The sequence below is a fragment of the Spinacia oleracea genome, chromosome 4 (assembly GCF_020520425.1).
Source record: "Spinacia oleracea cultivar Varoflay chromosome 4, BTI_SOV_V1, whole genome shotgun sequence".
In the NCBI taxonomy this organism is placed as follows: domain Eukaryota; kingdom Viridiplantae; phylum Streptophyta; class Magnoliopsida; order Caryophyllales; family Amaranthaceae; genus Spinacia; species Spinacia oleracea.
In genome coordinates this window covers 171,924,991-171,994,554 of record NC_079490.1, presented here as the reverse complement: position 1 = coordinate 171,994,554, position 69,564 = coordinate 171,924,991, and the positions used below count along the sequence as shown (strand labels likewise).

The 69,564-nt window shown below is 36.5% G+C and overlaps 7 protein-coding genes, 2 long non-coding RNA genes and 1 other non-coding gene across 16 annotated transcripts in view; 7 read left to right on the top strand and 3 right to left on the bottom strand.

The window, feature by feature from the left end:
- Positions 1–1,258: 1,258 nt before the first annotated feature.
- Positions 1,259–4,657, bottom strand: LOC110786615 (mitochondrial arginine transporter BAC2). Its single transcript, XM_021991166.2, has 2 exons — positions 3,814–4,657; positions 1,259–2,591 (listed from the first exon to the last, which is right to left on the bottom strand). The coding sequence occupies exons 1-2, from the start codon at positions 4,063–4,065 to the stop codon at positions 1,881–1,883; spliced, it is 963 nt and encodes a 320-aa protein (XP_021846858.1). The 5' UTR covers positions 4,066–4,657; the 3' UTR covers positions 1,259–1,880.
- Positions 4,658–5,699: 1,042 nt separating this feature from the next.
- On the top strand, positions 5,700–5,771 carry TRNAW-CCA (transfer RNA tryptophan (anticodon CCA)). The gene has a single exon. It is a non-coding gene; the product is annotated as a tRNA-Trp (tRNA).
- A 571-nt stretch (positions 5,772–6,342) lies between these two features.
- LOC110786614 (uncharacterized) lies at positions 6,343–9,403 on the top strand. The gene is made up of 2 exons (XM_021991163.2): positions 6,343–6,701; positions 8,860–9,403. Exons 1-2 carry the CDS (start codon positions 6,450–6,452, stop codon positions 9,046–9,048), a joined length of 441 nt encoding a protein of 146 aa, XP_021846855.1. The 5' UTR covers positions 6,343–6,449; the 3' UTR covers positions 9,049–9,403.
- Positions 9,404–11,127: 1,724 nt separating this feature from the next.
- On the bottom strand, positions 11,128–13,685 carry LOC110786613 (uncharacterized). Its single transcript, XR_002532904.2, has 4 exons — positions 13,533–13,685; positions 13,370–13,425; positions 11,498–11,539; positions 11,128–11,398 (listed from the first exon to the last, which is right to left on the bottom strand). It is a non-coding gene; the product is annotated as an uncharacterized lncRNA (long non-coding RNA).
- A 20,880-nt stretch (positions 13,686–34,565) lies between these two features.
- On the top strand, positions 34,566–39,597 carry LOC110786588 (uncharacterized). Of its 2 annotated transcripts, XM_021991140.2 has the most exons (7): positions 34,566–35,031; positions 35,290–35,422; positions 36,028–36,093; positions 36,252–36,355; positions 37,615–37,759; positions 37,880–38,017; positions 38,531–39,597. In XM_021991140.2, the coding sequence occupies exons 1-7, from the start codon at positions 34,991–34,993 to the stop codon at positions 39,410–39,412; spliced, it is 1,509 nt and encodes a 502-aa protein (XP_021846832.2). In that variant the 5' UTR covers positions 34,566–34,990; the 3' UTR covers positions 39,413–39,597. The 2 variants fall into 2 exon arrangements, with proteins under 2 accessions (XP_021846832.2, XP_056698854.1); XM_056842876.1 differs by lacking the exon at positions 36,028–36,093 and having other exon boundaries at positions 34,571–35,031.
- On the bottom strand, positions 39,159–43,040 carry LOC110786612 (pentatricopeptide repeat-containing protein At3g20730). Of its 3 annotated transcripts, none has more exons than XM_056842875.1 (4): positions 42,104–43,040; positions 40,421–41,700; positions 40,082–40,163; positions 39,159–39,284 (listed from the first exon to the last, which is right to left on the bottom strand). In XM_056842875.1, the coding sequence occupies exons 1-2, from the start codon at positions 42,750–42,752 to the stop codon at positions 40,610–40,612; spliced, it is 1,740 nt and encodes a 579-aa protein (XP_056698853.1). In that variant the 5' UTR covers positions 42,753–43,040; the 3' UTR covers positions 39,159–39,284; positions 40,082–40,163; positions 40,421–40,609. The 3 variants fall into 3 exon arrangements, with proteins under 3 accessions (XP_056698853.1, XP_056698852.1, XP_021846854.2); XM_056842874.1 differs by lacking the exon at positions 39,159–39,284 and adding an exon at positions 39,444–39,573; XM_021991162.2 differs by lacking the exon at positions 39,159–39,284 and adding an exon at positions 39,444–39,534.
- A 4,005-nt stretch (positions 43,041–47,045) lies between these two features.
- On the top strand, positions 47,046–52,713 carry LOC110786610 (uncharacterized). Of its 2 annotated transcripts, none has more exons than XM_021991161.2 (9): positions 47,046–47,248; positions 48,674–48,787; positions 49,564–49,637; positions 50,058–50,160; positions 50,634–50,684; positions 50,797–50,938; positions 51,099–51,237; positions 52,075–52,180; positions 52,310–52,713. In XM_021991161.2, the coding sequence occupies exons 1-9, from the start codon at positions 47,089–47,091 to the stop codon at positions 52,420–52,422; spliced, it is 1,002 nt and encodes a 333-aa protein (XP_021846853.1). In that variant the 5' UTR covers positions 47,046–47,088; the 3' UTR covers positions 52,423–52,713. The 2 variants fall into 2 exon arrangements, with proteins under 2 accessions (XP_021846853.1, XP_021846852.1); XM_021991160.2 differs by having other exon boundaries at positions 47,047–47,248; positions 51,087–51,237.
- A 153-nt stretch (positions 52,714–52,866) lies between these two features.
- LOC110786600 (B3 domain-containing protein Os01g0723500) lies at positions 52,867–56,991 on the top strand. 3 transcript variants are annotated; one of them, XM_056842873.1, is made up of 6 exons: positions 52,867–54,018; positions 55,080–55,207; positions 55,324–55,511; positions 55,626–55,792; positions 55,908–56,080; positions 56,505–56,991. In XM_056842873.1, the coding sequence occupies exons 2-6, from the start codon at positions 55,091–55,093 to the stop codon at positions 56,805–56,807; spliced, it is 948 nt and encodes a 315-aa protein (XP_056698851.1). In that variant the 5' UTR covers positions 52,867–54,018; positions 55,080–55,090; the 3' UTR covers positions 56,808–56,991. The 3 variants fall into 3 exon arrangements, with proteins under 3 accessions (XP_056698851.1, XP_021846843.1, XP_056698850.1); XM_021991151.2 differs by having other exon boundaries at positions 55,324–55,792; XM_056842872.1 differs by lacking the exon at positions 52,867–54,018 and adding an exon at positions 54,261–54,490 and having other exon boundaries at positions 55,324–55,792.
- Positions 56,992–59,687: 2,696 nt separating this feature from the next.
- On the top strand, positions 59,688–65,552 carry LOC110786609 (protein ALTERED PHOSPHATE STARVATION RESPONSE 1). Its single transcript, XM_021991159.2, has 4 exons — positions 59,688–61,134; positions 61,995–62,170; positions 62,343–62,566; positions 64,522–65,552. Exons 1-4 carry the CDS (start codon positions 60,060–60,062, stop codon positions 65,345–65,347), a joined length of 2,301 nt encoding a protein of 766 aa, XP_021846851.2. The 5' UTR covers positions 59,688–60,059; the 3' UTR covers positions 65,348–65,552.
- Positions 65,553–67,380: 1,828 nt separating this feature from the next.
- Positions 67,381–69,564, top strand: part of LOC110786599 (uncharacterized) — a 12,497-nt gene continuing 10,313 nt past the window's right edge. The window contains exons 1-2 of the long non-coding RNA XR_002532901.2: positions 67,381–67,868; positions 67,974–69,564. The exon at positions 67,974–69,564 is cut by the window's right edge and continues 7,713 nt beyond it. This is a non-coding gene — a long non-coding RNA (uncharacterized lncRNA). The remainder of the gene's footprint in view (positions 67,869–67,973) is intronic.

The window sequence follows — 69,564 nt, the reverse complement described above, 5'->3', positions numbered from 1 at the left end:
TGTAGTAGATCCCGAAAAAACAACCCTCACTTCAACTTGCATTTACGAGAAATAAGTTGCAAAAAAACAAGGGAGAATTCTTGAATAGAGAATCTAATTGATTCCCCATACTCCAAATTCAGAAAGTGGGTCATATTACCATAACTGGACATATTCAAAGTATGGAGCCATGGAGGAAAACTCCGTATGATAAAGTAGGCAAGTTGAAAGATCATGAGATCTGAGTACATGTTGTTGATAAGCTATCTTCATTCTTTATCATAAAAATCATGAATAATCCAACTAGTCCTTCCATTACGTCATTATTAGAACAAAAATAGTTCTTATACGAAGAATTGTCATTTTGTCAGCAAACTTCCAGAAATCAAACTTCTTTCTCAATGCCATTGTGGTCCTCAAAACACAAATATACAGTTCGCTCAAATGGTAAGCAGTTTGATGCCGCTTTGAAAGAGGTTCCGAGTTCGAGCCTCGCTGTTTGCAGAAACTCTTGTTGGGAGACTCACACACCCTAAACAAACTGTACAAGTTGTGTGACACGGATCAATTCCGGAGGTAGATGAACAGGGTGTACTATCCGTAAAAAGCGTTGTGGTCCTCAGAACCATTCAAACATGCGTGCACTTAACAACTTTACAAGTTCATCTTAGAAATACCTTCTTGTTTCTACAACTTTGATATCATGAATTCACATATCTACTACTATCTTTGTTTCATCAAGTTCTTTTTTAAACTATGTTATATTGAAAAATACATTTTGAATCGAATCTACCAAGATTTCATATGATAGTGTTTTGATACGTACAATAGTTGGAATTTATGGTAAAAGGTTTGACTTTTAAACACATTTTTCAAAGCGTAAAAAACTCGATAAAAAGGAGACCGTATGACCGTGCAAAGCTATCGCATCTCCAAAAATAACATAGTACATAGTAATAATGATTTATGGTTAGATTTTCAGAAAATTTTCGTACCAAAGCTTATGTAACGAGTGTAAGTCTATAAGAATAATTTATCCACAATCATGGATTTTCTAACGCTTTTTTTTTTTTTTCATATTGAGTTGCATACAACTAGGCCTGGTTATCGGGCGGGGCGGGTCAGGGTCGGTGCGGGTCAAAAGAGGGTCGGGTATTGAAAGGGTCATTTTTATAGGGTCGATAATGGGCGGGTCAAAAGCGGGTCGCGGGTCAATAAACGAGCAATGAAAAATGAAAAACAAAAGAGCCATGTGCAAGTACAAGTAAATACGAAGCTATGCATGTAATTTTTTGTATCATTACTATTTTTATTTTCAAAATAATTGTAGTATAAGTTTGACCCTATAATGACCTTGTCCAATAAAGGCCCTGTCCAATAAGAGTCCTGCCCAATAAAAGCCCTATTAACTTGACCCTAATCCTATATCCATTGGACATTTGGACTACCTTGTCCAATAACCAGGTCTACATACAACTGATCAACATACCAGTTGAAATGTATGCACTTGTGAATATATTACAATGTCAAATTGATTCATCAACAATTTTTCCAATTGCATTTTCTTGCATCTTCATACAACAGAGACAGAGGTTTCTGAACAAGAAGCAGCAAATCAAGCACATGGCTTATCTAGCAATACAAATCATACATTTCTGTATGCCTGATATCTTTGAATTTCACTGCAATTACCCAATATATGTTAATCAGACTGTTTAAACACTTGAAGATGATCATATATGGTGTTGCTACCTTAAGGTTCCGTTTGGTAGGGTGGAAAACGAATTTTCCCCTTTCAATCATTTTACGTTGCTAGTTTGAAATTGAGTTTTCTCTTGAAAAATGTTTTCCACGAAAAATCATTTTGCACTGAAAACGTTTTACACCAAACCAAACGGAGCCTAAGATCCTGAAACCTTCAGTGTACTCTCAGCTGCCTGAATACTCTCATTACCAACACCACTAAACAAACACCTCAAAGAAAGCTCATATGCAGCAAAAATAGCTCCATTCACAACAAAAGCTCTACAAACCGCTGTTCCCAAACCTCTAGTCAAAACACCATAACCATCTTTCTCAACACTCTTCCTAAAACAATCAACAATCCCACTATACTTCATTGAACCCTTTGTCTGTGCTTGTAGTCTAGTCTTGACCACGTCTAACGGATAACACGCTATCCAGCTGGCAACTCCGGCTAACCCACCTGCCACAAGCATTGTATTTAACGTCTCTTGACCGCCTTTCCTACACCCAGGGTGTAGCTTTTCTCTCATGTACTCGTATGTCCAAAAGTATAGCCCGTGAGCCGGTGCATCCCTTAGAACCGTGATGGTTAACCCTCGGTATAACCCTCTTAGACCTTCGGTTTTGTAAATGGTTTTGGCTAACTTTGTTGGACCGTTTTTAGTACTCGGTCCCACATTGGTAGTTTGCTTTAACTGAAGACGGATTTTTAGGAGCTCAACGGGACTTAGTATAAGACTTTGAAGTGCACCGGTGCCAACTCCGCCTAAGGCTACTCCTTTGTACGAAGGAGGTTCTCTTGGATCATCAACGGATTTGTCACACGCCCGTGATAGGAGTGCGTATGTTTGGAAAACCACCGCATTCTGCAAAATTGAAGAGAAATTAAGCTTAAGCACGAGATTAGAAGTTTTGAGGCTACTCAGTACTCATAACCTATTAGAGAAATGTAAATAGGCTATTCAGTACACAAGCACAATGAATAGTTTTTCTCTTGAAAGTTTATAACACTTTTTTTGGTTTCAAATTCTAGGCTTTATAATTTGCCTTAAAATTTCACAAGACCACCAAGTAATCAGTTAATCGGACTCAGATACCCATACCAGACACGGGTACGTGTCCAAATGTCCAACACAACTATTTTGTGAAAAATTGCATAATTTTTCTCCAATATGAATTGTTGAAGTGTCTATATCCATGTCCGAGTGCCGAGGATCCGACACAGGTATTTGAAGTAAAATGAAGAGTTCAGGTAACATACTCCGTAGCAGTTAGATCGTCATAAACATGTACAATTCCGATTCGGTTTCACAATCACATATTTATGGCAATTTGGGGTAGTGTCAAATTCATAACTTGAGGCAACAAATTGCCTTGACCTTATGAATTCAGATGAAAAAAATTGAAACCAAGAACCATGCTTTATTACTAGCCTAAGGCAATACAATACAGTGTGATCTTATGAAAATTTTGCATGATTTTGATTCAAAATAAAATGTTTAAGAATCATATACTGTCTCATATCCATATATGAGTGTCGAGCATATATTCAACACGGATACTTGATGTTACTTGATGTTACATAAGATTCCGGTTGTGTAACATAAGATTCCGGTAACATAACATACGGAGTAACAACTTATGAAGTTATGATGCATACACTTTACATTTAAACAATTCAATCAACTTATTCAAATAAGGAGTACTAAAACACAAGGGGTAAGACCTATTTCCTTAAAAATAAAAGGTCCGTGTCCATTTAATACGAGTATTTTGAGATAAAATGAAGAACCCGTAACAAAAATTAATCAATTTAATTATTCCAAGTAATAAAACAAACAGGATAGGACCTTTTTCCCTTCTTACCCACAAGAAACTGGCATAAGATTCCCAGAAAACAGTAGATTCCCAGGATCAAATGGTATCCTAAAAGAACCACCAAAAAAGTAATTATCCCAACAAAAAAATCAAACCAAAATCAAACACATTCAATACTTTCAAACCACAAAATTGAAAAATTAAAAATAAAATAAAAATAATTCTTCAAAATAATACACACAAAAAAGGAAAAAAAAGATTTAGGCAAACCTGAAAAGTGACAGAGGCTAAGGGAGCACCCATACCCCTGTAAAAAGCAGAGGGTCCTTCGGTGGCAAGAATTCGCCGGAAAATATTAATTGCACCACCGGAACTTGAACTCTGTTGCCGGATTCTTAGCGTATCCAACGGATATCCGGCGGCAACTCCGGCGATTCCACCAAACCCACCTGCCACAAATTCTTTTCCCCAACTGCTTGCTAGAAATTCTGGCCAAAATTCCATGTTAATCTCTCTTTGCATTCCCCAACCCCAATAAAATTCAAAACTTTAATCAATCCACCCTTTTTCCTTTAAAATCTTAGCTTTTTTTTTTATTAATTCTTTAAAATTTCAGATGAAATTCTTGGAAAATTTTTGTTGGGCTATTTTAACAAATTTAATAACTTCCACCTAATAAACCCACCCTGTTTTTCTTATAAACCAGCTTTTTGTAAACAAATTCTTCAAAATCACTTACTTTTTAATAAAAATCAGCAAAAATAAAGATGACCCAGATGAAATTTATAGATGCGTATTTCTTTTTTGGTTGATTAAACAAATTTAAGGAATACCCATCTAAAAATTTGGCAGAAAAATTTAAAAAAATCAGAACTTTCAATATCTGTTTTTAGTTTCTGGGTTTTGTGAATCTTCTTCACTTTTTTTTAACTCTTATTTATAAGTGAAAAGATTCAAGCTTTTTAATTTAATTTAATATTAAAAATGTTTTTTTTTTTCAAGAAATCAGTTGAAATTGAAAAGTGGTGCATTCAAAAGAGGGAGAAAAGCTCTCCAAAAATGGGAATTGGGAAAGAAAGAAGCCAAAATTGATCACGGTGCAAATTTGTTTGGGTTTTCACTCCTGCAACTTAAATGCAAAGGATTCCCTTCCTTTAGGAGAGATTAAGTGGCCCACTAATTAAGGCACGTGGACCAATCATCAAAGACACGTAATATTATGGAGCTTTTAATAAGCATTAGAGAAAAATAATTGTCATCAAAAAAAAAAATTGAGAGGGATGGGATTGGATTGGATGTTTGGTGGGTTGATGATGACACAAAGTCATGATCTTGTTTTTTTTATAATATAAACAAGTTATAATCTTGACTACATTGATTAATTACTTAATTACTCACTCCATTAAGGTTGTTGTATTTTGTTTGTCATAAAAATTAGCTAATTAGTAGGCCCGGAAAAAATAATCTGACACGATTAAACGATTAGTCTTGGATAATAGAAATCATTATACACAATCAGTGCGTGAAATTTGAAACGAGTTGAAATTGACTATGTTAAGTTGATTGAAAATTTTGCAATTACAAGTATTTGTATTTTGTATCAACGTTGTATTATATAATCGAGATGTATCACGATCTGACATCTTTAGAACTTATTAGAGGCTTTTAAACTTTTAAATAGAAAATTTGTTTCTCCAGAACCTAGCTATTGTTTCTTTGATCTCATTGCATAGAAATGGATATTTTCATTCAGTATGCAAGTTAGACTGAGCTATGTTTGACAACACTAATTGGAATGGAGATAAATTTGATAAGTTGACTTAAATTTAAAAGATACGGAGTACTTAGTATTAGTAGTAGCACAAATTGATAAGTTATGAAACTGATAATGCAGATGGCTGATGAGATATATGGTAAACATATTGTTTATGCATTTTCCATGAGTATGATTTATTTTTCTTATTATAAATTGATGATTACTAATAATCAAAATGTATATCTCTTTGAACAGAATTTTGTAATGAAACAAACAAAAAGGAAATTGCTACGTTCTTATAAATTGTTAGGTGGAGTTGAGGCCCATTCGGTTTTATTGAGTTTAGGCCCAAACTATGAATTTATTACTTATATTAATTTGTTGGCAAACATCACAACGGGGATCTGTGGCGCAATGGTAGCGCGTCTGACTCCAGATCAGAAGGTTGCGTGTTCGATTCACGTCAGGTTCAAAATCCTGGTCCCAACAGATCAATTTTTTTTTCCTTTGGTGACCATACATGATGGATCCTCATTTTTCCTATGTTACTTATCGCAATGTTTAGAAAAGGAAAGAAGAATGCAAACAATATGTCATAACGTCCATACTCAAATACTCAATAGTCCCAAATAAGCCCATAAACAAAACCCACTACATTACGTCAGTACATGTAGGTAATCGGCGTACGTTGTGCGTCATAGACTCCATCTATTTACTCGAATTGACGTACTTTTTATTTAATTCGGAAAACGGGTCTTAGTTTGTCGTGTCTAATCAGGTTTTGGTAGAGTTTGAGTTAGACACAAGTTGATTTCGAGTCTTGAATTCTTTGAGTCAGACCCATTTAGGTTGGTTCAGGTCGGGTTAGAATGTAAATTTCTTTGATTAGACCAGACCAATAAAACTCGAATACGGGTTAACTGATGGATCAGTTCAGTTTTTGACATCCCAATTCCTAAATTAAGGTAATTGGGTCGGTTTAGCGGTTTCGTGACCATTAAAAAAAAACCGAACCAACATAAAAATACCAAAACAACACCAACATCATCCCTTTGCCCTTTCCACCTACCAAATCAGAAAACCTCTGCCTCAAAACCCCAGCCACTCCTCAAATCGAAGAGAGAAGTAGAGAACCTCCGCTGCTACAACAATGGCGTTGCTGAGTTTTTCAGCTTCCACCACTGCTCCCACGGCTGCGCTTCGTCCGACTTCTTCGTCCTCAAACGTATCCACTTCTTCTTCTTCGAGCAGTTTCAGGCGTAGTGGCGTCGGATGCTTTCTCTCTCCTCTTTCGCTTAATTCTTCTCTTTGTTCGAAGGTGAGAGCTCGCCGTTCTATGGTTGTTTGTATGGCTCCCGATGAAGAGAAGATGACTCGTCGCTCTCCGCTCGATTTCCCAATCGTATGTTTCTCTCGCTCTCTATTTACTGGATTGATTTTTGAATTGTGGGTAGTAGTAGTATTGGAGTCGAATTTTAGGGTTTAGGTCTTGAATTGAATCAACGTGAATCAATGGATTTGATGGAATGGCTTTACTTTGATTTTGAAGAATGTTCGTTTTGTATTTAATTTGCCGTAATTGGTTCACTGGAGTCATTTTCTGAGCTTAATTTGATTTCTCAATGGTTGTTTTCGCAATTAATTTGCTGTTGTAGGTTCATTGGAGTCATTCTCCATGCTTAATTTGATTTCTCATCGTTGGTTTTTGCAATTAATTTGATTTCTGCGTTTTAATGTTTTAATAGTACTTCTACTTTGGAGCATGTTGGTTTATGCAACGTTGTTGCTTCCTACCATTTGTAGCAACCGATTACTGAATTCAATTTTTGGATTAGACGAAGAAATTTGAATTTCTAGGTTTTGGAGTATCCAAAATCTTCAGGTTTGTTTGTTAAACAAGTTCTGCAAGTGTTCGATCATTTTTTTTATTCTTGATTTTAATTGTTCACAAAGCAATTGAAAGAGTTGGAGACATATCAGAAAGATAACCATAGTTGGTAAGGATTAATGAATTTCTGTAGTTGCCCAGGAAACATTGCTGTAATTGAAGGGATTGTTTTAACCAGTTCCCAGGTACTCTTGTAGTCTTGTTAGGCTATGAGCTTTTCAAAGAAACATTTGCAAGTAAACTTATACGGAGTAGGTTTTAGCAATTTGGCGATCATTCATCCAACTTTGTGTGTGTTGGTATGCTGATTTTGATTCATGTTATCTTTTAGGCTTGTGCTTAATAACTTGTTTTGCAATGCCATACAACAGTTGTCATTTTTTCGTAGGGAATAGGGACATCGGAATGAAAATCATATTCTAAAATTACGAATACCATGTTTCTCTGACTAAGCTACCCTTGGTGATCAAGTTTGATGTAGAAAACGACAACCCCGTCAACATTCCTGAAAACCCTTTTTATTCTCCGCAAACCTGCTTGAATGTGCTTTAAACCCTTGTGTACTTTCTTTTGCAGCTTCTTGATCTTTTAATTTCGAAGAAACCTGTGTGCTCTGTACTGTACCCTTTTTTATGGCCGTTCTGTATCAAATGCAAAGATTGCTCACTCCCGGAGTTTTGTTTGTGGTCACACTTAGTATTAGGTATCTGAATGACTAAATCTAGCAATTGCGTTAGGCTTAGAACCTCATTCTCAAAAAAAAAAATTGGTTCTCTCTGTCCGGGGTGGATTCTGGGGTGGCTTTGGATATACCCTTCATCCGTGTTTTTCGAGGGGTGAGGAAGGATAAGGAAACTTGAGACTGATGCCTGCTCCATATTTTACGTATCCAAATAAGTTAAGCAAGAGAGAGTGAAGGAGGATGGGGGGGGGGGGGGGGCAAAGGGTGAGAAGGAGAGTTGGTGTTTGAGCACTGAGTGGGAGATTCAATTTTATGGCGTAGTCTTTAAAGTGATGAAATTTATCTCTTTCTTCTCTCCTGCCTTCACTCTTCTTGCCTTTCAAATAAGAGTTGTTGAACATCGTGGACCTCATGATTATCAAAATTTCTGATACCTTCGCTTTCTTTCTGTGTTTGTGAGAATGGCTGACTGATTGAGATGGCTTAATTGCATATACTTCGTATAATAACTTGTGAGTATTTATAGGAAGACAACTTTTATAGATAGTGGTATTATGGTAGTCTTTAAGGTTTATGAGCACAACTAGGGTTAAGAACTTAAGACAAGAGGCAAATGTGAGTGATTAGTAATTTAGTAGAGTCTTGCTAAGGCAGTTATTATATTGCGCAGCTTTAAGTTTTTCAGGAGTTCCATAACATTGGGTTGACAACAATCTTGAGTTCTTGACATGTTAAGGGTGAATTCAAATGGATGCAATCTCCCACTTGTTCAATTTCATTCGCATCTTTTTAGTGAACCTGAACTGGAGTTGATCTATCTACATAGTGGAGAATGAGAATTGAAAATTGTCCAATTGAGTCTAATATTTTAAGCTAATGTCAATTCAATACATCAATATTTCTAGTTTTCTTGTTGAAGGAATTCTGTACAACCGTCGCTTTTGCATTATTGTCAAACACTACATTGTTTAACATTTTCTTGCTTGGTAGGAATGGGAGAGACCCAAGCCAGGGAGAAGACCCGATATATTTCCTCAATTCAGCCCTATGAAAACACCATTACCGCCTCCTATGCCTGCCGATCCACCTGAGGAAGACGAGGAAGATGAAGAGAAGAAGGAAGAGGAAGAAGAAGATCAGGAAAATGAAGAGCAAGATAACCCAGACCAACCGCATTGATAAATGAATGACATGCTATTAGACCAGACCAACCGCATTCATAAGTCATATTCAATGTCAATACGAGTTTGCATCATGTCAACCGCATTAGATCTTGCAGATAATGGAGTTAGGGTGGCACAGGAGTCTGTGACATCAATTTTTCCGGTTCCTGTGCGGGCTGGGTGTTTTTCTGGGGAGGTATCCTAATTTTGTAGTAGTATCAAGGTGAATTTAATAGGTTTTGTAATGTTTTTATCCAAGGATGGTACCATTTCCTTGTAAGTTGCCTTTTTTTCCCCCTCTGATCACACCATTTCTGGAGTTATGTAGTTGCTTTTATGATGATAATGAAGTACAAGTATATTGTACTGGATTTCAGGCTTATGTAGCTAGAGAAGTTTAGTAGATGCTTCTTGTGTTTCTAAATAGGTTTTACAGTCTTGAATAATGATCCAAGAAAAATTCCACACTGATCTTTTCAAGTTTACATCCTTTGGATGATGAATGTGTGAAAATTGAAGAGATTGGATAAGGCGAACCACGATACAGCCCCAGCAAGAGGCATCAGCAGAAGCATGTAGTACTAGGGGTGAGCAAAAAGTTAGGATATCCTAAATCGGAATCGAAACTTGTTAAGAATTTGCGATTTTAAAACCAGTTAGTAAAATTAGGAACCTGTTGCTACAGGTTGTTGGGTATCTCAAAATAAGGGACCAAGCCATAAAAAAATGCGTTGTCCAAAATATAACATAATTCAAGCTAATTTTTAGAACATATAAATATATATTTTTTGACGGGAAAGTTGTAGGCTTTTCATTCAATCAGGGACTTGTCCATGAGAACAAGAGGTAATACATCCAGTGGACAATCTTCTAACCAAACCAGAATCTCTTCAAAGTTTAGAGTGGTTTTGGCCATAGTGTGAGCCACTTTGTTGCAACTTGCAAGCCCTACTAGCATAATTGAAATTACAAAGATCAAAGGAAAGACATAATGCAAGAATATCATTTATGATAACCTGAGTTGTAGAGTACTCCTTGGTTCTTCCTTGGAGAAGAGTCATTACTCATTAGTGCCTGGCAATCCACTTCCGCCTCAATCTTCTTGAAGCCGGCATCGAGAGCGTAATTCATGCCAAAGAGGAGGGCTGCAGCCTCTCCTTGTTTCGCCTCCATGGGGGTATGAAGGGGGTTCCCTGCTATCATGAGGACATCACCAGTGGAATCTCTCACCACCATTCCTAATCCCACCTTTCCGTCCTCCCTTAGAGCAACATCCGTGTTCAGTTTGTATGTACCTGCTGGTGGGGGCTTCCACGTGTTACCAGTTGGGTTGTGGGCTGTCGTACCTCCCTCCACTTCACGTCTGACCGCCGCTTCCATACTCTCCTAGTAAGCTTAGTGTTCTTGCACATAGTATAGGAGCCTCGATCCTTTTCTTTTCAAATACCCATAGGTTCCTAGAGTTCCAAATTTGCCACACAAACATCATCACCATGTCCCAAACTGCACTGCTGTTGCCTGTTGGTCTCCTTCACGTGCCCTTCACACCATTCCAGAAAGCTTCTTGTCCAATTAGTGATATTCAGCCTGATAGGGGACAATTTCCACATAACTTGGGCTTCCTTGCATAAGAGAACCATATGAACTGTTGTTTCAGCACTGTCCCCGCAACGAGGGCATCTATTGTCAACATTGATCCCGTGTCGTGCCAGTTTCTCCATGATGGGGAGCCCATCTCGTACAGCTCTCCACACAAGGTTTTTAAATATAGAATCACAATTAAACCTCAAATTATGAAACAATTGATGCTCAAAACATAAAGTAGCTTTTTTAAATTTATAGGAACCTATTGCAACATGTTTCGATTCCGGTTCTCATTTTCAAGATCTTGTTGCAACAGGTTCCATTTCCTGAAATTTTAACAAGATACCCTGTTACTGAATAATATTTGTCAATAACAATCTATAGAATAAGTATGGTCCAAGTGAGACCATGCCCAGCCTTAGCTCAAAGTGTGAACATATCCTACCCTGTAGGGAAGAACAGTGACATAGATATTCATCGAGGACAAGACATTTCACAAACAGACCATGAATCATAGTGAAGACAAAGCTAATGTATTCACCTTAAAATTATTAGTTTTACATGAAGAAAGTCATTAGCAACTTCAAGAGTTGAAGAAGCATTATAAACATCAACCATTAAATTACGAGAGTAGTCATATCACAATAACAATTATCACACTATGTAATTGCATGGTCCATCGCACTTTGTTTCAGAAATCCTCACTTCTTTCCACTCTTCTTCAGTCCTGCGCCTCCGAATGCTCCCTTCTGGCTTGCCTTGGCTCTAAGTTCTTTGAGTGCCTGTTCAAGAAAAGAAAGTCAAATTAGACAACTATCTTTTCCACAAGTTAAACATCCACAAATCAGAGAAATAAGAATTTAAACATCCGAAGTACACACCTTCTCCTCGTCCTTCTTCTTTTGAAGGGCAGCCTTGTCATCCTATATCACAAACATACAAAGTCATGAATGTTTCCAGAAAAAACAGATCCAGATAAATAGACAAAAGTCCATGCATAAATAGACAAAAGTCCCCAAAAGAAGCAAGATATCTATCTTTTTTTGAGGGGGATAGCTTTTTTTAGGTCAAAAGAATTCAAGACATTGTTTAGAAAAGGGTAACTTTCTTTTTTCGTTGCAAGAACTCTTATTTTCTCTCATCTGTTTTTTCATATCCCCTCATCAAATCCTAAATCCTCCACCGAATTGCATACATAAATAAACTATTGAAAGTGAAATTGTTTAGAAAAGGGTAACTTTCTTTTTTTGTTGCAAGATATCTCTTATCATCTCATCTGTTTTTCTCATATCCCCTCATCAAATCCTAAATCCTCCACTAAATTGCATAATGAAACTATTGAAAGTTAACATGGCATTGACACAACTTCACATGTCTCCAAAAGGAAGAGAACATTAAAAACAGCTAGAAGAAAAAGTTGCAATTTTAGCGGCTCTTAAGTTCCCTTCAAACAATGAGAAATCAGATCCAGATATAGCTCACAAAACACCACTAGGTGAGTCTTTGGCATACAAGGGAAATATCAGTAGAAAATACTTGGTATTGGGAGGACGAGGAACAAGAAACAATAAATGTTCCACTTTCTCTTCGTTGTTTTTTTTCTTTTACTTTCTGCTCCTTTCTGGTTTGATTGGTGACAATGACGATCTCCTACGACGATTCATGTTAGCCGACCCCAAATCATTTTGGGACTAAGGCTTTGTTGTTGTTGTTATTGTTGAGAACTCGGGAGTAGAAAAACAGCTCACGGTAACCTCTCACCCAAACCGACCACATAAACATGGAAAATATGGAATAATTGATGCCTTACTAAACAATTAGTCCGTATTTGAAAAGGTTGTCAAGTAGAAGGCCAACAAAAAGCATGATCAAATCAAGGATCTCAGGCAACACTGCAGAAAATAGATCCCTACACGGCCTTTGATGTGACACTCTGCAAAATGATCTGAGATTGCATAATTTAAACACACTGCTAAAGCAAGGCCACAACACTTTCGGTAAATGGAATACTAACAAGAAACCATTTGTGTTCCATATTCATGCAGGGAAACTGCAAGTATGAGAACGGCTCATAGATATCGCTCACAAACCAGACCCAAAATTGCATCAAATATTTAAAATAACAGAACATACTCTCCGCACCTCACAGCCTCAATACACAACAAATTGTAAAGGTCATCAGGTAAGAACAGGGTCAAGGCTCTCAACAATTAATGCAGACAACTACCCAGTAACCCCTTCCCCTGCCTTAATCGTGACCCTCGTTTGAGTCGTTTCAGACACTCAGCTATATGATATAAGATTGCACATTAAACATCTACTAAAAGACCACAAACTTAACTGAAGAAAAGGTCTACGACTAAAACATCGATCAACCTCATTAACAAAAGACAGTTGTATAGATTCTTGAGCTAATTTATACCACCGCACCTCCTAATTAAGCAGAAATTCAGTGATTAAAAAAATAACTAGACTAAATTTATAGACTTCCAAAGTAAAAGCTTCACAAGTGACACAAATTGGGATACAGGGCACTAAGTACTAAAAAGAAACTCAAAAGATAAACAAATCAACTACATAAACAATCTAAACGAGCTCATAAATAGGCGATCAATCAATCAAAAACAAAAAAAAAATCCTTCAACTATCACCAAAACAAATCAAAGCACAATCAATACAGATCAAGATCCGAATCACAAACAAATCAAATTCATCATTAAAAAAAATATGATTACGGAGGATTAATCATATACCTCATCCAACTCAGTCTTATCCTTCTTGGGTTGCTTCAAGGGCTTCAACTTTCCACCTGCGGAAAAATTAGGGCAAAAAGTATGAGTTTCGAAGCAAAAATCGAGGATCGACTGAAATTAATTGTCGAAAAAAGAGGAGAGAAAAGGAAGAAGAAGTAGAAACCTTGCTTCGACATGGTTGGTGTTGTCTAGGGTTAGGGTTTGGTTTCGGGGTTCGAGAGATTGATTGGGGAATTTTTCCAGAAACGAGAATACCCGGAACCCTTGTTTTGAATTTATTTTCAATTCAACACAAAAAGTTAAAAAGTAGATGCACCACCATATATAGTGGTCGACGTATCATCCACTAAACCCAATTGGAATATTACTTGTGGGCAATTTTATAATTTTTTATCTTCATAAATCATAATATTCCTTTATCTTTTTGGAAAATTCGGTAACATTAATCGATTTGTTGGCCGAATTTTTTTTTATGAAGTCTAACTACTGCATATTTTTTACTATCCACCAATTTTTATTGGGCTTAAGTGATCGATAAACGGTGAAAAAGTCAACGAGGTGGTGATGAATCGATGATGATGATTGACTATATCGATAGAGTATTGTCACGTAGAGACATATTACCACCTACAACAGATTTATGACATGTTGGACCCAATAACAGTCGTTGGGTAATAAAGATGAGATTATTAAAATAAAAAAATAAAAAAATGTCGTAGATGAGTTTAATAAAAGAAAATCGACCTAAGGTTGGATTAATATTACCAAATTTTCCTATCATTTTTTTTTTATGATCATAGAAATATGGCACGCTTTTTAATCTAGCTACAAAGTAACAAGATTTTAATAGTGGTGTTGATTTGGGCTTTTGTTTTCGATTTTATGTTTACAAAGTAACAAGACCGCAAATTTTTGGCTATGATGTCGTTTTGTGTTGTTTAAAATGAACATAAATATACTGGTACAAAAATGAACATTTACTATTTATGAAATGAACATTTATTTATTTATTTGGAATGAACATTTACTATTTATGAAATGAACATTTATTTATTTATTTGGAATGAACATTTACTATTTTGGAAATGAACATTTATTTATTTATTTGGAAATAAACTACAAAAATGAACATTTACTATTTCGAAAAAGAACATTTATTTAGTTATTTGGAATGAACATTTACTATTTTGGAAATGAACATTTATTTATTTATTTGGAAATAAACAATATAGGCGCTTGTAAAAACATAAAAGACCAATGAAGTGAACAATTTCATTATGAACATTAACCATATATTTATTGTGAACAAACAAATAAACATGAAAGAACAAATAATTCAACAAAAAAGAACAAACAATATAAAAAAGAACATAAAATTCCAGAAAAAAGAACAACCAATACAACAATTATGAACAATTTTATGATGAATTTTAAAGCCAACATGAAAAAACAAACAATACAACAAGAAAGAACAAATACTGGTACAAAAATGAACATTTAGTATTTCGGAAATGAACATTTATTTATTTATTTGGAATGAACATTTACTATTTTGGAAATGAACATTTATTTATTTATTTGGAAATAAACTACAAAAATGAACATTTACTATTTCGGAAATGAACATTTATTTATTTATTTGGAATGAACATTTACTATTTTGGAAATGAACATTTATTTATTTATTTGAAAATAAACAATATAGGCGCTTGTAAAAACATAAAAGACTAATGAAGTGAACAATTTCATTATGAATTTTAAAGCCAACATGAAAGAACAAACTGAAGGAAATAATGCCCTTGGTCCAAGTATGCATTCTATGTTAAGTCTAATAAATGCGGTTCAGTATTAATTAACAAGTTAATAATTCAGTGAGATCAAGTGAGCTGAATGCCTAGCTAGAGGCCGCTTCAGTTCAAGTGGAATTAATGATATTAATCCACAGCTTACTCTTGACTGAACCCGTAGGGTCACACAAATAGTACGTAAACGGATCAAGTATTTAATGGCATTAAATACTCCATCTATGAATATTCGGAACCGACGGATCTTGGTTTCAGTGGGAGCTAAGATCGTCACAGGCAAGAAATGAATACTCCGGAAACGATGATATTGCCGGAAACGGAAATATGGATCGTATCGGAAATATAAATATTATCCAAGTCGTAGATGTTGCCGGAAACGGAAACATGGTACGTATCGGAAAATATTATCGGAAATGGAAATATTGCCAGAATCGGAAATATTGCCGGAAACGGAAATATTGTCAGAATCGGAAATATTACCGGAATCGGAAAATAATTCCGGAAACGGAAATATTAAATATTTGTTCGAAACGGAAATTAATTCCGGAATCGGAAATATTAAATATTGTTCGTATCGGAAATGAATTCCGGAATCGGAAAATTTAATCGGAAGCGCATCGTACGAATAAGCATCGGACGAGGCCTGCCGGACGAGGCCCAGCACGAAGCCAGGCCATCGCCCAGCAAGCCAAGCGCGCCGCACAAACAGCCACGCCAGGCCCAGCGCAAGGCCAGGCCCAGCAGGCTGCACATCGCGCACAGCGCGCACAGCACGCGCAGTGCGCAGCGCGCGCGGGCGCTGTGTGGGCTGCTGCTCGCGCGCACGCATGGGGCCCATCGTGGCAGCCGTGCGTGTGTGTGCAAGTGTTTGTGTTCGTGCACGTTTCCTAAAACATGCAGAGTTCGGTTAATGATTAAATTCCTATTTCTATTTGATAAATTAATTAAATTAGAGTTCTTGTAGGATTCTAGGTTTAATTAATTTGTATCTGAATAGGATTTCGATTCCCTTTCCATACCCCTATAAATATGAGGCTAGGCCTCACAATTTATAACAAGTTTTAAAAGTATTCAAAGTGAGTTTTTGAGAGAAAATTCAAACACACATCTTGCTCAAATTGCCGAAATTTTCTAGTACCTTAAGGGCGATTCTAGTTGGTCAATCTTAAGGCGGATCCGGACGTGCTGTGGACTATCTACGGAGGGACGACACTTGGAGTCCTAAAGACTTGTTCTTGTTCGGTTCGGGCGCAGCTAGGGAGGGCACGCAACAAAGAGTATGCATCTAAATTATGCTATATGATTATGTGTAAATAATATGTTGTCCTGGGTTAATGGTTGTTTCCGCATGATCTATGTAATGTCATATGTATCATAACCTAACAGTGGTATCACGAGCCCCTTATTATTTTCATAATCTAAATTGCATGAACATGGTTAAATATTACAAATTTGCAAGAATTAAAAGGGGTGATTAATTTTCGTAATTGTTAATTAATTGCAAATTGCGTTTATTTAATTATACGTACGCAGTTTTTCGGCAGTTTCTTCGTTACTCATCCGAATTGAGTGATTTTTGTGTCAATTCCGCATGTAAAAGGCATTCTAAAATTTTGACAAAAAAAAGTATTTTTCTGCCGAACCCAGAATTCTCAAATTCGAAGCCTAACTATGACTTTTCGAAGGTTTTAGTTTTTCGAATGCAAAATTTCGTAAATTTAAGATGTTAAATTAAATATTTGCGATTCTTGTTGATAAATCTTGAATTTTTGATTGACCTACTGCATATGTTTAACAAGTTTGAATGCCTAGTCTTGTTAATTATGCAATCTAATTTGTAATTATGATTAATTTGTTGAAAATTAGAATAATTTAGAATTAATTTGATTTTCATAATTAATTGTAATTTAATTAGAAACCTATGATTAAAAACCACCATAAAAATTGTAAATTTATGATAAATTTTAAATTTTTATGACCTAGACTTGAATCCATAACAATCGGAAATCAATTGGATAATAAATTTTCGATTTTTCGCCCTAAAATTATGAAATTAATATTATTTATTAATTTGTCATTAATTTTAAATATAAATTTTAAATTTTATGCGATTCGTTCATAAAACTTGCACGCACGAAGCAATGGACGCTTCGTGTTACCCTTAAGGGGTGTTGTATAATGCGGGCATGCGACGACGAGCAAGGGAGCTCGTCGCCCGTGCGGCACGAATGCAATGAGCAAGGGCGTAGTGCACGAGCACAAGGCAGCAGCCCTGCCTTGTGTCGTATGCCACGAGCAATGGACGAATGGGCATGGGCGAAGGGCGAGCCAAGGCAGTCGCGTGTGGGCAGCAAGCGAGCTGCGCCACAACGCGCGCTGCCTCGCACAAGAGCGCGCAGCCTCGCGCGCAGCGAGCGCAAGCTCGCGTGCCACGAGCGCTGCGCCCAGCATTACTCGCGCGCACAGCGAGCGATGTCGCCCGCCCAGCGAGCGATGTCGCGCGCCCAGCGAGAGATGGCTCGCGCGCCCAGCGAGCGATATCGCGCGCACAGCGAGCGATGTCGCGCGCCCAGCGAGCGATGGCTCGCGCGCCCAGCGAGCGATGTCGCGCGCCCAGCGAGCGATATCGCGCGCCCAGCATTACTCGCGCACCCAGCGAGCGATGTCGCGCGCCCAGCGAGCGATGTCGCGCGCGCACTGCGAGCGATAGCTCGCGTGCGATGAGCGCTGGCGCGCGCAGCGAGCACCAATGCGTGCGGAGGCTTGCGATGGGGATGCAGCAGCTATGCGACGAGCGCATGGGCTGCGCGCACATGGCCAGCAATGGCTGTGTGCGTGCGGCCCATGGGCGTGCAACGCGTAGGGTGTTTGCGTTACGATTAAAGATCGTTTTGAACGTTTAATTTGAAAATTCCAGTTCAAGTAATTTTAATTAATTTTAAAATTAATAATTTAAATTATTTTCTTGGATTTTAATTTTGAATATTGTAATTATAATAAATGTTATTTATTCTAATTATCTTACTAAAATTAAAATCATGAATTAATTTAAATACGACTGAAATTAAATTAAACTTTTTGGATTCAATTATAAATTTATATGAGCTTTAAATTTTAATTAAATTTGTATGTTTCCGGTTAGACTAGAAATACATTTTTATGTTTAAAATCAGTAAAGCATATGAATTTATTGGTTTAAGTGGGAGCGCTTTTTAGTCATAAACTCTTGATTAGGTCTACAAATCCTTAAGGTTAAAACAACTTGATTAGAATTAATAAGGACTGAATAATTGGTAGATTATTGGTGCCCTTGATTAATTGCTGCAAATGTTTACGTGATGCATAATGTGTTTTACTAACCAGCTATGTGGGCCATTCATGATAATGAATGGGTGAATGGTATATATTGTATATGTACTGTTTTGCAGGTTATGAAGTGACTAGTATGGCCCAAATAGGATAGAAAATATGGTCTGCGTACCATTAATTTGAATGTAATTGGTCTAAAGTACCAAAGTTATTTTTCAATTCAAATATGGTCTGCGAACCATCAAATAGTTGTAATTAGTTATAGCTTATCCTATTTGAAGAAAATGGTGCCTCCCACGGAGATTTTTCAAGACGGACTTTGAAGTCAAAGCTTCAAGATGAAGTCGGGCCATACTAGATCACAAATATCTTATGCATGTTTTAAGTTATTTATTGCTTTTAAATATGTCTTAAAATGCATGAGATCAAAAGCTTGATTATGTTGCATGATTAAGGATTTTAGTTCACTTAAAATCTAACCAACATAGTAAGAGCCTTAAGTTCCAAACTTAAAAATTGAGTTAAAAGGTGCCATGCCAAAATATACACTTGCTTGGATATCCTTTACATCAATCTAGTAATAGTTTTCGCTCAGCGAGGTGTTACTTATTGGTCCTAAAGGGGCAAGGTACACAAATAATTGTGAGTACATGTTAGTTTTGGTGAAACTCAACGATATAAGTAAGGAGTCCTTTTATGTCGTGGCAAATTCGATAGGTTTACCTAATAAGTTCTTAGACGTACCTATCAACCAAGAATAGTTTCTAGACTATTAGCAAAAGGCTTTTGCTTACCTAAGATGTTCTAGGATTAAGTCGACAAACTGTGCTTAGTTCTTCAATGATTTTAGGATCTTGGAATCATTTTATTCACACCTGCCGGAACACATAATTTGAATAAAATGCTTAATAAACATTGAATTATGCATGTATGCTAGAATTTAAGTTTATTAAGAGAAACTGTGAATGGTTATTTATTTGTTTATTCTTTTCAATTGTAGTTTTTAATATGGCAAACAACAATTCATTCAACATTCGATCAATTCTCGAAAAGGAGAAGTTGAACGGGAAAAACTTCCTTGACTGGCAAAGGAACTTGCAAATAGTTCTTATGCAGGAAGAAAAGGAGTATGTCCTAGATGAGGCGATGCCCGAAGCTGCAGGCGACGGGGTCACTCAGGCAGCCCTCAATCGTTGAATTGATGCCAACAAGGATGTGAAATGTCTAATGCTCGCCACCATGAGTGCGGATCTGCAGAAAACGTTCATCAACTCAGATGCTTTCACAATCATCAGTGAGTTGAAGAACATGTTCCAAGATCTGGCTCGAGTCGAAAGATTCGAGACTCATAGGCAAATTCTTGAGACCAAGCTTAAGAAAGGCGAGCCCGTAAGTCCACATGTTCTCAAAATGATTGGACTCATTGAGAATATGAGTCGGCTGGATCAGCAATTTTCTCAGGAAATGGCTATAGACACCATCCTCCATTCTCTTCATAGCGGGTATGATCAGTTCAAACTGAACTACAGTATGAATAGTCTGGACAAAACGCTCACTAAGCTTCACGGTATGCTGAAGACCGCTGAAAAGACGCTCAAAAGTGATAAGCAGGATGTGCTTATGGTGCGTGGGGGCAAGTTCAAGAAATCTGGAAAGAAGAGGAATGCTAAGAAAGGTGGCAACAAGGCCAGCCCAAGTAAGCAAACTGGCGCCAAATCTGCAAAGAGGAAGGTCAGTCAACCCACTTCTGAATCCGAATGCTTCTACTGCAAGAAGAAGGGGCATTGGAAGAGAGATTGCTTGAAGCTAAAGGAAGATCAGAAGAACGGAACAGTCGTTCCATCTTCAGGTATTTTCGTTATAGACTGTATACTTGCTAATTCAACTTCTTGGGTATTAGATACAGGTTGTGGCTCACACTTATGTTCCAATCCACAGGGACTAAGAAAAAGTAGAAAGTTAAGCAAGGGTGAAGTCGACCTACGAGTGGGAAATGGAGCACGGATTGCTGCATTAGCCGTAGGAACTTACTATTTGTCGTTGCCCTCCAGGCTAGTTTTGGAACTGGAAGAATGTTTCCATGTTCCAAGTCTTACTAAAAACATCATTTCAGTTTCTTGCTTAGATGCTAAGGGATTTTCCTTTTTAATAAAAGACAATAGTTGTTCGTTTTATTTTAAAGAGATGTTTTATGGATCTGCTAGATTAGTCAATGGACTTTATTTATTAGATCACGACAAACAAGTATTAACATAAATACCAAAAAGGCCAAAAAGGATGATTCAGATCTCACCTATCTGTGGCATTGTCGATTAGGCCATATAAACTTGAAACGCTTAGAAAGACTTCAAAGGGAAGGAATTCTAGAACCATTTGACTTACAGGATTATGGTAAATGCGAATCATGTTTACTTGGCAAAATGACAAAGCAACCTTTCTCTAAAGTTGGAGAAAGAGCAAATGAACTATTGGGTTTAATCCATACAGATGTATGTGGACCAATGAGTACAAATGCTAGAGGTGGTTTCAGCTACTTTATCACTTTCACTGATGACTTCAGTAGGTATGGTTATGTCTACCTAATGAAGCATAAGTCTGAATCCTTTGACAAATTCAAGGAATTTCAGAGTGAAGTAGAGAATCAATTAGGCAAGAAGATTAAGGCACTGCGGTCTGATAGAGGCGGTGAATATCTGAGCTATGAATTTGATGACCATCTGAAAGAATGTGGAATTCTATCAGAATTGACTCCTCCTGGAACACCACAATGGAACGGTGTGTCGGAACGGAGGAACAGAACCTTGCTAGACATGGTCAGGTCAATGATGGGTCAGGCCGAACTTCCATTAGAATTTTGGGGACATGCACTAAATACAGCTGCACTCACTATAAATAGAGCTCCGTCTAAAGCTGTCGAAAAGACTCCATACGAATTATGGTTTGGAAAGCCTCCAAATGTGTCTTTTCTTAAGATTTGGGGATGTGAAGTATACGTCAAACGATTAATTTCAGACAAACTTCATCCAAAATCTGACAAATGTATCCTTGTGGGCTATCTAAAGGAAACAAAGGGGTATTACTTCTACAATACATCTGAGAACAAAGTGTTTGTTGCTCGAGATGGTGTCTTTTTGGAGAAGGATCACATTTCCAAAATGACAAGTGGGAGAAAAGTAGACCTCGAAGAAATTCGAGTCGAACAACAAACTCTAGAGAATGCTCAAGATGACATTCAGGATGAAACTCAAAGATCTTTAGAAGAATCTGGTGAGAATCATGGTCAATCTAGAAATGTTACCCCGCGTAGATCGCAAAGATATAGATCTCAACCGGAAAGGTACTTAGGTATTTTGACGAACGAGAGCTATGACGTTCTATTACTTGAAAGTGATGAACCTGCGACTTACAAACAAGCTATGACGAGCCCTAGCTCCAAGCAGTGGCAAGAAGCCATGCAATCTGAATTAGACTCCATGTCTGAAAACCAAGTATGGGATTTGGTCGATTTGCCAGATGGCTACCAAGCCATTGGAAGCAAATGGGTTTTCAAACTGAAAAAGGACAAGGATGGGAAACTTGAAGTTTTCAAAGCTAGATTGGTCGCAAAAGGTTACAGGCAAGTCCACGGTGTGGATTACGATGAAACCTTTTCACCAGTTGCAATGCTAAAGTCTATTCGAATAATGTTAGCAATCGCTGCATATTACGATTACGAAATATGGAAGATGGATGTCAAAACTGCTTTCTTAAACGGCGTTTTAACAGAAACTGTGTTTATGACACAGCCTGAAGGTTTTGAGGATCCAAAGAATGCTAAAAAGGTATGCAAGCTAAAGAAGTCAATCTACGGATTGAAGCAGGCATCCAGGAGCTGGAATATACGTTTTGATGAAGCAGTCAGTGACTTTGGTTTCATCAAGAACGCGGACGAATCTTGTGTATACAAGAAGGTCAGTGGGAGCAAAATTGCTTTCCTAGTATTATATGTCGACGACATATTGCTTATCGGAAATGACATTCCTGTGTTGAACTCTGTCAAGATTTGGCTTGGGAAATGTTTTTCGATGAAGGATCTAGGAGAAGCACAGTACATATTGGGCATCAAGATTTACAGAGATAGATCTAAAAAGATGATTGGACTTAGTCAAAGCACTTATATCAATAAGGTGCTTGATAGGTTCAAGATGGCGGACTCCAAGCGAGGCTACCTACCCATGTCTCATGGAATGACTCTAAGCAAGACTCAGTGCCCAAAAACACTTGATGAGCGTAGACGAATGAATGGGATTCCATATGCATCATTGATTGGTTCAATAATGTATGCTATGATATGTACACGCCCGGATGTTGCGTACGCACTCAGTGCTACGAGCAGATACCAGTCAGACCCAGGAGAGGCGCATTGGACTGCTGCCAAGAATATTCTGAAGTACCTGAAAAGGCACAAAGATGACTTCCTGGTCTATGGTGGAGATGATGAATTAATTGTTAAAGGCTATACGGACGCAAGTTTCCAAACCGACAAAGATGATTTTAGATCACAGTCTGGGTTTGTCTTCTGCCTCAACGGAGGAGCAGTATACTGGAAAAGTGCTAAGCAAAGCACCATTGCGGATTCTACAACTGAAGCGGAGTACATTGCTGCACATGAAGCAGCAAAGGAAGCTATATGGCTAAGGAAGTTCATAGGAGAACTTTGTGTAGTCCCCTCCATTAAAGGACCAATAGCCCTGTATTGTGATAATAACGGAGCTATTGCACAGGCAAAAGAGCCTAGACACCACCAGAGAGTCAAGCATGTACTTCGTAGATTTCACCTTCTACGAGAGTTCGTTGAAAGAAAAGAAGTCGAGATAAGCAAAATTGGAACTGATGACAACATATCAGATCCATTAACTAAACCTCTGCCGCAGGCGAAGCACAACTCGCATACTGCAGCTATGGGAATCAAGCATATTGGAGAATGGCTTTGATGTCTCTGTTTAATGTTTTAAAGTTTTAGAGTTTAAATCTTTGTAAAACATTATTGGTTAATCATTCACAATAAATGAAAAGAATTCATTTTTCCATTTAATTTGTGGTTTATTAAATGATGAGTCCCTTCAATTTGACGATATATTCAAGATAGACTGTCAGGACCAGTCCTGTGACTAAGAAATGTCTATCAAGTGAACTTGAATGTCAAAGGTTGAAAATGGTCCCTAATCGGAGTTTTCTATAAAATTGGACGCATAGAAAACGTTAGACGATTAGAATGCAAGATGACTAGTAGTTCTGTTTCTTGAACTATGTGGACATGGCAATGTCATAATCATTTGCATAGATACTTACTTTGGGAAGACTAGTATCGGACAAGACCTATGAAACTTTACTGTAAGAGATGAAAATCTGTCATAAGTAAATTTCATTAAATTATTAGACACTAAATCCTCAATACCTGAGTGATTTGAGATTACTTGTTTGAGAACTGGTTGCTTTGACGTTGACCAACCGTCGCACCGTAAAAGGAGGCTATAAAGGCAACGCTCAGGTAATCACCTATCAAACGAAGTCTAATCTCAAGATCGCAAGATTGGGATTGTCCTCCCATAAATCGGGATGAGATGCTTAAAAGTTGTACAAGGCCACTCGGAGAGCTAGAAACTGTGAAATGCATGGCCGTGCTCGGATGAATCATAGGCTATGATTATCTGTTTATTTGATCAGTTGAACTCTGAAACCGAGGAACACCTCTGGACATAATAAGGATGACAACTCTTACCTTATGTTCAAGAGCAAGCATCGAGCGACAAAGGAATTAGGAAATGCACACTTGTCCCTAAGGACAAGTGGGAGACTGAAGGAAATAATGCCCTTGGTCCAAGTATGCATTCTATGTTAAGTCTAATAAATGCGGTTCAGTATTAATTAACAAGTTAATAATTCAGTGAGATCAAGTGAGCTGAATGCCTAGCTAGAGGCCGCTTCAGTTCAAGTGGAATTAATGATATTAATCCACAGCTTACTCTTGACTGAACCCGTAGGGTCACACAAATAGTACGTAAACGGATCAAGTATTTAATGGCATTAAATACTCCATCTATGAATATTCGGAACCGACGGATCTTGGTTTCAGTGGGAGCTAAGATCGTCACAGGCAAGAAATGAATACTCCGGAAACGATGATATTGCCGGAAACGGAAATATGGATCGTATCGGAAATATAAATATTATCAAAGTCGTAGATGTTGCCGGAAACGGAAACATGGTACGTATCGGAAAATATTATCGGAAATGGAAATATTGCCAGAATCGGAAATATTGCCGGAAACGGAAATATTGTCAGAATCGGAAATATTACCGGAATCGGAAAATAATTCCGGAAACGGAAATATTAAATATTTGTTCGAAACGGAAATTAATTCCGGAATCGGAAATATTAAATATTGTTCGTATCGGAAATGAATTCCGGAATCGGAAAATTTAATCGGAAGCGCATCGTACGAATAAGCATCGGACGAGGCCTGCCGGACGAGGCCCAGCACGAAGCCAGGCCATCGCCCAGCAAGCCAAGCGCGCCGCACAAACAGCCACGCCAGGCCCAGCGCAAGGCCAGGCCCAGCAGGCTGCACAGCGCGCACAGCGCGCACAGCACGCGCAGCGCGCAGCGCGCGCGGGCGCTGTGTGGGCTGCTGCTCGCGCGCACGCATGGGGCCCATCGTGGCAGCCGTGCGTGTGTGTGCAAGTGTTTGTGTTCGTGCACGTTTCCTAAAACATGCAGAGTTCGGTTAATGATTAAATTCCTATTTCTATTTGATAAATTAATTAAATTAGAGTTCTTGTAGGATTCTAGGTTTAATTAATTTGTATCTGAATAGGATTTCGATTCCCTTTCCATACCCCTATAAATATGAGGCTAGGGCTCACAATTTATAACAAGTTTTAAAAGTATTCAAAGTGAGTTTTTGAGAGAAAATTCAAACACACATCTTGCTCAAATTGCCGAAATTTTCTAGTACCTTAAGGGCGATTCTAGTTGGTCAATCTTAAGGCGGATCCGGACGTGTTGTGGACTATCTACGGAGGGACGACACTTGGAGTCCTAAAGACTTGTTCTTGTTCGGTTCGGGCGCAGCTAGGGAGGGCACGCAACAAAGAGTATGCATCTAAATTATGCTATATGATTATGTGTAAATAATATGTTGTCCTGGGTTAATGGTTGTTTCCGCATGATCTATGTAATGTCATATGTATCATAACCTAACACAAACAATACAACAAGAAAGAACAAACAATAAAGCAGATAATTATTATGAACAAAAAAGTAAACAAAAAATAACAAATAATTCAACAAAAAAGAACAAACAATATAAAAAAGAACATAAAATTCCAGAAAAAAGAACAAACAATACAACAATTATGAACAATTTTATGATGAATTTTAAAGCCAACATGAAAGAACAAACAATACAACAATAAGTTTGATGAATGAATTTAAAAAACAACAAGAAAGAACAAACAGTACGACAAGAAAGAACAAACAATACAAAAAGAAAGAATAAAAGATTAATGAAGAGTTTAATTATGAACATTAACCATATGATTATTATAAACAAACAAATAAACAAGAAAGAACAAACAATATTAAAAAAAAACATAAAGTTCTAGAAGAAAGAACAAAAAATACAACAATTATGAAAATTTGATGATGAATTTAAAAAACAACATTAAAGAACAAACAGTACAACAAAAATGAACAAACAGTACAACAAGAAAGAACAAACAGTACAATAAGAATGAACAAACAGTACAATAAAAAAGAACAAACAGTCGACAAGAATGAACAAACAATATGAGCGCGTCATTTTTGGGGGGTACAGCCAAAGTTGGCTGTACCCAGGTACAGCAGTTAGCAATTGGTAACAAGACTTTAATAGTGGTGTTGATTTGGGCTTTAGTTTATTCTAGGTTCATCTATGAAGGGTCGTGTTATTGGATTGTTATTAGGTGTATCTAGTTACCGTTGTCAGACCGTCAGATTAAGACGTAATCTAAAGGGTCAAGTTAGTTGCGAAGTATTTGTCTATTCGAGTTCACAATGGGTTTGAGATAGGGTCTAATTCGGGTCACATCGTGTTTATTGGGCAATCTAGTATGTGTTGTAAACATGTTAAATCGAGTTGGTTTAGGTTTAGGTTTAGGTTTAGGTTCATGTGGACTTCTAATCGGTTAATTTACTCAATTTTGGTATCAGGTTAATTCAGGTCCTGTCATTTTTCACTTTCGGCTGAATTCGGGTATAATAGACTAGCCTAAATTTGTTTTCAAAGTTTTAATTCAGCGAGATTAACTATGGTTATCTCAAATGTTGGTTAAATTGGTTGATTTCTGTAATAAGACGTTTTGTCATCTTGAACGTTGCAAGTAATACGAGATGTTTGAAAGTTAGATGGTAAGGTGAAATCCGAGTAAGCTTGAAGTGTGTTTGAAGATTTTTTAGCGTGTTTAATAAGTTTTTAGTTCAAGACTGGTGACGCATTGAGAGTTCGGAAAATTACGCTCTCAGACCTCTAACAGTGAGTGTGATAAATCAACTTTCAAATTTGATAATTAAAATCGTTTTCAAGGAGTACTTTAAAGTCACGAACGGTGTTATACATACATACAAAATTTAGAACATATTAAATGCACCCGAATATATACACCGTGCACCCTCTTACCTTTAATTCTTACACGCACTACTACAAAAAAGGGCATAGAGTACTGTTGAAATACACTTTATAGGACGCCTTAGAGGCGTTCTCCAACTCAACGCGCTATAAAGTTTATAAAACGGGTAAAAGAAGCGTTTTATATACCTAGTCATAAAGTACAGTGATAAGAGATAAGCGTCCTCTATTCCCTTCCTAAAATCAGAAAATGAAGAAGGAATATAGAACGGTTAACGTACATAACCGTCTCCTATACTCTATAATAAAGCACGCCTTCCGTACATAACCGTCCTCTATTCCTCCTGTTAAATATTGAGGTGCAGAACATCTTTCGTACATAGGCGTACTATATACTTCCTGTTTAATATTAAGATAGAAAGCAGTTTCCTTACATAACCGTTCTATATTCTACCCCTTTTATTTTTAATATTATTCAAAAATAGCTGCACGCGCATCCCTAAAATAGGATATTACGATTCTAGGTCCTGTATGTAAACCAAATCTAAATAGATAAAATAAAAATGATATCCACACGATCTTTCCAAAAATCCTTTCATTTATTAACAAAATAATATTGTTCATTCAATAACAAAATCCTATTATTCATTGACAAAATACAAATGATCTACACAAGGTACGGCAAAAAAAAATACAATATCAAAAAAAAATTAAAGAGCTAGCCTCTGCAGCAGTCGCTGGAGCTTCTGTAGCAGCAGCAACATACTGGGGATTGTGTGGCAGCAACAACAGGGGATGGTGTAACAGCAACAATAGCAGCTTCTGCAGCAAGAACATCTTCTACAGCAACATCATGGACCATATTGGTGGAATTGTCTACTGGTGGTAGACTTGGCAGTTCGTCTGCAGGACTAAACTGAGGTAACCGTCTCCTTGAGCTAGCTTAAGTCACACTAGATCATCGTTATCATCATCTTCATTTTCATCGTTATTTGGTTGGTGATATTCGGTAACGTATGAGATCCACCTCTCCCTTACCGCATCAATAGTAGTTTGAGAATACGTGGGAGCTTTGTTAAAATACTACAAGACAAGTTAAAATGCAAGAGTAAGAAATGAACTGATAGCAAGCAGAAATAGTATTTAACAAAGAACGACAAACAATACAACAACAGCAACAGAATCGCAGGGAGGTGCAGACACAAGTCCAGACAAACAACAACTCTAAGCCCATGCCAATAATAATTATTTTCTTGTAAAAAACTTAGTCCATTGCTCACGAACCACATCGATTTCCTCATTACTATAAGGCGCATTCCTCGGAGTATAGACCTTTACGAAAATATAGATAACAATTAGGCATTAGATTAAATGAAAATTTGACATTTTAACACTCAAAACCAATGGCAAGGTGTTAGAAATAGGCTATAAATACTACTTAAGATTAGCTCACTTTTTGCAGGGTTCAAAACCAACCTTAAACGAGCCACTTAATATATTGTACTGTTAAACTATATTCGTTAGTCTACCAGCATGATAGATGATAAATGACTTGACATATAATTTAATGACTTACTAAGTTACTAACAATCAGGCGATCTATTACAAAAACATGTAAGATAGTATGGTTCATTATAACTTATGGCTTCGATTTCCTTGAGACATGAATTCTTATGGCTTCGATTTCCTTGCAGGTAACTCTGTTTGTTGTTCATTGTGTTGGATGCTTCATTCTATTATTTGATAGCAGACAGATACAATTTACAAGTCATCAAATGCAGACAGAAAAAGGGACAAGAAAGATACATTTCTGATCCTCTAGCAGCTCTTAACCATTTATAAGTCATCAAATGAAATTCATCACTTCCCAAAAAGAAAAGAATTAGAAAACAAAAGAATTAGAAAAGTTGGTAATATTCTATACAAATTAAAGACATATCAAACAAACAAATTCAGATAGCATATAAAATTTAAACAATCAAGAATTCTTAAATTAACAAAAACGGAGTAACAATCTTGCAGATATGCATAGTCTAAAACCAATTTAAGTTCATAATTAAAAAATAAAAATGAGAGAGTTACAAAGTGCATTTTGGTCAACGATCGAACTTTGGCGGCCTGATTAAGCAGCAACAACAACAAATATGGAAAATTTTCTAAATTAAACAACTGAAAAATAAATGAACTCATTTGAACTGAGAAGAAGCTGAAGAGATAGAAAAGGCAACTTGAAATCATAGAGGGATCTCCCGTTACAGGCCCACAGCTATTGCACATAATACCATCTAAATCAAGGGTGTATAAAATCCCCCATTTTGCTGGTTGTCTCTCTTTATTTACCATTGTACTCTTCTTCCAAACACCTATCTTTTCAATCTCCCATCTGATCTTTTACTCAATTGATCACTGTTATTAATGGATCATCAAATTTACCATGATTATAATTGTTATCATTATTAACTCTATAAAAAAATCCCTAATTCGTATTTCCTACTACGACTATAAGTAAAATCTCCCAAATTCCACAAAATTAAACAGCAAAAACAATTGAGAATAGGTGGGAAAACAATAAAATTAAAAGAATAAAGAGGTATTGAGGAAGTACTCATCTGATAGTTGGTGTCAAGGATGAAAAGAGATAGTTTAGATGGAGCGATGTCGGGAGTCCATAATTGGGGAAATATTCTGGGTTTGTGCCACGACCACCAGAACTTAATCATCTTTGTGCACCGTCATAGATCGGATGTTGTACTTGCTTCAGAGTTCGCCGGAGGTGATGCTCCCAACAAGCGTCGCCGGAGGTGATGCGCCCAGCAAGCGTAGATGAAGGGTAGTCAATTACCCACACTCGAGAAAGAGGAGAGATGGAGGAGGGGTTTTACTTTTACTCGTATGAGTGACGACTGCTGGAGTACATTTAGGTTTAAAAGAATCGCAAATCATTTGGTGAAAAAAAGGAGACCAAACGCCCATATGGCCATATTACTATTATTATTATTAAAAAATAATTAAAATTTTTTAAAAGAATATTCTTAAAAAAATAATTAAAATTTGTAAACAGAATACAAAGCGGTTAAGTTGGGGAGTGTTATGTATTTATTCCTTTTATATAGCGGTTATCTAACGGAGGTGTACTATATAGTTTTATAAAGCGTCTATCCAACTTGACTGTTATCCATTATGCGTTCTTTATTCCAACTTTTGTAGTAGTGACGTGAGGAGAAAATGTGGTGAAAACCACCAATGAATATAAAAATACCCTTTGGTACAAGCTACACCAATACCTAATAATTTTCATCCAAAGTAGCTGGTAGCTAACTTTTGCAGTTTTGCATAACTACTCCATTACTTTTTATCTAATATATAAATAAAATTGCCCCTACCCCCCCCCCCCCCCCCCCAACAAATCACTACATGAATGCATCAAATTATACTCGTATTAGCTAATGAAAGACGACAGGGACAATCATTTTACAGCTGCTTAAATTACACACGTTACTGTCCTCCAACGAGTTTGAGCGTCGGATCTTGGCAAAAAAAAAAAAATCGAGTTTGAAACCTCGATCTCTTGTTAAATATAAGTGTACCTTAACTATATCACAAAAAATATATTTCCTATATATGTATATTTTAGCTTGTGTAACTAATAATTAAAATAAAGATTCGGGGTTGAGCCCCCTACGGACCCCAATAAAAGATCACCCATCATTTTAAGATTGGAAAGCGTTAACAAATTATGTAAGGCGTTTTTGTGATTCATATTATCATATCATATTAGCCTGTTGCATGTTGGTCATTGGTACACGATGTTCTGAAAACCATACCGACCCTTTTAATATTACTATGTATATCTTTATAATCATAATTTATAATATAATACGGAGAAGTGAGTTGTGAACAATATTTGTAACATCTATTACATTATACTAAAATAGACACCAGGAATGACACGTGTCACTTCCTGGTGACAAATTTTTCCGCCAAAACTTTTTTTCCTTTTTTGTTCATTTATTTATTTCAATAATTTTTATGGAAAAGATTCACTATATTTGACTAAAACTTTATTAATCTTTTGAAAGTCTATCAAAATATTTTATACTCCATACTACTTTATTTTCGAACAATACTTTATCACTCAAACATTTTGTAAAAAATGGTCAAATTATAATTTTATAATATCCATGCGTTGCCCGGGACCTAATCTAGTATCCATACAATAGACCTGATCAAATGGCGGGCTGGGTTGGGGCATAAAATCAGCCCACTATGTCGGGTCAGGCCGGGCCAAGGTTCGGGCCAAAAATTTGTGCCCAAACCCGCTATTTCGGGCCTAAAATATCGAGATTTTCGTGCTATTTTCAGGCTGGATCAAATTTATAACTTAAAAAGTGTAGTTTTATGTTTCCCAAACCCGCTCAAAAAATTTTAAATTTCGAGCCAGACCGGAGAATTCTGCCCAAATCCGCAAAATTTCGGGTTGGGGCGGGCCAGGCTTATCTTGGTCAGGTCTACCATACAACGACCCTAGCTATGTACGAAACTTGGAAAAGTACGAAATTCGTTTAGGATGTACTCCCTCCATTTCGTTAATGTACGGGGACGAACGAGGTTATACATATATAAATATAGTACAACATTTGAGCATAGCAACTTAGGTAACGTTTAATTGCAAGCATTAGCTAATTTGAAATAAAAGCAACGATCAATTAACAAAAAAAAACTCCTTTGGGATTAAGCAACAAGTAATGTACAAGTAATTGGACATGAAATTAAGGCAAGACATTTAGACATTCCATGTGGTCATGTATATATGTTTCATCAAGATCACAACTAGCTGTTTTCCTTTTTCTTTCCTTTATTAGTATTTAATTTATATGGTCTATAATTATAGTAACTTTAATTTGTTACATATGACAACAGAGAAAAACAACTCTAGGTGTGATTAATTAACCTAATGCTTAACGAAAGTGCATGGCTAGTGTATGTAAAGACAATAGAGTAAGTGTGATATGTATGTATCTTCATTCACCTTGCAAGAGCTAGCTATAGCTAGCACGCACTTTCGATAATACATACTTATTGTAAATATTGTTTAATTAAGCATATCATAAGATTATTTCATACACGCAAGAGTATGATACATGTACATCTTACGTAGTACGTGTTAATTTTGAAAGAAATACGAAATATATATATATGCAAAAGGTCTTGCGTGCATAAGGTGTATAATAAATTTATTGTACACCAAGATAATTTTTATGCAGTTTTTTTTGTAATTTTAACTTAGTTTTTTTATAATTTTTATATAATTAAAAAAACAATTGATAGATAAACATTTTAAATTGATAAATAAACATTTTAAATTGATAGATAAACATTTTAAAGGTGTACAATAAATGATTACTTTTATACATTACTAGTGATTTTGAAGATTTTTTTATATTATTAAAATGAAAAAAAAATTATCACTAAAAATAGATAATTTTTACATATATAAATGTAACTTTTAAACATTTTAAGTCAACTATTATTCCGGTGTACAATATTTATTGTACACCACTTGTAAATAAGGATTTGTGATATATTTATGACATGGATCAAGTTTATCAAGACACATTAAAATACACAGTTAAAAAATATGGAGACAATGTACTAAAATACGGAGATATTGTACTACGTATGTTATGTGGCTCTCACAACATTCAATCAAACATTTATACAAAGTATTCCTTCTGTCCCTTTTTGTTCTTTACATATTCTGTTTAGGTTGTCTCATTTTGTTCTTTCTATTGAGAATCTTTCGTTTTATATTATCACATAAATGTCTTAATAATTTGTCAAAAGTTATGCTCAACGATTAATTATTTTAACCAATTAAATCCATTAAGGCATCCAATAACTCTTATTTTTCTATTGAGTTATTAAATATTTCACATCTTCTCAATGTCAGATTTTGGATAAAAGTAAAACCATTATAAATAAACGTAATATGCATTGTTTAAATAAAAAATAAAATGAAGTTCAATCAACATTATTAGCCATTAAATCACGTGCATGTTATTAAACGTAAAGAACAAAAAGGGACGAAGGAAACAATAAATAAAATATATATGTAAGATATAATATAAATATTTGAACGAATACTCCGTATTTTACAGTAATACGGAGTAACCCTCTTCCGCCGGCTACGTAATTAACAAGCTAAAGCTAGTTAGTGTATAATCTAAGGCCAGCTCATTTCTAGCTTTTCGGTTGCATGCATGCATTCTCCTTCCCAAATTACCATTTCTTTATTTCTTTCATTCTTCAACTTTATTTTAACTAAGAGCATTTTCAAATTTCAACACTAAGCTAATTACCAAATTAGTTTGTCATGTCACATTATATTTCAAGCTAGTCTTTTCTCTAACTAGTTAATTCTCCAATTGTTAGCCATTGTGCTATACATAAAAAAAAATGTTAGCTATTAGCTTGACATTTAATTTAGTCATACTTGTAATAAATCTTTTAAATTAAATTTAATTTAATATTAATCTATTGGTCAAATTTTTTCAAGCAAATTAGCTTGCCAAGCTAATTTCCCATTTCAACTCCAATATATAGTTAAGGTAGTAGCTTGAGATTTTTAAAAATTGCAAACAAGTCCCTTACTACAACAATTGGAGATGCTCTAATAACAATTTACTAGGCGATAATAGTTGCAAGGGTCAGGTATGATATATGCAACTCTAAATGTTATATACTCTCCGTATATGCTATGTATATACTCTATGTTTGGGTGCCCAATTGGCTCCCAATTGAGCTTGTTGCCCAAAATCCCACTAGGCTAATACAACATATGTCAAACTTCCTTTCAAGATTAAAAACCTCTTTATGGCCTTGAATTATAATAAAAGCCCAACGTCATTAATTATTTATTATACAAATACTATAAATATGTCGTCTTAACACACATATCAAGCCCATTGTTTCATACCCGAAACACTCCATGTTTCTTATAATAACACGTAGAAATATGAAATTCGGGATAATAGACAATCAATTAGACTTGTACTACGTAGTAAGGGAATAGTTCGTTATAATTGTTCCTCATTAACATTTGATTAATGATTAACATTTGTACTTTTAGCCACTTCTTATAGCCAATAAGGTTTATTTTGTTCTTATAAGTGGTCAAGAATTCGAACAAGTTACTATGTTCAATTCATATTCTGTGATCATATCGGGTTAACTTTTACCAACTCTACTCATAATACAGGAGATTCTCAACCATATCTCAAAGTACTTGTGATTTATAAATTGAAATTAAGTAGTTTGAAACCTCTAAGTTGAGACAACCCTAACAACTCGAACATTAAGAAAAGTTCAAAACTCCAATTATGGGCACCAAGTTGGTTACAGTCTGTTTTTAGGTTAGCCAAGCTATTACAGTCAAATTAACCAATTCAATTCCCTTATTCTCCGATTACCTTTCTATTGCCCTTATTTTCAGCTCTCTATCTTTCTCTCTCCTACGTGGCTCTTCCCCTTCCAACTCAGCTTTTTCCTTCTTTTCTCTCTCCTTTACTATAAATTCATTTTTCTGGGTTTTTCTTCGTCACAGTTCATCATCATCAATCAGATTCCTTCCCCCTTCTTTAGCGTTTCTTGATTAATAATTTCTGGGTATATTTTGTTCTTATCCATTTTTTTACCTCATTCTTTCCGTGACTTGATTGGCTTAACACACAAACAAACAATTATACTTCCAACATTCGGTTGAATTGAATAATTCTTTTATTCCTTTACTTACCTCCTTCATTTCTCATTTATTTTTGATATTATACAAAGATTTGGGGACATTTAATTACTCTGAACAAATGTTGGACGGCATTTTTCGCAGTAATTTCAGATCAAAATGGTATGCAATTTAAATTAATTTTAATGCTCTGTTTTCTGAAGATTTTTTTTGGGTTTTTTCATGTTAATTTGTTCAATGCAATTATGGGGGTTTCTGATTTTCTGGGTTTTTGTCGATTACTGGTCGAAGAATTTTTCTGGGTTTTTGTTGCTAATGAATTAAATTTGATTCTGGGTAAAGTTATTAATGAAAGACTGAAGAATTTAATTGGGTTTCTGGGTTTTTAATTTTAATCTTGATTTTTTGTTAATTAAACAGCAAATCATCGCTGAATCGCACAAAAACGCGATTAGAGGTGATAAAAAAGAGGCGCAATGCAATGCAGAAGTTTCTGAAGAAAGACATAGCTGAACTTTTGAAGAGCAACCTCGATCGTAATGCCTATGGCAGGGTATTCCATTCTTTCCTACTATGTTTTTTTTTTCTTTTTAATTAGAACCTCAACTTTAAATTAAATCTTCATTTACTTGTCAAAAATATTTTCGAAATAGTACTCCTGATTGAATCCCGTCTACATCAATGTATTTCGTGATAATTTATTCACCAAAAAGAAAATATTTCTTAAATGAATATAAAAGTTGTATGACACTACAAATTTTTCCGTTCATTTTTATTTGTAACATAAATTCTTGCAAAAAATTGCATGCTGAATATTTTTTTGGTAGAATCTGCTCATTTTGGTTTCTCTAACAAAATTATTGGACGTAATATCAATTTCTTTAATGTCCTTATTAATGAAATTTGTTTTTTTTATTGCGAATGAGGCACGAGAGCTCTTATTTTGATAAACTAGCTCATACAGTAGTACATTATCCCTATAATAATCATCGTATAGAGTAATATGGGGAAATGATTTTGGCACACCACTATAAAACACAGTTTTTTTCGTACTGGTGTGTTAAAATTAATTTTTGGTGTGCCAAAATCAGTTTCAGTAACAGGTCCCCATATCACATTGACAGCGACTTATAAAAAATATGATGAACATTCCTACAGAAAACTGGAGTGAGCTATTTAGCTTTTATATGGCGTCGTCTCGAATGGGCAAATGTTATATCTATGGTAATTCTACATGTTTATGGACATTTTTCTTGGTGTGATCATAATTCCATAAGTTTCTAACAAAGTACTGATTATTGTACATATGTATGTGCGATAATATTTAGGAGTAAGTAACAGACATACTGATGTATGTATGTGCTGCTTATTTATTGATGTAGGCAGAAGGACTATACATGGAGTTAAACCTGTCTTCTTGTTATGGGTACGTTGAGCAATGTTGCGCCACCATAGCCGAAAATCTCAAGGAAATGCACAGGCAAAGGTATATCTCTCGTCTCAAACCTGAACAACTAAAACCCGGCCCGCAGGCCCGACTCTACCCTGCCTAAAAAGAGTATGGGTTTGGACAACCTCAAATACACATTTTAGACCAAAGCCCAAGCCTGGCCCGGAAAACCCACATTAAATTTATGGGGTTGGGCATGTGTTTTTGTGTTAAAGCTCGGCCCGACCCGAATTTTGATCACCTCTGCTTTGTCTTCATAGCTGCATGTTTGTTATTTTGGAGCATTTTTATGTCATGCAAAAGTTGGTAGATTACTTGATATGTAATCATAGATTATGATGCTAATTAAGCTGCTGATTGTTACAAGAGAGTAGACTTTTGTGTAAAAAATATCATGTCCATAACTACCAAGTTATGATAGTGATTGACAATCATGTGTTCACTTCATTAAGGAGACTTTACTCAGAAAACTTTAATCAGTTTTACCAAGTATTTAGCCATAAACTAATGTGTAAAGTCAAATTAGTAGTAAAATACTATTATGATTTGAGGTTATTTATTGAGTCAATTAGGCTATTGAAGTTGTGGGTGGCAATCATGTCTTTCTTTATTCATTCTGTTTTCCTCTGTTTTGACCCCTGATTAATCTCCCCCCTCCCCCCCTCCCCTAGTTACAAGGGAGAATATCTAATACAGAATATTCCCTTAGACCGATGTTACTATCAACATTAAAATGTCCGAAAAAAGTTGTCACATTTTATAATACAGTAATGAATCTAATGATCCAGATTCTGTTAGGTAAAGGTAAAGATGGCCATGGGCCGGGCTTTGGGCCGAGTCCACGGGACATGCGGGCCCACATTGTATCGTACCGGGGCCGAAAAGTCCAAAACAGGACCCATGCCCACAGACTTTCGTGCCGGGCCAGGCCATCGCGCCTAAGGCAAATTTTACTAAATTTAGCATGCCTTATCGCGATTTTTCTAAAAAATTAAGTCCCAGGCCCGGCCCACGGACACGAAGCCCGGCCCGGCCCAAAGCCATCTTTAGGTAAAGGGTTTAACATGTACAACTAAAACAAAAGGGTATGAGCATGGAAAAATAAATATGGCAGCTTTTTCTGGATTGAGGGAGAACTGATGTTTAATAACCTTAAAAAATGGATTAGATGGTATTGTTAATTAAGTCTCTTAACAAAAGATGATTGTATTTAAATCAGTATTAAAAGCATATATGTTTCTGTTTTCATATTACTTGTGCCACATTAGTCCTGATATCTGTTGCATTTTCTGCAGTCAGTGCCCTGAATCATGCAGAGTTGCTGTGGCATCAGTAATATATGCTGCAGCTAGATTTTCTGATCTGCCTGAATTGCGCGATCTAAGAAACCAGTTTTATGAAAAATATGGGAAAGATTTAGAGCCATTCACCAGTAAGGAGGTATTGTGATAATTACAGCTAAATATGGCATATACATTTAACTATTTAAGCATTTTGGATCAATGTTTGTAGTTTTATACCTAATCTTTTGTATGAAACTGATTCTTAATGTATGGTCAGTTCATGGAGAACTTAATGGCGAGACCTCCTACAACACTAATGAAGCTCCAATTGATGCAAGAAATAGCACAAGAATTCTCCGTGCCATGGGATCCCATGCAATTGGAGCAACAACTGCAAAGTCCTGGTCTCTCTAAAGTAAGTTCACCTCAGTTTTCATTCTATGCTTATTCTATGACCCGACCCAGACCCTGTTGGACCTGCCCCATTGTTTAGGGTATGGGTCCAAATTTATTAGACCCATTGGATGTGGGGCGGATCTGGGTCCAATAATTTTAGACCCAAACCCCGCCCATATCCGACACATAGACCCATTCAATTAAATAAAAATAACGAAATATTATTAATTTAACATGTTTTTAGGCATATTTCCGACATTAGATTGCATGGGAAGAAATCAAGTAATATATAATAACTTACGATATTTTATACACGAATGTGATGATAAATAAAATATCAAGACCCATTTCAGACCCATTTTAGACACAAGACCTGCCAAACCCATTGGTTCCGGGTGAGGGTCTGAATTTTTCAAACCCAATGGATCTAGGCTGGGTCTGGATCCACGTGAAAAATCGCCCCGGACCCGCCCCATGACCATCCCTAAATTTCCAGGCCCTTATTTCTCACCTGATTGCCAATTATTTTCAGGGAAAGCCTGCAAATATTACCTCTGCAAACACGGGTAGTGATGGTCAACCATTGTTCAGAAACAAGTCCACTACGGATCTTGTGAAAGGAAAGCAGGTTGATAATAATGCCAGACAGATTAATAATGAAGTGAAAACTCTTGCAGTTAAATCAAGAAGGCGCAACTCTTGCACAGGACTGAAAGAAAATGTTGCAGAAAAATTACAGGAGGCAAAAAATAGTACACAAGAAGAGCAAATTCCAGAAAATGCTTATTATAGAAAGCCGTTCACTAATAGAATCGTTCCTTCTCCTTATATTGTATCAAATAATGATACAAATGATGATAGAAAACAGAAGAATGAGGTTGATGACTCAACTGGTAGTGTTAAGGCAAGACCAAGATCAGTGAGAACAAAGTTCTTGAAGCCATCAACGAGTGCAAATTGCACAAACAGCAATGCTGAACATGAGACTGATCCAAGGGGAACTTTAAGTGCGAGGGTTACAGAATCAAGGAGACCTGATATTGATCTAAATCATGATGGAGAAGAAGAAGAAGAAGAAGCAAAACTTGATAAACTTTTGCCAAATTTTCAGAAAAAGAAGGTACCAGAAAGTTCTCAAGCTGCAGCAAGAGTAGAAGATACTGGAACACCGAAATTTGAGTTGCCGCCACCTCCAGGTAGAAGAAGATACTTTTTCTCTGAAAATGATCAACCATCATCTCCAGTAATTAAGGAACTTGGTCAGCAACAGTCTGAATCACAAAAAACTGTGACAAAAAAACATGTAAGATCTTCTTCATATGTCAATGATGTACATCCTAGGATGCCAGACTTTGATGATTTAGCAGAAAGGATAGCTGTCCTGAAAACTGTACAAGGTGAATTTGAATTGTAAAAAAAAAAAAATGTTTGTCATCTGATCTTACCGTGAACTTTAGCTTTAAATCTTGTAGGAAGAAGTATACTAGTCTCTGGTTTTCTTTGTAATTTTTCCTGGGTGCTGAACGCACGCCCCAACTGTGTAAAATTTACATGTAATTCAGTTCATTAAAATTCCTGCAGATTGGAATTCTTTGACAATGTTATTTTCAAACAATATTTAGGAGAGTTTTGTTTGAAAAATTTCTAGGTTTTTTTAAGCCACATCTTACTGCTATAGAATAAATTTTGTTTGGTATTTGGCCCTCTTATGCACCAAAAACACAGAGAGCATCCAAGAAAGGGTAAGATAAATAAATAAAAGATAATAATTTTCTTCTGATTTTTGAAAGATTGTGAAACACAGTTTCCTTGATTGTCCCTAACTAGCATATTCAGCTAAACCACCAATCAAGCATGAACGAATAATTAGAATTGCAGAGGCAACAAGGGAAAATTGCCATTGTTTCCTTTTATATATGCTATGCAGCCTATGCTATTTGATGTCAACTTTCGCCCAAACCACAATTTTGCAAAAATAATGATGTCGACAATATACCATTTGTTCTATTTTAGCAGAATTTTATGCACACATATATTCAAGTGCTTTTACTCAATCAGAAAACAGAGGAAAGCTAGATATTACCTGAGGTACTTATCAAACGCAAGATTGATTTTGTCTACTCTTGTCAGCAGCTCCTCAATTCATCATTCCTCCATATTATGTCCTGAATACAAGTTATACAACACAGTTACACAGATGGAACTCACAAATAGAAAATAATCACATGTGCCCTAAAATAGTAACATACATATGATATTTTTGAAGGCTAAAGAAATTTAAGTTCTTGTTGTAAAGTGATTCCCATATATTTGTCCCATGAACAGATCGACCTTGCATTTGAAAATAAAAAGCTTATGACTCTAAGACAGGGTTCAAGGGAAGGGTAATTCAATGGGAAAGCAATATTGAAATAGAAATCACCTCAATCTGGCAAAGGCAATCATGGAAAAGCACGATCTTACAAGTTGAACCACAGATTCTTGATCATAATGTTATCGTTGACAGAAGCAACTTCTATTTTTCACCAGTTAACCAGTAATAACCACTACAAGACCCACTACAGTGTCATCTTTTTTGAGAGAAGTAGTCGTATTTTGTCTTCAACTGTTTTCAGCTTTGCAGAAGCTCTGTTCTCTTCTCTTGGGACAAGTCAAGACTGCAGCCAGGATTCTTATTCAAGTTATTCTCTTCCATCAATTTATGTGTATCCCATGAATCATTCCACAAACCTGATGCAGCATATATACTAGCCAAAGCAACATAGTTAGAAGAATTTTTGGTATCCAAATTAAAAAGATGTTTTGCTGCTAATTTTCCAAGACATATATCTCCATGGACTTTGGAGGCACCAAGAATTGCTCCCCAGTGAGATGCATTGGGTTGAATATTCATCTTTTGCATTAGATTAAAAGCTTCCTCTAATTGGCCACCTCGTGCTAATACATCAATCATGCATGAATAGTGTTTTTCAGTTGGGGAAATATTATGTTTGTCAACCATATTATTAAAGCATTCCCATCCTTCCTTAATTAACCCTGCATGACTACAAGCAAATAGAATAGACAAGAATGTCACATCATTTGGCTTGAGACCCTCATGTTCCATCTTCCTATATAACGACATTGCCTCATGTCCATAGCCATGCTTAGCATATCCATCAATCAAAGATGACCATGAAATAACATTCTTTTCTTCCATTTGATCAAAAGCACGAATGGCTTCCTTAAGCTCCCCACATTTGGCATACATATCGATAAGGGCATTTCCCATAGCCACGTCAAAAATGGGAACATACTTTAGTGCAAGAGCATGAAGTTGTTTTCCAAAGTTCAACAAGGACGTATTAGAACACATACTAAGCATGGTGCAGAGCAGAAAACCATCTAGCACCATGCCACTGTGGTATATTTCACCAAAGAGATTCAAAGCATCAATATGATGGTCATGTTCATGTGCAAAACCAGCAATCATAGCAGTGTATGACAGCAAATTCTTTACCATCATACTCTTAAATACAGTGTACGCGTGCTTTGTGCTTCCACATTTTGCATACGCATCTATTAATAGTCTGCTCAACAGATCATGTAATCCGTAACCATATTGTATAATAAGTCCATGGATTAGGAAGACTCTGGAAAGATTATTACCTTCAGCACAGGCTCTCAATAAACTTCCAAAAGTAAAGCAATCGGGTATTGTACCTTGTATTATTAAGGGAAACAAACATTACAAATCAACAGTTGTAAATCAAAAACTAACCCTAATAAAGCAATCTTGACAAGAGTTTAACTTCGTAGTACCCAAACAATGAGGTTTTCTAAACGTCAAGTGACTTATAACCAAATTGGACACAAGTCACACAATACAACCCTTTTTAGTCAACAAAGAGTACGCAAGTATTTGTACTACTTAATAGTGTATTAGGTGACCAATACCACACTAATAAAGTACCAATACCAAGTTAGTGAGTACCAATAAGAGTCATTTGCGTCCATTTTGGATACAAGCCACTTTTGACATAGACTTACTCCCCAAACAATTGTCTGAAAACTCAATGACAACACAAACCCTAACTAAAATGGATATTAAAGAGGTAAACCTCACCTTCTTTCATCATCAATGGAAACAAATGAAATGCATCATTTAAAAAGCCTTGGACTGCATAACCACCAATCATTGCGTTCCAGCACACCAAGTCCCTCTCAGGCATTGTCTGGAAGATGATACTCGCATCGTTGATACTCCCACACTTCGAATACAGGTCTACCAATGCACTTTGCACAAACAAATTCCTAAAAAATCTACTCTTCTGCAAACACCCTTGAATTTGCTTCCCACTCCTTAAACACATCAACTTGGTGCACCCCCTCAATGCACTACCATAAGTAAACTGATTACCCTTCACACCTGAATGATGCATATCCTCAAAAACCATCAGGGAATCCTTAAAGAACCCATTTTGGGAGTACCCAGATAACAAAGCAGTCCAAGATACAATATTTCTTTCAGGCATTCTATCGAACACCTTACGTGCATGTCTCATGTAACCAATTTTTCCATAAAGTATGATTAGTTTGGTATTTAAATTTACATTTGAGTCAAACCCATTACAAACCAAATGTTTGTGAATCAAACGACCTTCTTTTCCTGCTTTTGCATCAATGCACATCTGAAGCAAATTCATGAAAAATAAAGGGTCCGAAGGAACTGGGTTCCTGAAGATGGGTCTCAGAGCTTCATAGAGTTTACTCATGAATAAATTGAGCAAAAGTTGGTAGTTACTACAACAAATACTTCAGTAATGACCAGCAATTGTTGAGCAGATGTGGTTCTATGATTAAGTACGCAGAAACTCAAATAAAAAACTCAATCAAAGTAGTAGATGGATCAATGTTAGTGGGTATCTCATATGTCTCCCCATTTATATTTCAAACTTTAATCAAATTCAACTTCAAGAAATTTAGAGAGATGGGTGAGAAGCTCAGAGCTGAGTGAGAGAGATGGAGTGAAAAAGATTTGTGGGGACTGGGGGGAAATTGAATTTTTTACTAATTGTCTTTCGTTAACTTCCTGACCAAACTTTCGGTCAACGTCATAAATCATGACCGTCCAACGGAAATTACAACTATACCCTTATTATTTATAGTTATTACCACTTTGTCACTTGATTGGCTTAAAGAGCTGGCAATGGGTTGGGTTGGGTTGGATTGGGTTGAGTCGGGTCGAAATCAGGTCGTTCCATTTATAAACGGGTTGAGATTTTCCCAACTCAACCCGACACTTTTAATTAAACGGGTTGAGATTTTCAACCCAACCAACCTAACTATAAACGGGTTGACCTGAAGTTGACCCGTTTTTTTCCCACTTTTAAGTGCTCATCGACTTGACTATAGAATTGCGATGTGATATTTTTAAGTGCTCATCGACTTGACTTGACTAATAGAAGATGCGCCTCGGGTGACAATGCAAAGATGGATTTTAGATTGAACATGGTCTTCCTCCTCGCATATCCTTCATCTAATTGATTGTGGATATCAACTAACCTACATATTGTAACATTTTTTTCATTTATTCAGTTACCAAATTGTCAAATATCTAAAACAGAGTTTAAAAATAAAAAAATCTCCAACCAAAAAAAAAAACACTCGGGTATAAGATGGGTTTGAGGTGGGTTTGGATAAACGGAATGTTGGAGCAAAAATGAATCTTTTTTGTAGATACGCCTCACATATCCTTCATTGAATTGATTATACTTTTGTACATATTATAACATTTTGTTTATTTATTCAATTATTCCAATCAGACAAATTTTCAAATATCTAAAACAGAGTTTAAAAATTAAAAACTCTCGAACAAAAAAAAACCTCGGGTATAAGGTGTGTTTGAACTTTTAGGCGGGTTAGGATAAAAGGGTGGGTGTTGGAGCGAAAATGAAATTTGTTTTGTAGATGGGCGACGTACATATCGTGGGTGGCGGGGATGTGGATGAGGTTTCTAGGTGGTTACAGGTGTGGAGGGACAATCTCGATCATGATTTTCTACTCCCTAAAGGGGAAAAGTTTTTCCCTTTGGGGTTGGTTGTGGCAAGGAGGGATTCGAACCTCCGACAACGTGGTTCGTAGTCACATGCTCTAATCCTATGAGCTACACACCCCAGCCCGTCTCCATTAGATCTATTCTCGGGAGTATTCTAAAAAAAGAACATTTCCTCTCCCCGACCATTTCGGGTTAAGAAGCTGTGAAAGTGCATAAAAGCCATCTATAGCTGAATAAAATACGTGATGTGTGTAATTAAGTGTTAAACGATGAAGTAACATGGTAAATAGTGGGGCAAGTACTAGGTGAGTATGAGTGTATGACTATCAAAATAAAGGGTATACGAGAATAACTTTATGTTTGTCACAAGTGATGAACGGAAGTGAAAATAATTTTATTTACGTACCCTTATTTGTTTTATTTTTATTTTTTCAATTAAGTAAGATACGTAATGGGGCAATAACAAATATCTATCATTAATTTTAATTAGAAGAATATGGACAAGCTCTGTTTTGGTTAATTGTAAATAAATATGTTTAGATTTCATGAAAATTATATATAAATTTATATTGTAAACCGTGCATAGCACGGGTATTATTATTAGGTTATGATACATATGATATTACATAAATCATGCGGAAACAACCATTAACCCAGGAATACATATTATTTACACATAATCATATAGCATAATTTAGATGCATACTCTTTGTTGCGTGCCTTCCCTAGCTGCGCCCGAACCGAACAAGAACAAGTCTTTAGGACTCCAAGTGTCGTCCCTCCGTAGATAGTCCACAGCACGTCCGGATCCGCCTTAAGATTGACCAACTAGAATCGCCCTTAAGGTACTAGAATTTTCGGCACTTTTGAGCAAGATGTGTGATTGAATTTTTCTCTCAAAAACTCACTTTGAATACTTTGAAACTCGTTATAAATTGTGAACCCAGGCCACATATTTATAGGGTTATGGAAAGGGAATTGGAATCCTATTCAGATACAAATTAATTAAACCTAGAATCCTACAAGAACTCTAATTTAATTAATTTATCAAATAGAATTAGGAATTTAATCATTAACCGAACTCTGCACGTTTTAGGAAACGTGCACGAACACAAACACTTACGCACACACACACGGCAGCCACGATGGGCCGCCCATGCGTGCGTGCGAGCAGCAGCCCACGCAGCGAGGCCTGCGCGAGCCACAAGCCCACGCAAGCACCCGCGCGCGCTGCGCGCGCTGTGCGTGCTGCCACGGCCTGCTGGGCCTGGCCTTGCGCTGGGCCTGGCGTGGCTGTTTGTGTGGCGCGCTTGGCTTGCTGGGCGATGGCCTGGCTTCGTGCTGGGCCCTCGTCCGGCAGGCCTCGTCCGATGCTTTTTCGTACGATACGCTTCCGATTAAATTTCCGATTCCGGAATTCATTTCCGATACGAACAATATTTAACATTTCCGATTCCGGAATTAATTTCCGTTTCGAACAAATATTTAATATTTCCGTTTCCGGAATTATTTTCCGATTCCGGTAATATTTCCAATTCTGACAATATTTCCGTTTCCGGCAATATTTCCGATTCTGGTAATATTTCCATTTCCGATAATATTTTCCGATACGTACCATGTTTCCGTTTCCGGCAACATCTACGACTTGGATAATATTTATATTTCCGATACGATCCATATTTCTGTTTCCGGTAATATCATCGTTTCCGGAGTATTCATTTCTTGCCTGTGACGATCTCAGCTCCCACTGAAACCAAGATCCGTCGATTCCGAATATCCATAGATGGAGTATTTAATGCCATTAAATACTTGATCCGTTTACGTACTATTTGTGTGACCCTACGGGTTCAGTCAAGAGTAAGCTGTGGATTAATATCATTAATTCCACTTGAACTGAAGCGGCCTCTAGCTAGGCATTCAGCTCACTTGATCTCACTGAATTATTAACTTGTTAATTAATACTGAACCGCATTTATTAGACTTATCATAGAATGCATACTTGGACCAAGGGCATTATTTCCTTCAATTATACTAGTTTTTTACTAATTGACTTTCGTTAACTTCCTAAACAAACTTTCGGTCAACGTCATAAATCATGACCGTCCAACATAAATTACAATTTTACCCTTATTATTTATAGTTATTACCACTTTGTCACTTGATTGGCTTAAAGAGCTGGCAATGGGTTGAGTTGGGTTGAGTCGGGTCGAAACCAGGTCGTTCCATTTATAAACGGGTTGAAATTTTCCCAACTCAACCCGATCCTTTTAATTAAACGGGTTGAGATTCTCAACCAACCCAACCTAACTATAAACGGGTTGACCTGAAGTTGACACGTATTTTTTTCCACTTTTAAGTGCAAATCGATTTGATCATAGAATTGCGATGTGATATTTTTGTGGCATATCTCTTAGAAAAAAGTAATACTACAGTATGTATTTGACATGATCAAAACGTTAAATAATTATTCAATGTTGAAGAAAAATGAGAAATAAAATCTTCAAATAACATTCTACATATCTATATTACATACTTGTTTGAACTTAAACGAGTTATGCGGATTATTTTCGAGTTGAAATTTCAACCTAATACTCCCTCCGTATTTTTTTAAGAGATACACTTGCCTTTTCCGGCCGTATTTTTTTAAGAGATACACTTGCCATTTTTGGTAACTTATCAACCCCACCACCTAATTAAATAATATATCTACTACACTTTATGACCCACCATCCAATTAAAAAATAATTTTACAACTACACCCACCCCACCCCCACCTCTACTTGTTCAAAAGGACATGGTCACCAATGTACTTATTTATTAAAATATCTACCCCAATCTCACTTATTTTATTCTTGTTAAGACCCGTACCCAATCAAATGTATCTCTTAAAAAATACGGAGGGAGTACAAATTAAACGGGTAAAGTTAGGTTGAACATTTAATTAAACATGTTGAAAATCTCGACCCAACCCTTTATTATTGGGTTGGGGGTTGGGTACTTGGGTCCATTTTTGCCAACTCTATTTACTGGTAATAGTTTGGGAAGAATTATCAATGGAAGGACAACACTTAGAGAAGACTGCGAACGTTTCGTCTCCGTCATTACCCGCAAAATTGATCGAAAATGAGGAGGTGATGAGCGAAGTTCATCTGGGCTGCCCCCCTAATTTCCATGGCCTTTACACTTCTCACTTCACTTTCTCTCTCCTTTCTGGTAATCCCTAATTTCTAACTTCTTCCTCAAATTCGTTACCTTTTACCTGTTAATCCTATGCTATTGTCATTTATCAGTGATAATTTGTATTTTTTGGCGTGAAATTCCATGTATTATATTGAATTTTCATTATGTATGAGTTATTGGAATAGAAGATTAAATAGTTTGTTCACTGATTTGCATATAATTGTGGGGAGTTCAAGTATAGGACTTGCTATTAAAGGTAAAATTTCCATGCTTTTGGTCCTACTTAGAAAGCAAGTGAGAAAACTTACCATTTATGATACGGAGAAGAGAAAAATGAGGCAATCAAAGAAGGGCGGAGGGAGTATGTTGGTTTGATGAACTAAAGTGGAAGCTTTTTGTTTTTTTCCCGATGTTTTGGTACAATTAAGGACATAGATTGCTGAATTTATGATCTGAATTTAGCTTGGTATTATGAGTTGTTTATATGGGGATTAGTTTCTTCTTTTCTCGTCTTTTGAAGAAGGATTTGATTCAAAATAGGCACATGTGTTGTAAGAACAAAGCATTGGTGTATAGTAGACTGAAGACCATTGACTTCTGTGGGAAAATCATGTCTTTGAGAGTTGCAAGTCTTGTGACAAACTTTTACCGAGAAGAATTTAAGGAAGGCGCGTAAGATAAGAATGGCGGGAAGCACGAAGAGCCACTAATGTCGTGGCGAAGGTCAAATCCGCTATAGCATTTCAAATAATTATTGAGTTCATAATGATCTTCTCAGCTTTTGCTGTACACCTGGAGGCTCTGTTATCATAATGGTTTCAGCCACTATTAACATGTAGAGAAAACTTGATGAGATATAGGAAATTGTGAAGCTTAAATGAAACATGAGAGGAAATGTAATAGGTTATTCAGTAATGCAAAACAAGGTCCTTGTTTAAGTCTAAAACAACTTCACCACACTTATTACATTGAACTTGCACTTGAAGGCTTGTAAGAAAATTCATACTTTAGCAACTATGATATGAAAATATGACACTGGAGCTGGATCAAACTTTGCTGCTTTGGACATTTCTTACATTATTTAAAAATGTAAAAATTATGACATGTTTCCTTTTTCCATTTTTTTTGTTTGGAGTGGGTCGTTGGGGAAGAAGAGGGTGCGAAAAGATCATAGAAGTTACGCAATGAATTGAAATAGTAAGAAGTTGCTTTTTGGGTTTCGCTTGGATAGAATTAGTTTCCGCAAATTTATTCTGCTTATTTGCACCATCGGTTTTCATAGTTGATACTCAGTGTTGGGCCCTCCTCAGTCTGCAATGTGGTGGAGGCCTCAATGGTTTCTTGTTCATTTTCTTTTCTTTTTCAGCATTCTTTCATATTCCTTGTCGAATATTGTTTTGATAATGTGAACTAGAAGAATATTTACCATTAAGTTTTTCTTGTTTCGGAGTATCACAGGAGCTGAGCTCATGGGGAGTAGATGTGGTGACCATTTTAAAGAAGAATCAAGTTCTTCTGAGCAGACTGTTGATTTGGATGAAGATGGTGATATCATTGTGGTTCGACGAAGCAGTAAGTCAACGTTTTCAATTGTGTTACACATTTATCGTCCTCCATTTTCTGTAATTTTTTCGTTTATACTTCGTACACTTTTACTGCTTTTAACATTTGTAGTAAGATAGGAGGGACCAGGCTTTGGTGCTTACCGCAGTGTTTAGTGATAAAACTTTTTTTTTGATGGGGATAACGAGTAAATTGAACCAGCTTTTGACACTAAAATTGAACCAGCTTCTAAACGCCGATTTCATTTTTTATTTGTCGTGTTTTGTCATGAAATTTGTTTCCCTCAAAACAAAAAAGAAGTAATTTCTAAAAGCTGACTCTGTTTGTTATTTCTTTGTCATATTGTCAAGTAAAGTATCTGGTGCTATTATGCTTGAAATACCCTTTTGATATGTTCCCTGTTCCAACTTATCATGGAACGAGTTGGTTTTAGTTCAATGATCAGAAATTAATTGTTTTTAGTATTCTGCTTAAATTATTAGGGCATTTAAATTTTTTATTTTTTTCTTCTTCATGCAGTCATCATTCGTTAACAACATGCTTGGATAACAAGGGAGGGGATGGAAGGAGTATGCTAGCCTTTTCCTTTCTTACCTGTCCCACATTAGAAAAAAAAACTGGTTTATAGAAGGGGGATGGAATTTTTTCTTGTATTACCCTTCCATTTTCCCATTTTCTATCAGATTAAGGGAAAATGGATCCTCATTCCCTCCTTTCAAATTCTCTCATACACTGTAAAGTACTTTGTCTTTTCCGAGACTCAGAGGAAATTTCTCTTTGTGCAGAACAATCGTATTATACTGGTGTGGTCAGCATCCAGCACAATATCACATCGACCATTCCAAGTGTGGGTTTGCAGGTAATAGTCAAATTTTTAGATACTGACTCAGATTAAAAATCAAAAGAAACATATACTAATCCTAATTTGAACTGAAGATGTGTCTATTTATGCGTTCAAGCCATATGCATTATGAAATTTTATACTGAAAGATCTCCTGCAATTTTCCATTATTGAACTAGTGTTACTATTATCTTTATTATGGTCCAACTGTTGCACCCCATACCCGATCTAGTAGTTCACCCATACAGAATAATAACAGATAAAGTTTAATATGACACCACCTGTGAAAGAATTTATAGCTTTGCATTCCCCATTTGGGCTATACTCCTTTTGAGTTTCATGCTCTTTATAGCTAGTTATTTACCTAAATGGCTAAATATAAGCAGAAAATTAATGAAATTATATTTTGGTGCTTTGTATAAATTTTCGCCTTTTCAGGTTTGGAGGGCAGAGTTGATATTAGCAGATTATGTATTGCACATGATGTCTTCTTCATCTGTTTTCAATGGTGTTGTCGCTGTTGAACTTGGTGCCGGCACAGGTAATGTTCGCTCGCTTGATATGTTTTTCATTATGGAATTAGGCTGTTAGTTTTAAGAAGGATTTAAATGTTCCATCTCTTCCGTGATGTCTGTCCTAGCTGGCTTTTCACAAAGACTAAGAAAGGGGATGAGATTTGACAGAAGTGGTGCATTAAAGTCCAGAGATATAATTACTAAATAGGACATCCATTTTATAATGTTGCTAAAGGGAATGAAGGACAAACCTCATGATACAGAGAGAGTAGTAGATCTGAAGTTTGTTACCTAGATGAAGTTCATAACCTAAAGCACGTGGGTATAATAACTGGGCATTTCTTATAGTAGGCTTTTGATGAAGTTGGGACTCAGTACATTCTCGCATATTTGAAGATTCTAAGAATTAGTAATTTAAACTTGTTATCAGAAGCTGATGCTTGCAACCTAAAGCATCCTCATTCATTGTTTCACAGGATCCTGATTCTGTATTTGTCAGGATTGGTTGGTATATTAATTGCACGAGTTGCTGAGGCTGTTTTCATAACAGGTAATTCTGAATAAAATGCTATTCAAGCTGCATTTCATTTCCTTAGTTTTTGGATTGAGAAAATGCCATTTAGTATTGTTATAATGATGCACTATGTGATAATTGTTCCCAGACCATGGTGTTGAAATTCTTGAAAACTGTGCTAGGAATGTTGACATCAACTCCGGATTATTCGGAAGTGAATCTTCAGTCAAAGTCCGAGAGCTTGATTGGATGAAACCATGGCCGCCTATGAATTTGGATCCTGGAGTAAGGTGAAAATTTATTTTGTCCTTCCCCAATATATGTTTCGATATCCAGTCTTCAATTTCCCAATTGAAGGGTTATAGGAATTCCCCTTCACCTTTTTGTTTTGACATATATTTATCAGTGCGTAGGGCAAGTTTATTTACAGATGTACAGTTTGTCATCTAGGTATTCCTGGACACCTTCTGAGGTGGAAGAAGTCAATAGAGCATCTGTGCTGTTAGCTGCGGACGTGATTTACAGTGATGAGTTAACAGATGCCTTTTTCAGTGTTTTGGAGAAGATGATGTGCCAACATTCTGAAAAGGTATTGAAAATACTTGCAAAGCTAAAGCTAAAGCTAAAACCCAAACCTTTTTATTTTGTGCTGTGAAATACCGAAGATTTTTAGTAGACCACCTTCTTTTTAGGGCCTGAGAGGTGGCACAAATGCCAGAAAAGAACAGAACCTTCAACTTTTGTTTCGGGATGACACTCTTTAGTGTCTTAACCACTGGAGCAGTGGAGTATATTTCGATTCTTAGTAGACCGCCTATTTAGATTATACAATTGAAATTCCATGGACTGTATCCCATTACTGTAGAAATTTTGTTTCCTTGGCCTTAATTTCCTTTCAATATATGTTGCATTTGAATCAAGAGATTTTATGAATGATCTTGATGTGTTCTTTATCGACCTAGTTGGCATAAATCAGCATCTCTTTCTGGCACTTGGGTGCTTTCCAATTATACCCAACATATGGCAGGTTCCGAACTGGGTTGAGTTTTTTTTTTTTTTACGCATTGCACACCGGTTCACCAGAGCTTATCTCCGACTACATCCTGGTCCAAACCGGGTTGCACGCCCCTCTTATGGTGGGTGGGTCTCCCAACAAGAGCTTCTGCATACGGTGAGGCTCGAACTCGAGACCTCCCATAAGCGGCATCAAGCTGCTGCTTACCACTTGAGCCAACTCTATGTTGGTCTGGTTTGAGTTTATTGTTGCTCTTATTGTTGCTTTGGCAGCTTTCAAGCTATAGTAATACTTATCAGGAAAATTTAATCTTTCAATTCTTTTTCTTCATAATTTTCCTCCTTTAGCTTCATTGATCGAGAATTCCATATGTTGAGGTGAATGGTGTTGTTTACCTTTTTGTTATTTCAGGTGTTGTATCTTGCACTAGAGAAACGATACAATTTCAACTTGTACGATCTTGACGTTGTTGCCAACGGTTATTCACATTTCCTTAGTTATTTGAGTGAAGAAAAGGGTAAGCAATTTAGTTATGAGTATCTTTCAAATGTGTTGTAATTTCTGGATTTCATTCCGTCATTTTGTCAAACATGGCTTTGCAATTGAAGACGGAGAATATGAAATCCTCACACGTGTATTTCTCCAGGTTTCACTGGCAAGCGTATTGTGCTTTCAGAAATTCCTCAGTACGTGAGGGAGTACGAAAGAGGAAACGATGTTGAGCTGTGGGAGATAAAGTATGTTGCGCGTAAATGTTAACGAGCCGATGTTCGCTTGGTTAGCACTAAATGCTGGAGTTGGACATGAAAGAGAGATACGTATAAGTGTTGAATTTTACTAGCTTTAATCTATCATTAGTCATTAGTCTCATTACCCTTCTCTGAGGCATTTTGTTGACCTATTCATTTGTAGACTGTGGATGTTGCTATTTAGGGAAATACACATCTGTCTCATAGGGTGTTACTATCTAGGGAAATACACATCTGTCTTAATCATATACTCTGTAAAAACAAACTAAAGCATTTTTAATGGAGCATTTAATGTTTTTCATATTGTTTTATGTTGCCCTAAGAGCTACATATTGTCATTAATCATTTCCATTATCCTTATTACATTACACTGGAAGCTATAGCTCACTAAAGCTGTTTTCTTGCTGGATGAGCTACCGTAAAACATGAAAGCTACATTACACCGGAAGCTATGTTGCCTTCGTGCCTAAGCTTAATTTTACTAAATTTAGCGTGCCTTGTCGAGTTGTCGTGCTTTTTTCAAAAAAATGCGGCCCACAATCCACGACTTCGTTCTCGTGTCGGAACGGGCCGGGCTTTTCATGCCGGGTCGGGCCACATCCATCTTTAGACTTACCCGGTTAGAAGCTTAGGGAGATTAGTGAAGCAGTTTTGTTTTGTGCTGGTTAAGACTACAAGGGCTACTACTCCTGTATGTTCTGCTACGGAAACGTTACTTTAATTAGCATTCTCTATCTGATTTATTTGTTATAACAGGATGATATTTGAGTCTCCTAATCTAACTTACTGCTTCAACTAGTGAGTTTTTATGACTGCTCTTTGGCGTGTACCTGTACCTTAGATTTACTTCTTCAGTTTAGTTAATATAAAGAGTTTGGCCACGCTGTTAACTAGATCACGTAGAGGACTAAACTGTGTTCGGTTTAGTAAATGGCCAATAAGATCTTTTGATTGCTACTTGTTTTCCTATGATCCAGCTCCTAACCAAGGTAAAAATCTGTAAAACTCACCTCTGATTTTGAGAAATGAAATCAGAAAGTTTTAACTTCTGGTGACTTTCCTGGGAATTCGTTACAGAAAGTTTCTTTATCTGTATCGAGCTATATCAGTATATGTTCTCGATCACTAACTCTGCTTTATTATCAAGTTTCAAATTTACTTTATTTTTCTTGCATGTATTTATAAAGCTGGAAAAAAACGAAAAAAGGCGTAGCATATACATATCACTTACAATAAGAGAGTGCAAAATTAAGAAAAGCCTAGTAATAAAATGCAGTGAAAGTGGTTTAATGTCATTCTCAAATTTAAAACATTTGGACCATCTATATGTCATTTTAAACATTCCCTAAATTCCCTCTTCTGCACTCCTGTGAATCTTCCCTTTTCTGCTCTACCTTTGACTTCAGCTTATAACAAAAATGGAAAAACTTTGCTTATGCCCATCACCACTCTTAATCATCCTTTATGAAGTGTTTTCTCTCTCCTCAATTATTCTGTTCAGGCTCTCTTTGTGCAGCAACTTCTGAAGAATCACAAGAAGGAAGTAGCTTGAAGGGGTAGAGAGAGCATTCAAGCCACCTTTCGGGTTTTTTGTGCTCCTGTAAAGGTGAGAACTTCTTTCTTGTAATTTACTTGTTCATTCTTGATTCTGAGAAAATTGTATCAGTTCTGTAAAATATACTGCTGTTTTTTCTTAGTATGTCGAATTGTAAAACACGTAAAACGTTATTCCGGAACTTTGATTATGAGCTTCTAGCAGGCTGCAGGCATGTTGATTTATCTTTTGAAGTGGATCATTTTTGAGGAACCAAACATTTTTTAGTGTTTTCTTTAGCTAAAACATTTTAAACATTGCCAAACAATCCCTATTTCTTCTTTTTCTCAACTGTCACTTTGCACCTAAGCTTAACAAAAATAGAAAAACTCAGCCTAAATCCATCCCCACTATTAATCACCCTTTACAGTTTACATGGGATTTTCTCTCTCATCCATTATTCTCTTTCGGTTCAAGCTCTGCATCTCCTAGCTCAACTCAGCTGGAAAATTCATTTTCAGCATTTTCTTTTTTGGTTGATCTTGTAAGTTTGAGAATCTGTCTGTCATATTTTTTCATACATTACATATAAACATACTCTATATATCATCAAATTTTATTGTAATATATTCTGTGATAGATTGTTTGTTGTAAGGTCACAATTCTTTGTTTTTTTTTCATGTGCTGATGTGCATTCCCCTGTTTGTTTAGGAAGTTTTTACTATCCTGAGATTATTTTGATGGTTTTTACCTCTCCTTGTATTCTGTTCTTTCTGAGTTGGATTCCAAGTTTTCTTTTTTACCTTTCTGTTCAGTATAGTTATGTTATCTAGATATTTCTTCTTTCTTCGTGGCAGAAACTTGCTTCTGAACTTGAATTAGAGCTTATAGCAAGTGTAGCTATAGCTTTTTGAAGTAGATCAAGCTTAAGGAATAGCTATAGCTTTTTGAAGTAGATTAAGCTTAAGGAATCAATTTATATTGCTTCATAATATTTTGCACTATAATTTGACAATATACCTTTGCAGATTTAGACAATTCTCTGTAATTTGTGCCTTTGTTTTGAGATCTGAAACCATGCATGTTTTGTTAATTAGAGTTCTGCTTCTTTTTTTTTTCTTTTTTTTTTTCAGTTCATCACAAAATGGCAAACATTTGTGAAACTTGTGAAGATTTGAAGAAGTACAAATATTGGCATGACTTACAAAATATAAAGCACCAGTTCTTCAAGATTATGCTTGGTGATTTTGAGCATCATCTGGTAAAACAACTAAACTTCGAATTCCGCTACAAAATGCTCAAAATAGTTTCAAGATTATCATAATATCATCTGATTTTTGAGTACTGTTATTTTCTGGTTAATTTTGATTTTTGCAGCGAATTCCCAGGCACTTCATCGGATGTTTTATGGGAGACCTATCACACTCTTCCGTACTTAAAGGACCAAGCGGGAATGAATGGGAAGTCCAAATCATTAAAACGAAGGAAGATGTTCTATTCTCAAATGGTTGGGAGAAATTTGTGAAGGATCATGGTATTAAAGAAGGTTGTTTCTTGGTTTTTCGGTATGTTGGTGATTCCTCTTTCGAGGTCTCGATTTTTAATAATAGTGGATGTGAGAATGAAGGTTCTTACTTCACAAAGAACAACAATATTATGTCTTCAAATTCTTCCTGTAGAAGTCTCCTTCACTTGGAGAATGATGAAGGTTGCAGTCAAACTACAAAATTTGCAGCTACAAAATTGTCAGAAAGCAAGCTTATGAAGAAAAAACTGGATATTTCGTCTGATGAAGAAATGGAAATGGGTGATCGCCCCAGTCGAAGGAGCAGAAGAACATCTCAAGGTATATATGCATGCAATTTATCGAAGTTGTTCCAATAAAAATTCATACATGCACATAGTATTTATTTGATTAATTCATCTGTTTTTGCAATTGCATTTCTTTTATTAATTTGAAGGAAAACAATCTCAAATGCATTATATATCAAAGAGGCGGGAGGTTACAGAGGAAGAGAAGGACCACGCAAAAGACATGGCTCGTAATCATAATAAGAGCAGCAGTAAATCTTCAAGAAAACGTATGTTTGAAATCGTTATGCGACCCACACATGTTTATGATGGCTTTCATCTGGTAATTAACTTTCTTAATTTACCGTTTCTACTCTTTGTTTTTCATAGTGATTGTACTCGTATAAACACTTTAACCAGGCTCTGTTCTGTTCACCTTTTTTTCCACCTATTTTTGGAAAAAAATAAGTCCAGATAAGCTCAGATACGTTTACTTAAGTTCAGGGAAGATAAGTTCACGAGAAGTAAGGGTTGACCAAGTACAATTTATAACTAAAATAAGTTTGAATAAATTCAGTGAAGTTCAGATAAGTTAAGTTCAGAAACATTAAGTGAAAATCAGGTGAATGGAACGCACCCTAATTAGAGTGAAAAGGGTAGTTATTAGAGATTATACTTTCAATTTGAAATAGATGAAGGTGGTAGGACATCTTGCATGATAATATCAACATTTAATTACTGGAGTTTTTTGGGTTAATTGAGTGCAGACAATCCCTAAAGAATGGGCCCTAGAACATATGCACCCCAAGGATCACGAGGTCAAACTGCGAGTTCCAGGAGGAAAGGAGGAGAGCTGGGTTGTTGGATGCAGATGGACTTCACAGAGACAGTGTCAGATCAGACCGAGGTGGTCGACATTTGTTTTGGACAACAATCTCGAAGAACATGATGTCTGTGTTTTCGAGCTTCTTCAGAAAGGAGAATCGGGTAAAAACAGACTTCCTATCTTTGATGTTCACATTTTCCGGGTTGTTAGTGAAGTAGTTCCCTTGACCGTGTTGAGGGCCTAAGGCGTATTGTCCAATTCATGTAGCCTTTTTAACATATATGCTGTTGAACATTCTGCAATTTAGAGCATATTTAGCAGGTTTTTAAACGTTTTTAATCACTTTTAGTAGCATCATTGTGTTGTACTGATTAGTAGAGAAACATTGATGGGATCCTTTCATTAATGGTTGAATGGTTATTGCCTTATTGATTGTGATTAGACTATACCTCATCAAAAGGCGGGTCGGGCCGAGGCCTTAGAAATCTGTCGATTATGTCGGGCCGGGTCAAGGTTCAGCCGATTTTGTGTGCCCAAAACCTGTTGATTCAGGCCAATAATAGCGGGCTTCGGGGCGGGACAAGGTTTTAGGAATCTGCCCATTATGTCGGGCTGGGTCAAGCTTCGGACTATTTTGTGTGCCCAAAACCCGCTATTTCGGGCCAATAATAGCGGGCCTTTGAGTTGGGCCAAATTTATAACTAAAGTGTAGTTTTACATTGTCCAAGACCCGCCAAATTTTTAAAAATATTGGGCCGAGGGGGCCAGGCCCGGAAGTGGGCCTAAATACTCTGACCAAAAGACGCTAATTTTCGGGCTGGACCTGGTCAGGCCCCGTGTTTATCAGCTCTAGATTAGACCTGTTCGGTGGGTCGGGTTAGGTCGGGCCGGACCGATGTACACTTTATAAGATCATGAGGGGAAGTACACTTTTTTTTTTGGCATTTATACAATTGATAAACTTTTTCTGTTGCCACACCTCACAATCTCTCCTTTCAGCTGAAAATATTTCCTTTTGCCGCGTTCTTGAAATGGAAAACAAATTTGTTCTTGCAGTTTCTTGTTTCTGTAGGGTGCAAAAACTGCAGATCACTTCTGTAGTTCTGTATTAGTATTATACTGTATGACTAATCTGAGCAAATGCAACTAATCTGAGCAAATGCAATATTTGCACTATTGTTTTATCTTCTGCAACCGGAAACAATGTGATACGTATTACTTAATTACATCTAATAAGTGTTCTTACACAGTCTTAATTCGAGTTTAATCTAGTTGCAAATGTTCTGTATTTTTTTCTTACAGGGTCTCAGATTTAACAAAAGAATCTTTACAACCAAAAGCAATGTAATTTGATTTACTAAATACTTGTATGTTAGAACAGATCTGGAAGTTAACTTAGTTTTGTTCTTCTTACAATTAGTGGGGTGTGGGATTGACAAGACCTTCTAGGCAATTAGCCCTCCTTTTAAGCCACTTTTAAAAGTACATCCAAAAAAAAAAATTGAGATGAAAGCTTAAATATGAGAAGAACAATAGTCTTTTCTTATGTGAAATTCTTTTCTGACAATATTGAGTTTTACAAGTATTTTATGTCAATTTAATTATTTTGGGGAACCACTTGTACATGTTCTTTTTTCCATCTTTATTGTTAGAAGATTTGATACTTATATTGTAGAAATAAAGTGTAACTGTGTACTTAATTTGCTGATGTTATTTGAACAGATTAATACTTGTATATCTTTTAGACACGAAATAGAATATTACTAAGTGATTTCCTTCAATATTGCTTAAAGATCCAATAATTTCTAAAATACGCCACTTTCTAACTTATTTCCCTTCATACCGTCAATGTCAGCATGGAAGAAAGAAAAGTATGTTATTTTTTCGGTTCAGCTTACAACCGCCAATTGAAATGACAGTTTTGTTTTAAATCAAACCGCCATTTGAATTGACGGTTCAATGGTATAAATCGCGAACTCAAATGGCGGTTTGCTTTAAAACAAAACCGCACGGTTTTGTAAGAGCTCTCTAACTTCTTCTGATTTGATTTTGTTGTGTTATGTTAACCGCTACCTGAAATGACGGTTCATTAAATACATAAGCCGCTATTTCAGATAGCGGTTTACCTCTTTAAAGCGCTGTTTCAGATAGCGGTTCATTGTAGATTTTATATAAAAAAAATAGACCGGCTATCTTGCTGACATGGACGGTAGAGTGGGAAATAAGTGAAAAAGTATTTTGGGAATTTACGAATATTCAAGCATTATTGAAGGGAATCGCTCTACCTCAATTTCATACTATAGCTATATAATATGCGAACTACGGCTATATAATATGCGAACAAACTTCTAGTTTTTACTTTTTTTTCATTAGTTTATCTTATGACTTGTACACCTATATAATTCCTAAGTAAGCAACATTGTAATAAGGTGGAGCGATAATTGAGTGGTTGACCTAAATAAGGAAATAAGAAATACGGAGCATAACTTTGAGAGGTCATGGGTTTTATCCGGGAAATAATTTATGCACAATAAAAGTTGATTTAAGCACATTCGCTGTAAGAGCACAATCCTTGTGCTCAATTCACAAGGTGTGCCAAAATCAATTTTCCTTTGATCCCTATTAGTTGCGGGTTCTTAGAAATAAGAATTTCCTTATACTTCCCTCTTCCCTAAGAGTACAATCGCTATATAAACCTGTTAAATTTGAGCTCAATTACTTGGTTTAAAATACTTGACTTGAAACTCGAACCAGTTGACCCAATTTTAACTTGAACCAAAATTGACATGGTCTAAACAGATGCACGACAATCAACATGCCTAATTGAAAAACAAACTTAAATATGACCCAACGTATACCGAATTCACAAAACAAATCCAAATTCCACCCAAATAACTCTCCACCCAGACACTACTCGATCGATAACTGATCCAAACAACCCATTTACCACCTCTAATTACTAGTTACATATTTGCATGTGATATATTTCATAATTAATTTAATTTGATTACAATTAAATTATTAATTTGTTTAGGATAGCTGGATAATGGACATAGATTTGGAAGTTTTGCCATAATTGCAGAATATTACCATAATTCATTCAAACCCAACCCCTAAAAAACAACAAAATTATGAAATTGGGGTTTCAGAACGGAAACAAACGTCACTATCACTCTTTCTTCAACCTCAGACACTCCTCCGCTTTCTCTCTCCTCCCTCTCTTTCTCCAGCTCTTTCCTGTTGGAGAATCTTTTCTTCGTCCCTCAATTTCTCTGCTCTTGCTTTTCCCCATCTTTAATTCACTTTCTTCTTTCATTCTCTCCATTTTCCTACCAAATTTTCTCCTTTTTAATATTCCTTCCACTCTATAAAATTTCCCTGTTCTACTGTTCTTCATCAATTCAATTCCCCAGTTTTAATTTACTCCTTATCGAAAATTGAATCAATTTCAGTCATACCCACTTAGAATTTCTGCAAATTTGAGTGAAACCCAGAAATGGGGTGTTCTCAATCGAAGATCGAGAACGAAGAAGCAGTGTCAAGATGCAAAGACAGGAAGGTGTTCATGAAATCAGCCGTCACCGCGCGAAACGCCTTCGCCGCTGCCCATTGCTCCTACGCCATGTCCCTGAAAAACGCCGGCGCCGCCCTCAGTGACTTCGCCCAAGGGGAGGTTGTCAATCCACTTTCTCTCTCCTCCGCCCCAGTAGGGCCCACCTCGGCTGGGGTGGGACCCACAATGGGAGCAATCCCATCTCAGGCCCCACCACCACCGCCTCCCGTTCAGGACCTCCCTCCGCCTCCTCCACCTATTCCCGGCATGCCGCAGCCACTGCAGCGTGCTGTATCGATGCCAGAGTTTGCGGTTAAAGCACCGGGGGCGAAGCTGGTGGCGGAGGATACCATTGAGGAGGAGGACGAGGAGGAGGAGGATGAAGAACAAGAGGAAGAGGAGGAGGAAGTGGGGCGTTTGAGGCGGAGGAGAGATAATAAAGGTGGGAGTGTTGGTGGTAGAATGGAGACTACTCCTAGTATTTCTAATCTTGGTACTGCTAATACTAATATTGTGGGACCACCGCCTTCGCCGCCGCCTCCTGATGAGAGAGCAATTAGGACACCTCCACCACCGCCGCTTCCGGAGGTGCATAAACAAACATGGGATTATTTCTTTAATACAGAAGACATACCAGGTGGGAGCTTGAGGGATGATGATGATATTAGGGGGGAGTATGACCGTACTGTGTACCATCAAAGGGCTATGAGAAGCTCAGCTTCTTCCGCTTCGATCACGACTGCGCTTCCGCCTTCGATTGAGATGGTTGAGGAGATGGTAATGCCGGAGAAGCCTCCAATGGGAGGAGGAGGGAGAGTAATGAAGAAGGGGAAGCAGGTGGTGGGGCAGGGAGGAAGTGGTGGAGAAGGGAGGAGGAAGACTGTGAATGTGAATTTAGTACAGATTTTCAGTGATTTGGATGATTGTTTTCTTAAAGCTTCTGAAAGTGCTCATCATGTTTCAAAGATGCTTGAGGCTACCCGGTTGCATTACCACTCTAATTTTGCTGATAATAGGGGTAATTGATCTAACCTTTACTTTCAGAAATTACATAAATCTTTATGTCTTTGATTTGATTACATTGTTTTGCCGATGAGTTATATGGTAATTATCAGTGTAATATAACAACCTACCATGAAACATGCACTTAATCTGTCTAGAATTGACAGTCACATTGATAGTTAGTAATGTGACAGCAAAATCGAAACAGTGTAGAACCTTTTTGTGTTGAGGGTGCTAGTTAGTTGATTATGATGATGTGCAAAGGATTGACTTGGTAGGATGGGAAACGGGATTATGAACTATATTGTGGGAAATGTAAAAAATGAGCCACTTCTGTGAATCAAGTCAGTTTCTCTAGGTTTAAATGTTCTTTGGCGAGGTTGATGAAGCTGTAAATGATGTATAACATGCTATTTTGCGTGCGTTTGACAATGATGAAGAGTTGTACTGCTTCAGTTCAAAGCTGTAAAAAGTGAGCCAGAGTTTGTTTCTCTAGGTATAAATGTTCTTGGGCGAAGGTTGGTGAAGCTGTAAATGATGTATAAAATGCTATTGTGCGCGAGTTTGATAATGATGAAGAGTTGTGCTGCTTCAGTTCAAGGCTGTAAATGCTGAATTTTGTTCTCTGTTTCTTGGTGTTTTTATTTGCCATGTTCTGTGATTTCTGTTGCCTCTACTAAACTTTCAAGTGAGCATTAATTAACTGTGTTCTTTTGGATCAAAGGTTGTTCTTTTACTAAATTAAGCTTCTAAACATGTTCATATGTTATAATTTGCCAGTATATCTCTCTTGCAATACAACTTTCCAATAGCTTTTTTGTCACAATCGAGTGTCGAAAGGTAATCGCTAACTTGAAATTGCTTTTACTTGTATAGGGCATATTGACCACTCAGCAAGAGTCATGCGAGTTATCACATGGAATAGGTCATTTAGAGGTCTTCCCAACGCAGAAGAATTTAAGGACGATTTTGATTCTGAAGAGAATGAAACTCATGCCACTGTGCTGGATAAGCTTCTTGCTTGGGAGAAAAAGTTATATGATGAAGTTAAAGTAATGTCCTTTTCCTTTGAATGTTTTTTTTTTGTCAATGTCTTTGGCTAATAGTTTGTACTCTTTTGCACATGTCTGAGTGTGTGATAGTAGTTGTTCACTTGTGTGTGTTACTAGCTATAGTTTCATTTGTATATTTATCGTAATTATTTTGCAAAATAATATTGGGCAGGCGGGTGAAATTATGAAATTTGATTATCAGAGGAAAGTCGCGCTATTAAACAAGCAAAAGAAACGTGGCACTAATCCTGAATCATTGGAGAAGACAAAAGCTGCTGTAAGCCATTTACACACAAGGTACATTGTGGATATGCAGTCTATGGACTCAACGGTTTCAGAAATAAGCCGGTTGCGTGATGAGCAGTTGTACCCAAAGCTTGTGGCACTTGTTGATGCGTAAGTTTTTTATAATTTCACTGAAAGACATTGATTAATTTCAACGACCCCACTCAAATTTGAACTAAAGTTTGCTGATTAAAATGTTTCTGTGAATTAGCTGTTCAGTTCTTGTTTTGTCTGCATTCCTCTGTATGCTGTTACATTGGCAACTATGGCAATGTTTTACAGCTGATATTTTCCTGCAAGCATATCTCCTTTTTGGAGTTGAGTATTCCCTCTGTATTTGGAAGCTACCTTGTGGAAATTTCTGCAAGTTATCAATGTTAAAACAGTCTTGGACTAGGTTCATTGAGATTTAGACTAAAGTATACTTCAAAAGCTGGTACATAATCAATACTCGGTCTTAGTAAAATTTCTTTATTTTCTTTTTTGAATGACTGTTCACTGTTGTCGAAACCGTCTTTTTTTTAATAAAACCTAGCCACCTGGATACCTTGCAGAGTTGCAGGTCACCACCACCTTTGGCCACCTACATTGTTCATGTTACCTTACAAATTTCTTGAATGACTATTCTTTCTCTAAGATAAAATGATTAGTTTAAGTGCTTGAAGGTGGAAATTTGAGAAAAAGCTATTGTTAAAGTTGGTGGTCAGTTATAACTTATAAGGCTTTTTTTGGACGGAAGGTTTGTTGGAGAATTAGTTATGTGGCGTTCTGGGATATGAATAAGGCCTTCCCTGCATGCCACTATTTTGGCACGATGTAAATAGGATACTCGAATATTTGTGGGGGGTGGGGAATAGAAAGGATTTTGATGTTATTTTATTCAAACAACTTAATTCTCTAGAGTTTTTTGAAATAACTCATGGTAGTATCATCTAAATCACAGTATTATAAGGATTGTTAGTCTTGGTGGTAGATGCAGTCTTTGCAAACCTTGATGACAAATTGATTGATCACTTGATATCTTTCTTGCCTTAGCACTTTCGTTGTGGCATCTGAGTTAGTTTTTGTTTGGAATGGGTTCTGTAAGATTTCGTTATCACTGTGTTGATGAATCTCAACTATCGTTCCATACTCCTGGTGCTTAATAAGATAGCTAGAATCTTAATGTATGTGTTAACCTCTTTATCTTTGGAATCTTTACCATCCATTTTAAATATCCCTTCCAAACAATGGGACTGGTAATGGTTTTCCAAGTTACGATTATATTTCCGAATGGCCTAGTCATTGAATTGTTTTAGTATTACGTTGTTTATCTTCTTGGTATAAAGATTTGTTAGAACTTACTAGAATCTAGAAGTAAGACCCCCGGCGGCTTATATGCGACCTGTGGCCCACACTATAATATAGAGGTTACCTTATCTAATAAACTGGTTCATAAGAATTTGGCCGCTTACAAAGTGAAAGACTCTCCAATTCTACTCAATTGTTAGCACTGCAGTAAGACTTCGGAACCTTATAGCAAAATTTTTGAAGTTAGGAGTCAAATAACCATAATTTTGGAAGTTAGGAGTCGAATAACCATAACGCCATAAGCAAATGAAAACAAAATAGTACCAAGTGAATACTTTTAAACAAACCGAAGAGATCTTTTGTCTATTGTCCACATTTTACCAATAACTGGGGAAAAGGTGTATGGTGTTTCAATATTCATCAATGATCAATCTGCTCAATTTACAGACATATACTCTGTTAACCAGTTTCTGGAGAAACTTCTAAGGTTTTTATTAACAAAATTTAGTATAGAACGTAGAAAAGCTTTGCAGGAGGATCACTTCAAAAATATTTGAACAAGATACCCTGAAATTTCTTCTGTTGAATTTGCTGCTTTTCATTGATTCCATCTTTGTAGACTTGTATTATAACGACCGTAGTATAATCTCATCCTTGTGGACAGTTTTTTTTTTTTTTTTTGCATGGTCCTCAGTATTTTTGCATAATCCTCGGTATTTTTGCAAAGTTCTGTTATTTCTTTATCATTTAATTATATTTGCCATTTTGTCTTTCAGGATGGCTACAATGTGGGAAGCGATGCAAGTGCACCATGAGAATCAGCTAAAGATAGCTTCACACTTGAGATTCATTGACATATCTCAATCCACCAAGGAAACAATTGACCACCACCACGAGCGAACCATCCAACTTTGGGCTATAGTTCAAGAATGGAACACACATTTCGAAAAAATGGTGAACCATCAAAAAGAGTACATCAAAGCCCTAAACAGCTGGTTAAAACTAAACCTTATTCCCATCGAAAGCAGCTTAAAAGAGAAGGTTTCATCTCCACCAAGGCCGCAAAACCCACCCATTCAAAACCTCCTTCTCGCTTGGCATGACCACCTTGAGAAACTCCCCGACGAACATGCAAAGAGCGCGATACATAACTTTGCTGCTGTTTTACAAACCATTGTTCAGCAACAAGAGGATGAAATAAGAAAGAGAGCGAGAGTTGAAGAATCAAAACGGGATTTGGAGAAAAAACAGCGCCATTATAATAAATGGTTAAGTGAGTATATGCAGAAAAAGATTCCTAACGATGATGGTGAACCCGGTTCAGTTGAAGATGAGTTTGTTCACAAAGATGAGATTATGGTGGAGAAGGAATTCGTTGTCGAGAATGCTATGAAGAAACTCGAGGAAGATAGCGAGGATTATGAACGGCATTGTACTCAGGTAAGGGAGAAGTCATTGGCAAGTTTGAAGACTCGATTGCCAGAATTGTTTCGGACATTGTCAGAATTTGCACTTTCTGCATCAGATATGTACAGTAATTTGAAGGGTCTTTCTCAGTTTTCTCAGAGCCATAATAAACACAAGGAATCAGTTGATGCATAGAGATTGATAGAAACTGGTGTTTATTTTTGGATGTATTTTGAAGTTGATGTTTTATAATGTGATTAAGTAGTAAAGTTATACTATTTGTTTGTTCTTTTCAGAAGAAGGGAAAAAGGAGGTGAAAAATTACCCCTTAAATATATACGAAATGCAAGTGTGTAAAACAAATTTTGCAGTAATATATAAGTATTGAGCGGCACGAAAATCTTCTGTTTCATATTTTATTTTGCAGATCTACATGAGAGTTTAAAATAGACATGTATGGAGATGAGCTGAATGAATGAACTGATAATTTTTTTTTCAATTGGGAGGTATTTTTTCTTTTTTGAATTACAATTCATTAATAAAAAGTCATACGACATCTACAAAAGAAATCTGAATCTATCAAATACATAACAAATCGAATCAAATAAAACTCGTTTTCTGCAAAACTACGATCATCGCGCATCGAACATCTTGTATACCCTCTAACACATCGTTGTTTGATACAACCTTCAATTGGGAGGTTAGATGAGATGAATGCCGTATGTAGAGTTGACAATCTCGATAGCATCACCGAAATCGACACGACTAGGAGGTTAGATGAGATGAATGTCGTATGTAGAGTTGACAATCTCGATAGCATCACCGAAATCAACACGACTTTAGATTGACAAAAGTCTTTCCTTAACACATACTAAATGTGGCTTAGAAATAAACTTAATGTTCACTCGACCATATTAAATCATAGAGAGCTTACATTGAAAATCCAATTAAAATATCTATGTTTTTTTAAAAAAAAGTTACCCTTATCCTTAATTCATACCTTGTTTAACCAATCTAATTTTCCTTTATTTCCCACAATGTGGATTTATATTTCTCTTTTAAAAGTAAATATGGAAAATTAAAATACCTCAAATAAAAATGAAAGGAATTTGTATTTTAGAAAATAATAAATATACTTCGTATATTTATAGTACAAATAAGGAAAGTAGAAATACGAAGATGAGCTGTAAAAATACGCGTATAGGCTGTAAAAATACGCGTATAGGGCTGTAAAAATAAAAAGTGTATCGCTATTCGACATCCGCATACGCTAAAATCGCCCGCAAAATTTAATGCGAAAGTACGATGTTACCCTTATAAAAGAGAACCTCAATTCTTCACTTTTTTCACCTCAACTTTTCACTCTCAACTTTCCGGCAGCCCCTCCCACCCCGGTTCAATTTTCCGGCAGCCCACTTATTTTTTCCAGCAACCCCACTAAAACTTTCCGGCATCCCCAATTCTACTTTGCGGGCTGACCACAACTTAGCTCCAACCACCATCTTGACCACCGCCACCCTCCACCGATCCACCGCCACCTACCACCGGCTTGAGCTGACCACCTCATGGACGACTTCGCTCCTTCAACGTCGTAGTCGTCGTCCATGATGGACGCATCGTTGCCGAAGGTATGGTTTTTTTTTTTTTGAATTTTCCGGCCGTAAACCATGTACGGGCCCGCCCAGAGATGGCGGCCGCGACATGGTTTCGGCCGCCATCTCTGGGCGGCCCGTACATGGTTTGGGCCGCCATCTCTGGGCGGCCCAAATAATCTGAATTTTTTTTATTCTTTTCGGAATTGTAGGCTAATTAAAAAAAATGAAATTGATATAATTATTTGTTTAAAAATTTATTTGTTTATTTATTAATGTAGATTAAAAAATAATGTGAATTTATTTTATAATTTTTTTATATAATGCCCTTATAATTTATATAATGTCTTAATGAAAAATGAAAAATGAATAATTTTAATTTTTTTTGGTGGTGAACGTGATTGGTGGAGGTGTTGGGCGGGAATGGTGGGGGTGGTTGGAAGTGGTGGGGGCTGAATGGGGTGGTGGGGATGAATGGAGTGGTGGGCGTGAATAGTGTATGTGAAATTGGGGGGAGTTTTTCAGACTTGAATGGTGGGCTGGGGTGAGAGGAAGGAGGGGGGTTCATTTTTATAAAGGTAATAACGTACTTTTGTCATTAAAAATAGGGCGCTTTTAGCGAAATAGGATGTCGAATAAAAACCTTTAATAAAAATAGACAGCGCCCGGTTAAATTACCGTTGTAAAACGTAAATATTACGCGAAACATTCACCTCCAGCGCCAATACATAAAACTCCTCCTCATCGAAAATTTTGATCACAAGTTCAGAACCCTAATTCTTCAATTTTTCTCGTCTTTTTGTCTAAACCCTAGAATTTCTTATATATATACTCTAACCTAATCATTGTTTATGTTTTTCTTCCCCCTGTTAGTCTAAATTCTTCCTCAATTTCTTCAATTTGGGGAATAATTATGCATTTATCATCAATTTGCCTGTTTGAGGCAGATTAAGGCTTTGAGACGACAACTGACTGAATCAGAGCTTCGGAACTAATTTTTCCTCAAGTGAAGATGTCGATCTATAAATTTCACTTCACTTCGGGAAAAAGTAGATTCGTAACTGTAATGTAATGCAAAGGTTTTGACGAAGGCTGATTTTATGGTGGTGAAAGAAGAAGCAGAGGTAAACGACATTTTTATTTCTTTTGATTTAAGGTTTAGAATTATGTTTATTGCACCTTTTGATGTTTAGTTGAGTTGCTAATCTTAATATGTTCGTTAATTTCAGTTTATTATCTGAATTGGGCTTAATTTTGCGGGGATTACCTTTTGTGGGGATTATCTGAAGACGAAGGCTGATTTAGGGTTTAGAATTATGTTTTTTGTACCTTTTGATGTTTAGTTGAGTTGTTAATTTTAATATGTTGTTAATTTCTATTTATTATCTGAAATTCTGAATTGAGCTTAAATTTTGTGGGGATTACTTATGTGGATTTTGCTTAAATTTTCAAGCTCTCTATGTTTTTTGTACAAGAGAATCTTGTACACTAGGTGTACATGTAGCCTTTTCCACTTATGTGTTTGAAAATCGTCTTGTTATTTGTGTGCTTGGAATGACGATGTTATTAAAGACCTTGTCTTTTTGGTTGAGAGTACTATTTTGGAAATTGTGAAATAGGAAGCCTGTTGAGTGAGTAGGTAGATGTTGGTTTTTTTCCCTTTTAGGTCATGTTTATGACTTTGAAGTGTATTCTGATAAGTGTTAGAGTAGTCTTTAAGAATGGTGAGTTTTTGTTGTTGGGAATTGTCCCACATTGATAGAATGGAGATGTAAAGAGTTGTTTATTAGTAGACCACCTCTTATGTTTGAATAGAAGTGGGCCTACTAGCTGGGCTAGTGTGTGCTTTGGGCTTGGGAGCTCTTTTATATTACTAACTGTTCTCATTAATATCTATCTTCCTCTCTATCTCAGTGGAGATTTTCTACTGTTTGAAGTGGAATTTGATGGTTATGACCATTATCGAAACATAGTGGCAGGTCACATGACCATAAATCGTACTTTGAGTAATCTTTTAAAACTGTCTTTCATATTAGACAACTTTTGAAAGGAAAACAGGAAGTTAAGTTTGTTTTGATGGTTGTTAGTGTGTGTTTGATCTTTAGGTTTAAATGACGAGAAATGTTGACTTATTTTGTGAATTGATGGTGTTTTGAGGTTCTAGGTTTTGTGTGGTTTATGGAAAATTATAATTTGAACATTGAAGTCATTCTTGGAGTATATCTTTTTAGATGTCATTTATTTTAGGAAACTTTTGAGAGAAACATGGAAAGTTCATTTTTTAATTTTTGATGGCTTTTATCGTGTGTGACACTTGGGTCTAAATGATGAGAGGGTATACTTAATGAAAGAATGTTATACAGAGTATATAATTTTAGTAAAGGGGTGTGTGATACCTTAATATTTGAGATCTTTTTAATAGAATGAATTAATGAACAAACGATTGAGGTGTATAGTAAATTGAGGATATTAGCCTGGAAGGATTTTTTTTTTAGTTAAGGCTTACAACTTGTTGTATACTCTGTATTTCAAGTAATATGCTATATTTATAGGATTGAGAGGAAACCTATGGTGTAAATTATTCGGCTTTTAAGGGGAATTCATGGCTGCCGAATTGTGTGTTCTAGAGATATTAGGAGAAGTGTTTTACTGATTAATGGAACTTGGGTCACTAATCTTATGTGTTTTTAAGGCGGTGAGCTGTAGGCTTTTTACATCTTTGGATTGATTTGATTCGAGGTTTCAGTTCTGGCATGAAATATATTGGAGTTGCCACTTATATTATATGAATTATAATTTTTGAGGATACATTTCTATTGT

Bases quoted from the DNA above. Each gene is read 5' to 3' on its own strand.
- LOC110786614 (XM_021991163.2), top strand. From the start codon at position 6,450: ATGGCGTTGCTGAGTTTTTCAGCTTCCACCACTGCTCCCACGGCTGCG. The intron at 6,702-8,859 runs GTATGTTTCTCT...CTTGCTTGGTAG, and splicing joins CTCCGCTCGATTTCCCAATC to GAATGGGAGAGACCCAAGCC.
- LOC110786612 (XM_056842875.1), bottom strand. From the start codon at position 42,752: ATGAGTAAACTCTATGAAGCTCTGAGACCCATCTTCAGGAACCCAGTT. The intron at 41,701-42,103 runs GTGAGGTTTACC...TAATAATACAAG, and splicing joins TCCATTGATGATGAAAGAAG to GTACAATACCCGATTGCTTT.
- LOC110786600 (XM_021991151.2), top strand. From the start codon at position 55,091: ATGGCAAACATTTGTGAAACTTGTGAAGATTTGAAGAAGTACAAATAT. The intron at 55,208-55,323 runs GTAAAACAACTA...TGATTTTTGCAG, and splicing joins GTGATTTTGAGCATCATCTG to CGAATTCCCAGGCACTTCAT. The intron at 56,081-56,504 runs GTAATTAACTTT...AATTGAGTGCAG, and splicing joins TTTATGATGGCTTTCATCTG to ACAATCCCTAAAGAATGGGC.
- LOC110786610 (XM_021991160.2), top strand. From the start codon at position 47,089: ATGGAAGGACAACACTTAGAGAAGACTGCGAACGTTTCGTCTCCGTCA. The intron at 49,638-50,057 runs GTAATAGTCAAA...TCGCCTTTTCAG, and splicing joins TTCCAAGTGTGGGTTTGCAG to GTTTGGAGGGCAGAGTTGAT. The intron at 50,939-51,086 runs GTGAAAATTTAT...ACAGATGTACAG, and splicing joins AATTTGGATCCTGGAGTAAG to TTTGTCATCTAGGTATTCCT.
- LOC110786588 (XM_021991140.2), top strand. From the start codon at position 34,991: ATGTTGGACGGCATTTTTCGCAGTAATTTCAGATCAAAATG. The intron at 36,094-36,251 runs GTAATTCTACAT...TTATTGATGTAG, and splicing joins GGGCAAATGTTATATCTATG to GCAGAAGGACTATACATGGA. The intron at 38,018-38,530 runs GTAAGTTCACCT...AATTATTTTCAG, and splicing joins AAAGTCCTGGTCTCTCTAAA to GGAAAGCCTGCAAATATTAC.
- LOC110786615 (XM_021991166.2), bottom strand. From the start codon at position 4,065: ATGCAAAGAGAGATTAACATGGAATTTTGGCCAGAATTTCTAGCAAGC. The intron at 2,592-3,813 runs GTTTGCCTAAAT...TCAATTTTGCAG, and splicing joins TAGCCTCTGTCACTTTTCAG to AATGCGGTGGTTTTCCAAAC.
- LOC110786609 (XM_021991159.2), top strand. From the start codon at position 60,060: ATGGGGTGTTCTCAATCGAAGATCGAGAACGAAGAAGCAGTGTCAAGA. The intron at 62,171-62,342 runs GTAATGTCCTTT...AATATTGGGCAG, and splicing joins AGTTATATGATGAAGTTAAA to GCGGGTGAAATTATGAAATT. The intron at 62,567-64,521 runs GTAAGTTTTTTA...TTTGTCTTTCAG, and splicing joins CTTGTGGCACTTGTTGATGC to GATGGCTACAATGTGGGAAG.